The sequence below is a fragment of the Centroberyx affinis genome, unplaced genomic scaffold (genome assembly GCF_046629955.1).
Source record: "Centroberyx affinis isolate AG114_WGS23_722 - 3 ecotype Tasmania unplaced genomic scaffold, CSIRO-AGI_Caff_v1 ptg004492l_1, whole genome shotgun sequence".
Taxonomy (NCBI): domain Eukaryota; kingdom Metazoa; phylum Chordata; class Actinopteri; order Beryciformes; family Berycidae; genus Centroberyx; species Centroberyx affinis.
In genome coordinates, this window is record NW_027282145.1 from 3,335 (window position 1) to 74,624 (window position 71,290).

Below are 71,290 nucleotides of genomic sequence, written 5' to 3' on the forward strand. Positions count from 1 at the left end.
AGCTAGCTACTTGGCCAGCAGGCTAATTTAGCAAAGCAACCAATAACATGCAAAAACTAGGCATTAGCTACTAATGGCTTCAATAGCCTATACATTTTCCACTGCAAACCAGATGTGTTACCAACAATACAGTGATGGTTAGCTAACCAGCTTAGCTAATAAACTGACATTATCTAAACACAAAGTCAATCAGATGTATCTGTGATGAAATGGTCAGTTCCCAATCAAAAACAGCACAGAAATTAGCCATATTTCAGTCCTGTTGGGACAACTAAGTCGTACGTAGGCTTGAGTGATATAACAATATTATTGTTCTGCACAGCCTGATTTCCTGAAATGTAATGAAATAAGTCTCAAAATGCAAATACGGGCTCTGTTGTGCATGAAAAGTGAGAGAAATACGTGTTCACAATACTTCCAGCAATTGAGCTAAGCTAACCGTTCCCATACCTTCAAACTGCACACAGAGACATGAAAAAAAAGGCATCCATGAGTTTGTCTGACTCTGGATAATTAGGAGAAATTCCCCAAAAACCGAACTATACCTTTAATATGGAAATTAAATGATAGAAGCTGAATTAACATGAAAATAATATGATAGAGTGCAATTGACTAATTTGACCCTTCCCCATAATAATGCAAAAAAGTTGAATATCCCTACTCTGTGTGTGCACAGCACCCCTAAAAAAATAATTTAAAAGTTTACAGTTTTGATATTGTGGATCTTTGTGCAGGTGGATGATTGATAGGCATGATAGGCATGAAGGGATAGGCACGATTTTGATATGCTTATATAAGAGATTATTCATCTCACCTCTTCCCCACACTGACCACTGAATATCCACACATTTATATTTCAGCAAATTCCTAAGGTCACTGGAGAGCTGAGTCACATTGATTAAGAATAAATTAATTAATGAGCCATTAGTAAGAACAGGATCAGTAGTAACTAATATACTTAAGTGTTTAAAGAAAGAAAATCCAGCTACTGGCAATGTAAGTTGCATTTCTGGGTCCACTTTGTTGTTTGGTGGTGTATTATTCTTATTTCTTATAACTGGTCAAACATAGACCACTTGATGTCATAAAGGGAAAAAAAAAAATCCATCGTAGAAGGGGCAGAGATACTTTCACCACCAGCATTGGAGCCAAAAGTCCATAATGCAATTCAGCCACAAGACTTTTTGAGAGGTTTTGAGTAAGGGGCCCGACTCTCACTTTTTCTCGACTGGAAAAACTTGCTCTCTTTTCCTTCCTATCACTACCATCAGCTGGACGCAGGGACAGACTTAGTGGCTGGGTGGGCCCTAGGTTACCTTCAAGTTGGGGCTGAGCAAAGCATGCATACAGGGGCTGATGTTCCATGGCAAGGGTCGTGTGCTGACAAGACCACTGGAGCTGATCTCTCCTGACTGAGGAAAGACTTATGGTGTTATTCACCATGTAGTGATGCTGGTCATCATTCTCCTCATCTTCATCATTACTATCAGTATTCCTACAATTTCTTGTATTTGGCTCTGAGCATCTGTTGGCACGGCAGCATACTCACCATCATTGTTGCTCTTGGTGTTGGCAGTGGACCTAACGTTTGCTTCACTGGAGCTCTCTGAGCACAGAGGCAGTAGTAATATTCCTAGCAGCAAACACTAGCCGCAATTGATTCCGTGATGAAACAAGACTAAGAGTCTAACAGCCCCGCGACATTGAATTTTGTGGAAGCGTCCCTGCCGGGAATCGAACACCAGTCTCCTGATTGAGAGTCTGCAGTCTAACGCCCTGCGGCACACTTTCACCCACGTGACCAAAAGTGGTGAACAGACAATACGATCCATAGAGCCCCTGCTGTTGCTGGTCTAAAAAGTTGTCAACAAAACTTCTGTTTTCCTGTTTCTCACTTGGGTAGCTTTGCTTCCTTTTTTTTTTTTACCTCTCTCGCAGCAACTGGTGCAATGGCAAGGAGAATTGGCTTAAAGTCAAGTGGCAGTATGTGCTAGAAGTTAAGTAGAACTGCCCACTAGCCTGACTGAGTAGCGGGGGTTGCCATGACTCAAGATTGAATAATTTGTTGGAACAAAAAGGGGTTTTCAATGAGTACATTTTTTAAATTTCCAAAATTGAGGGGTGGCCAGAAGTGCAACATGGTCAAAAGTTTCAGCACATAGAGGGCAGTGCAACAAGGATTTTCTGCCTTTCTGAAATGATGAAATTAAGTACAGGCTTAATGTTATTCACTGTACAGAAGAGATATAACCATGTTTACGCCTCAAAAAACAGGATTTAAGGCTCTTAAACTGTGTTGTACTACGATTTAATGATCTTTTAAGTGATTGTAACACCCTAAGAAAAGTTTAGCACCATGTAATAAAAGGTTTGTACTGTACATGGGGAGAGAAGTGTATGATTCGTAATAACTAACTATTTTCTAGCCACAACTAAGTCTGCAACTTGTCTGGATGTGCGTTTTACTGAGGAAAGGCATGTAACATATTGTCTGAATACTGTGGATAGTAGAGCCTGAGTCAATCCATCAAATCTTTGAGGATGCATTGAACATTTTCAGAATTGGAGCCATCGCAGACATGGTCCAGATCAGCCATGACAGCCATTTTTCTTTCTGTCATTACCAGCAAATGGATTTTCCTCCCTATGTGCTGAACTGACCATGATAGGATTGAGACAAATATGTTTACACCTATGTTTTGATGACCAAAGACTACAATAGATCACAATTTACTGGCCAATTCAATCATATTGGCCAATTCAATTATACTGCGTATCAGGTTTTCATAGTATACAGTGGTACAGGACAACTCGATTCAGTGCAATGGGAAACTGCAAAACATAAATAGATGTTAGAGTACGCATATCACTCTACAGACACTATCTATGTATATTTAATATTTAATCAGTGTGGCATACAGCATGGTTCAGCTGTAGAGGCACATGCTCGTTAATGTGTTATATGTTGCCCCCTGTTGTACACGATGTTGTGTATGATGTGCACTATGTTTTCTGTACCGGCCTTGTGAATTCTCTGGAGACAATAAATGGTATTATATTGTGACAGCCTAAGTGTATAAAGTGCCCAGGAGTCCATTAGTCCAGTGTACCATGAGGCAGATATAGTGAAGAAAATGAATAGCATGAGTTAAGTTATGTCTACTTCTCCCTCACCACCTCCATCTCTCACTCTATCCATCAGTTTTTTCATTGTTTTTTTTTTTTCTTTCCACTCCTCTCCCTTTCCATTTTCTTCCTCCTCTCACCTCTCTTTCTCCTTGGTTATTTAAACCGGCTTCTCCACCTCAACTCTCTCCAAACGATCACCATGAACCAGGCTGTTACTCCTGTCTAAGTTAACCCACCCCTCTCTCTCAGGTCAGTTCAGTACAATGGGTGCTTTATCAGAATCAGAACTTCCATACATTTCCAAAGCAGAAGTTGACAAAAAACCATGACATTCAATGTAGAACAATAACAACTGAAACAACAGATTAGGCATCTGCAATATTATTCCTCATTCACCCTATTTCCTTTAAATATTTAATTTTTAAACATCAGTATATCATAGTTGATATCTTGATATGACAATTGGCAGCCTCCATCTTGATATATTGTTAGTGTTTCTCAAATTTAGACCACATTTCCCATAAACCCTGCTGCCTCCTGTGTCTTTGGTTGTACTTAAGCGGATAAACATGTTGGAAGTTTTGTTTATTTTCCATCGGCCTTTCACTCCTTCCACCATCTGCCAGAAACTCTGAAAGCTCCCAGCGCCCTGACTTTCACCTTATGAGTAGGAACTTTTTAAAGACTGGGGAGATTGTCAAACTCGGGGTATATGTGACTTATTCTGTCAAAGTAAGTCAATCTTATGTCTTGTCATATCTGTCACAGAGTATTGAAAAGTGAGATTCTGCCTCACCTCCCCCTGAGTCAGCCTGTTTCTATACCTGTTTCTGTTGTTATGATGTTTCTATACATTAGTCTATACTCACTCTCTGCCTCTCTTGCCTGCAGCCACTGAACTCTCTCTATTCGGATGACGGCTCCTTCCGGTGTCCTCGGCTAGGCCCGTACTTCTCTGACGGCCGGCGGCGAGTGGACTACGTCCTGACCTACCAAATCCAGAAGCCCGGCAGCGTTCGCCGCCAGTCCTCCCGGTTCGTCGACAACACCATCATCCGGCGGCTTCGGAGAAGCCTGAGCATGAGGGGCAGCCGGGCCCCGCTGCAGCCCAAGGAAGACCCGGAGATCGCCGCCAAGGAGCAGCGGACCGACTACCACGAGGACGACAAGCGCTTCCGGCGGGAGGAGTTTGAGGAAAACCTCCTGGAGATGGGCCTGGAGCTGGAGAAGGACGAAGGGGTGAGAGAGGGGAGAGGGGAGAGGGGAGAGGGGAGAGGGGAGAGGGGAGAGGGTTTACAGCAGGAAAACTGTAAAGCCTTAATGTCATGTGGTAATCCTGACTTCACCCAAGTGCCAGAAGTATTTTTTGCCGATTAATTTGTCGCATAGATATTTAAAAATACCAGGGTTCTTTTCTTGAAAGATAATTTTTGCAGCATTTTCTTGAAGATCATTTTTGCGGCTTTTGGATTTATATGACAGTTGACAGTTGAAACTGACAGGAAAGACAGGAGAGAGAAAGGGACGCATGACATGCAACAGGTCACAGGACAGCTTCGAACGCAGGGCATTGTGGGTAAATGATATGCACCTTGGCCAACTGAGCCACCTGAGCCACCAACTGAGCCCCTAAATAGCTGCTTCTATGAGGTTCCACTCATTCAATCATTCCTAGAATGTACCAGGGAAGACAAACAGCTAAACTAAAAAATGCTAAAATGTTAAGGGTCTAAGACTGGGTTCATGACAACCTTAGCTGGGAAATGGAAGTTCCATAATTTAAGTGTCTAGTCTGCTGGAAGAACCAGAGACAATACAGTCGACAGCGACAACAGTGACACGCCTGACTAGTTGGTTTATTATCTAGCTTCTACATATCATATAATATAACATGACTGCTCTCTATGTCCAGATTCGTAATGATTTTCAACTCTGCTAACACTCGTCATCTTCCTTGCCGTAGGACACAGATCTCCCCTGATCATTTGATTGGTCGGGAGCTAGCTAGGCTTGTGGGTATTGTTATAGCTGTCAAGGAAACATCAGTACTTGACGGTGGAAAAAGCGTATTTTTCAGAATGGAGGTTGAAATATAAAAATCTGTGGCAATTACTGTCACGCAGTGGCACGTTTTCATACCTTGTAGAAATTCCAGAGGAGACTAGAAAATGTCACCTGTGTGATCTGGGAGAGGTCGAAAATGAAATGCACTTTTTGTTCTATTGTCCATTATGTCACAATCTTAGCTATAGGCTTTTCCGTAAACTGTCTGCAGAATGTCCTGATTTGTTTTCTATGTCTGATGAATGTAGACTTCAGTAACTGTTTACAGACAAAGTGTTTCACCTAGCTCAGTTTGTTTTAAATGCCTACCAACAGCGTAGGAGGACACTTTATGTTTGATGTGTTAAAGGCACAGTCTGTGCCTCAGATGTGCCTAAGTTATGTTTTATAGCTTTAATGTCTAAGGAGCAGGATTGTGTTCATATTTGGTTTGACATTGTTTGACATTTATGGAGGTGTGTTATATTTGTTCTTTTGCTCTCACTATGTTATTGCTCTTGTTTGTTATGTTTGTAGTGTCTTGTAAGCCCATGCTGGCTGGGCACCTTTTGGTGCATGACACTTAAATAATAAAAATAAATTACTTACTTACTGTAGAAGACTGTTAGCTAGAATTACTTTGAATTGGCTGTTAACCTCTTCCTCAACCACAGTCTCCAGCTCTACTGTGGACATTGTGTGTGTGCCTTGGGGGGTGGCAGTGGCAGGTATATGTGATTGATGGTGGAGAACGTGACAGTGATTGGCCTGGATCTCCTGAGAAATTGTATGTGTGCGAGAGACAAATTTGAATACCAGTCCCTCCTATTATGCTGTTTGCGCTGTTTCACTTTACCTTTGATTTCCATTACCAGCTAACAAACCCCTATTCTACCTCCTGCTGCTGGAAAGATCAATATGTTGCCCTGCTGTTGTCAGTGTAATGATTTTTCCCGATTATCTTCCATGACACCAGATGAGTGATCGCTTGTCGTCTATAATAATAATCAGCGTCTTTTATTTGTGAGCTTGCATCTGGTACATTTAGGATCAGATTAAGAAAATAGAGTGTGAGCTATAGACAGGCATTGTATTCATTATTCCATCGATCAGTTCTGTCTTGAGCGAGGCCTGTAGAGTCCAGATCGATGGAGATGGAGAGAGGCCTATCTTTCTTCTCGACTCAATAGAGGTGTGATATCAGGGTCAAGCAGTGTGGAGGGAGATCAGAATAGTTCATTACGTTGTACATATGGACACAGCTTGATGACAGGGCTCAGTGTGAAGCTGTGCGTAGTCGATAACAGATGCTGCTTGAGAGAGTTGCATAAGGTGATGGGACGTTCCAGATGGGCCGTTTGCATATATTTCAGAGAAATAAGATGAAATGAAACTTTAATGTGGGGAAACTGAGCAGTTGCAACAACAGATATAATAGGATACAGCAAATAAAAATAAAATATAATTAAGAATATGTAAGGAATTAAAGTATACCAAAAATATGAAATATATGCAGTATGAAATAAGTGGAAAACATTTAAATATATGCAATATGTAAAAAATTACAATATGAAGAAAACAAATATGTGAATTTACAGCAAATATACATGATGTCATACCCATGTTAGCACCTTGCAGAAGGCCATTTATGTACAGAAAGTGTCTGGGTGTGCAGACATGCTTTGTAAACGACTATTTAATCAATAGTCTTATACACCTATCAGTATAGACGAATGGACTATTGACCTTATCAGTGTGGCCGATAGTCAAAGAAATTTCAACATTAAACATTAAACATTGTTGAAGTGATTCCTTGAAAGATTTTTAGTTGGTGACTTTATTTACCTTATTCTTTCATTTAGGTCTTTAGAACTGTGAGAAACAGAAAGGCAGAGCTTGTTTTGGTGACACACCACTCATACATATTATATTCACATTGACACTCAAAATATTTTGGGTTATTTGCAAGGGTTACGTATTTCAGTTGTAGGACCAATTTTCACTAAATTAGAGTTTAAGTTAGTAAGTTTTTCTACTTTAAGTATTATAATTTATGAAATTGACTCAAATAGAAATAGAATAAATTGAAGGATTCATTTTAAATTTATATACTTTTCACTTATGATGGCAATGCATTTCAAATGTGTTGAGGCACCCAAATGACTAATTTCCATCAAACTGAAATAATTAAACCATGTTTTTGCACAGATCCAGTCAAGTCACACACTTAAAACTATTTTAGTTCATTTTATCGGTTTTGATCTAGTTGAAGTTAAAAGAAAACAAAAGTTATATTTGCTCTATTTATCTTTTTAGTGCATTCAACGTCATCTTTTTTCTTAATAGCTACGAGGGTCAGTCACTTTTTAACGGCAGAACTGACTCATCTCAGTTGGTTATTCTCATCCAGCTCTGATCTTCTGTTCTGACAGCCAGCTAAACTTTTTTCTACTCTTTGTTTAGTCCATATCTTTGAACTGCTCTTCAGACCATTAAGTAGAGATTATCATGTTTATTGTTCTATCTTATCTCATAAAAACATTATATTCCAGTTAGCTCTTGTGTCACCAGTGTGTGTTTGCTACGTGATTGCAGGCATGAATACGAGGGGGGGTTTAGCTTTGTCTTCACTGCTGGAGGAACAGAGCGTCTTGTCAATCTCTTGTCACTTTTCTGCAGATAAAGGAAGACAAATAACCGTTTCCAAAGTGAATCATCCTTTCTGACTGATGTTTAATGAGTGCATGAACAAGCCTGTGAATATGACATAAGACTTGTGGTTTCAGGCGAAATCCAAAGGCAGCTTGATCATTCCGAGGTTCTTACACACTTAGAAAAAAGCTCATAATGTAATAACTTAGCAAAATATAAGCATCACATTATTACATTTACTGTGATTAATTTGTAAGGGCTATAATATATTAACTGATGATGTAATGATAATACCTGAAAAGTAAAAGCTTCACTATTTTGGTTTTGATAGCAGTTTTGTTTACCTATGCTGCTAACTTGAATGAGTGACTCCACTGTCCAAGCAGCCTCCCACTCAATAGCTAGATGGCAAACTAGCAGGACACTGCTAACGTGTCTGAGAACCGGAGATCGGGATTTACCCTTACCATAATAATAATAATTTTATGTGTTTTTGTTTTGTTTTGTTTTGTTTTTTACAGAAAACAAGTGGTATATTAAAAGCAAAACTGACTCAGTGAAAAAACAGCCACATTTAGAATACATATTGCTTATATTGTCAGTAATAGAGGTATAGAAAATGTTAATGGCCAACATATATTTGCTAATTCCATTACACTTTCACTGCTTTAGGCTACAGGTTACCCATAACTGCAGGAATAAAGTTGAGTTTTGAAGAAATGCGCAAAGACACTATAACACTAGTGTGCAAATAAATGTATTCAAATAAAATGATTCAGTTGTTCAATTGTGTAAAGTGGATAGGAAGACGACAGCAGTTCAGAAGTGGACTGCAGATGAGAGGCAGTTCAAGCAGGGCTTTGGCTCATCTGCTTCTGTTTGGCAGGTCTGTTGGAGCGGCGTCTCTGCTGTTGCAGCCATGTTGTCAGCAGATTTCTTGTTCTTCCCCCGGAATATGCGGGATAGCCAAGAAAAGAAGCCACGCTTCTTCTTCTTTGGTTTTGTTGACAGGCTGTCTTTGGCACTGGAACTCTGAGGTCCTGTAGGTTTGACCAGCTGGACGGAGGAAAGTGTTTTTTCCAGGGTCAGACAGGACAGATCCTTGGTGTCCTTTACAGTTTCAACCACAAGGCTTGGTGGAGCTTTGACCTCAACCTGGATGGCTGTAGCCTGGGACTCCTGAAGCAGGTTGGATGATCCTTCCTTAAGCAGGTGAATCAGGGTGTATTCAGCAAGAGAGACGGGGAGAGCCTCCTCTGAGGTGGAGTTACTGTCAGGTCCAGCAGAGAGGACAGTGACTTTTGTTCCCTCACAACATTCAGGTTGATGCAGGACGGTGACAGAGCTTTCAGCAGCGGCCTCAGTCTGTGGACAAGAGTTGACCGTTTCCCTTTTGAAAAAAGGACTTTGTTCTTCCTCCCCCTTCAAGTCCTGGAGGAACAGCATCAGTTTAGAATCAGCTCTGACGATTGGCTCCCATTCATCAAGATGATCTTGAGTAGGGGCATGGTGTGCAGCGCAGGCAGCCATAAATGTAGAACTCACTGATGAGGAAGCATAGATGTGCTTTTTACCAAGTTCCTCCTCCTCCAGGAGGACTGAGAGGAACTGCATCAGGTGAGAATCAGTACTGCTGACAACAGGTTCCCATTTGTCAAGATGGTCCAGAGATGGCCCATGCTGTGGGGAGCAGTCAACTACAAATCTAGAGAGATGTGATGAAGCGTAGAAGAGCTCCTCACCAAATCCCTCCTTCTCCAAGTCAAAGTGGGATTTGACCAGTGGCTCCCACTCATCCAGGCAGCCCAGAGTGGATCCACAGGGTGAGCAGCAGTCAGCCACAAATCCAGATGAGTCACCTGGGGGAGCATAAAGGCATCTCTTTCCAACTGCCTCCAGGTGGTAGTCATCATCAAAACCAAAGGGGGAGTGCTGAAGCAGCCTCAATCTCTCAATGAGTTTGAAGTCATCAGTCATTTGAGCCTCATGGGATGGAGCCTCAACAAGGCGGAGCAGGTTGGATTGAGCCTCAACATGCTGAGCTGGGTGGATGGATGCTCCAGCATTACCTAACACTGTGTCTTCGGTCATGAGAGGAGACTCTTTCTCTGTGGGAGGAAGGTCTCCTTTGTCCATATCCAAGAGAAGTTTGTATACTGATGAAGCTGTGCTGGCTATTGGTTCCCATATATTGAGGATCTCAAATCCACAAGCAGGTTTGGAGCCGAGACCAACAGCAGACTGAGGTGAAAGATCACAGTCGAGCTCAGCAGGAACTCCAGAGAAACTAGAGGCTTCAGCATAAAGGTACTGCTCCTTATTCAGGACTTTTGCAAACATGCAGTTGATGTTTTCATGGCGATCGTCATTAAGGGCGTTGAGTCGAGCGACCATTTGCATGGATGCTGAAAAAAATGCAACAGCAACATCTTAATAATCAAATAACCATGAGGCCACCTGATGTAGCTTCATTCAAGGTCAACATGCTTCATCATAGGTTCATCTTTTGCCTTTCATCATAGTTTTGTTTCAACAACAAATCTAACTGTGAATTTACTCTTACTTTGTCTCTTGTTTGTCTGTTCAGCAAAATCCTCTGTACTAATCTTTGTCTGTTAAGTAATAAAATTATAAATACATGTGGCTTACCAAGGTGGAAATCACTCTCCATGTTTTCCTTTCTAAAAGGTAGATATTGTTGATGTCTCTCCAAATGAATGCAACGTGAGTTTTCTGTGTCAATGTGCAGGTGAACAGCGATCAGAGATGAAACTTCGAGTCTGAGTCTGTGTTCAGGACAATCGCTCCTTTGTGACTCTGACATTCTAAATTCTATGAACTCTGCTGCATTCTGTCCAGCTGCATTATGATGCATCAGATGAAACTCAGGCTCCAGTAAACTTTGATGACAGAGATGTTTTGCTTCATACATGGTTTATAAACTACACACGATTAAAAAACACATAACTGAATATTTGGAACTTATATTAAGATACCATATTTTTTATGCGGAAAACATCTTTTTAATTGCAAATTCCTATTGTACTTTAACTGTTTTAAGCCACAAGTTAGCTCACTCCAATCTTACTACTACCTACTACTATTATATATTACTAGTACATATACTATTATCATATCTGAAGGGATAATTTAGGAAAATAAAAAGAAAAGTTATTCATCTTCAATTTACCTTTTCAGGTGTAGAATTATTTTCTTCCAGAAAAACCTGTGCATTAACCCATGTAGTTAATAGAAACATGGGCAGCACTTTACAATGGCCTTTTTTCAGCGCATGAACCTTTAAGCACCGATAATATTAGTTTAGTCCCCCCTAATTACGTTATTGTACCCTGTAATTATTTATGTAAGTATGCAGTAATTACGAAAACAGTTACACCATAACTGCCTTATAAATCTCTCATAATTACAAAATTGTTACCCCTTGCCAGACTTCTTGTTTTATTACCCTGTAACTACAACATTGTTATTTTATTAGTACCCCATAATTACAAACTAGTTGCACCGTAATTAGTGGGCTGTAATATAAAGCTTTACCACTGTTGGCTGCTGCAACAACCCTATTTCATTTAAGTTTAATCTAACCTCATCAAATTTAATCAGCCATTGTTTATAATCAGCAGACAGATCTATTGGAGTTTTTATCTGATATTGATATATATGCAGAAAGTCTGTGATATATTAGCAAGCTAGTTTGGATCGGTTATTATGTATTTCTGTATCCAGACGGGTCAGTGTTTTGAGCTGAAGGATGTGAAGTGAGTCTGGGAGTGTATGAGTGGCTTTACATAACAGTAGAGGCCTGCAGAGAGAATTTCATATCCAGCCATATAGACGTGGATTTATGCTCAAGTGGATGCAGAGGTTTTTCCTCTGAGCGTAACACACAGGAAGGATTAAAATCTGTCAAGTCAGAAAAGCAGCATGCCATTGTGCCAGCTGGAATGGTATGTTTCCATATGTTAACCAAGGCAAGTGTCATTCATAGCGATGGTTCACACATTTTATTTCCTTACTATAAATATATGTAGGCAAAGGGGATTTACTGTCACGTACTTATTTAAAGCTTTCATAGCCAGCATACCATAGTTTTTTAACATCCGATTCTTTGTTTGAATTCCAGAGTAAGATCCCTGGAATCGGCTTCCTGAAGATCCATGCACCCTGGAAGGTCCTCTGTCGAGAGGCTGAGTTCATGAAGCTCAAGATGCCCACCAAGAAGGTAGTCAACCCATCAGTATCTCTGGCCATTTCTGTATCTATACATCAAATGAATATTTAATTACTGTAGCTTTTCTTGTTGCCCTGAGGCTCCGTCATATGGCCCATAGTTGCTCAGAGCTCTAGGTGACCTAAAGTGTGAATACTGATCTTTCCTATTGGCCTGTCCTTTTCTTTCATGTGGTGTTACAATGCCCGTATGGTGCCATTTTGCTGCGACCATTTTAACCTCCCTTCTAATGAGCATTTGGTTTAATTCCATTGGGGATACAAATTGCATGAATAATCACAAAACATATTTGTGAAGTGTCTTCATGTACAATCTCTCTTGCATTCGCCAAGGAATCTCACTACAATTTACTTTATTCAATAATGGTGGTTTTGGTGCATGCAGTGTAATCTATTCTGGCATTATTCTGAAAATTCAATTATACAGAGTGGGGTTATCAGTTCAGCGATATTGGCCTTTTATTAAAAATGGGATATGGTCCAGTCACCTCCAATATGATGGATATGATGCAGTTTGATTGATTACATTTGTATTATGGAAACGAAACCCAAAACTGAATCCTAAACTAGACTTTTAAAGAAGTGAGGAGCAGAGAACGGGCATCAGTTTGGGGGATTCTTCTCATATTTCTATGCTTGTGATGACATTTGGTCTTCATAAGTATGGAAATAAAAGAACACACACACACACTTCAGTGGCTGTCCGCCTGTCAGACTGCAAACGTGTGAGTTTGTCAGCATCTTTCTCCAGTCCAGCCATCACGCTCACCTCTGTGTTCACAGCTTCCCACCACAACACACACTGTGCCTTGGACCACTGGTGGAAATGTGGAGAAAAATCTGGAGCAATAACATGGCAATATTGTGCTACTAGCCATTAACACAAAGTCTTTGCAGTGATACTGCCAGAAATTGTCGAATATATAATTTTAGTGGATGCTTTGTTCCAATGTGCCTTACAGCAGTGTATGCATTTTTAATATTGATAGCCGCTGGGGTTGCTGAAGCCCTTTGCAGTCATTCTTTGTTCTGCACATGACGATTGTCTATACTGCTTACCAAAGGTCATTGTGAAAAGTAAAGATTTTTCACCACACACTGGCTGTTTCTAAGTCAGTGTGAAAAGGACATTCATAGTTCTTGTAAATGGACCTAGAAGAGTTCAAGGAAGACATCTGCATTATAGGGTTGGACCCATACATCGGACTGATATTAGCCTTTTACTAAACATTTACATTGTGTGTGTGTGCAGTTTGATCACATAGGCTATTTATTGTAGAACTGAGTAATACTACAATGGAAAGTTTTAGTGTCCCATGGTCTAAATTCTATATCAGGGGCTTTTCTACCCTGACAAAAATAAATCCAAAAATATCAGTGTTGGTATCAGCCTTTAACAACCCATATTAGTTGAACCCCAAATGCAGAGTTCCCTAAATGCCAAGTGAACTTGTCTTTCTTGCCTCCTCTGCAGGTATATGAGGTGAAACAGGGCAGTAATGTGGTGGAGAAGATCAGGCTGTTCATTCACAAAGTCACAGCTCCTCTCCACCCCAACGTGGAGGCCAACCGGCCGCAAAGCGTCAAACCACTTTCCCACCCTTTCTCCAGAGAGAAGCAGCATCTGTGAGTAAAGTGTCTTTCGTCTGGTCAAAATATAAATACAAATAGAAATGACTTTTTTCTTACATTCATTCATGATGTTGGAAAATCAGCAGCTAGCTAACTAGCTTACCTCGACAGCTATTGGCTAGTATGGCTAGCCTGAACTTGGAAGCTCAGCTAGCTAACTAGTTAACCTAGATAACTTAGTATCGCTGGACTGTATTTTTTCAGCTATAGCAAGAGTGCTAGGCTTCATAATATTATCTTCATCCTCTCTCACCACTTGCCTTATTCACTGGGCTTCAGTCTGACATGACTTAGCCAGAAAAACTGTCGTTTAATTTAACAAATGAAATTATTTCAGCCTCTGAAAAATGTTTGTAGAACTAAAACTCATTATAGAGTGAGTGGCTAATTGCTTCATACCAGTGCAAACGTAACCTACATTTCATTCTGGATTTAAATATTTCTCTCTCATCAAGTAGCCTACTTAGTGAATTCACTCAACCGAATACTTTGTTTCATAAACAATTCAAATGACTTAGAGTTTGCAAGTGAATGAGTGTAGTGCAAAGGTATTTGTAATGCAATTTCACATCACAAATTTTCCTCTTGCAAGCAGCATGATTCATTATCGTTTGCTTTAATTATTTGTAAAAAATTTTAGTCACTCAGCATTGGCGCATCACACATAGCAGAGCTATTTATGCATGATGATTGATGAATGCGGGGTAACAATTAACTGTAATTGTTCAAAGCCTTCAGCTGGTTCCATATTTCATAGTGTATCACGACTGAGCTGAGGTGAAATAAATGGGATCAAATTGGTTCCAGGCACCCATCACTGCTCCAGGGTTGTTTATTATTGTGTCCACACAGGGAAATAATAGCTTTGAACAGACCTGAGGGATGTAATTTGGCCTGAAAAACCAGCCCAACGAGAGTCTATCAACCTCGCTATAAAGCTAAAGCATGATGCTTTCTGCTGTGTTCTGCTGGAGCTCCCATTCCTCAGCTCTCCTTCCCAGAGGGGAAACACAGCTAGATTGAATCAGAAGGAGAATGTAGGTTTAATCAACATTGTGTTGGAGGCTTTTGAAAATAAGGACAGCAAATAAAGCAGATACCTGTAGATTCACCAATTTGATTTACTGTAGACGGTGAACATGAATAAAATCAATAAAGTCACTTTGAAATTAAAGCAGTGATCCAGTGAAGAACATTGTCTTAGCATAAATATCAGTAGGACAGTAGGATGTGTAAGAATGCCTGTTGTGATGTATGGAGGAGAGAGTGGGCAGTAGGCAGCTATATTTACAGCTCTGACTAACAGCTAGCAGATCACTCTCTACACATCTTCCCAATCACCTATTCCTAATCAATTTTTAAAACACAGTATAACAGCCTATTTGTTTATGGTGTTCGTGAAAAAGAAAAGATTATATAAAATGTTAAAAAAAAAAAATGCAAAAAAGATTATGTAAACTGCAAAGGAAGCAAATTCATATTCACCAGCAGACATCACAAGATATTACTTCTGGCTATGACAATGTGTTTGTTCTTTAAACGCCCTCTCAGACACCTCTTCCTATATTTTCTTGTGAAATAGTTTTTAAGGAATGCACACACCTTTTGACATCTAAGCTTTTTGATGCAATGAGAAGCTAGGTTGCAGTTGCCGCGTCTATGCAGTTTGCTCTGGTACATGCTAATATTTTATATTTAAAGCTGCACTAGTTGACTAGGTGACACACGTTGGCGGCTGTAAATGGCAGTGAGAGGTAACTGTTTAGAAGTGTTTGAATTTCAATACCCAGAAATCATGCAAGTGATGCCAGTAAACTGGTAGAAATTGGTCTCTCTGCCTCTTCTACAATGCGTTTCTCCTTGTGTGATTGTTGAATGTCGGTGCAAAATGTTTGGTCCAGAAAGAAGCTTTTGTTCTTTGACGTTTACCGTTGTTGTTTTAGACAGCTGAAACATTCTCTGCTATCAAACTCCATTGTAGCTGTGCTGGAAATCTCTCAACATGATATCACGTCGTCTTTGTGAGGCTGGGTATTTGCAGGAATAAGAAAAATACACCAGAATTTAATTTGGGCAAATGCATCTAGAGCATCTCAATTAGTGGGAATGAGACTCTCTTCTCTGTTGCAGCCCCACGTTGTGATTTTTGCTGATTAGACAGGTGTATATTTACATACAAATCTTGCACCTTACTTACTGGTCCAGTGCCTTTTATCTCACTGTATCCATCACCATCTGTAATGTGATTTGTACACTTTGTGCTGGAGTGCATGGCTCTGGGAGGGATCTGCGATTAAAACCAGGTCTGTTTTGCTCTTCCTTGCCAGGTTTGATCTATCTGACAGGGACAAATTCTTTGACAGCAAGACCAGGAGCTCCATAGTAAGTACTGGATGTGGTAGATTAACGGTTGTAAAGTGGGGTCCTTCAGGAGGCCCCACGAGGGCCCCACCTAAATGAACAGGAGTTTAATTCCACTGTTATGTCATTTACTAGAAGTTAGCGCGATGGTAGCATGCATAAGAATATTGATAGCTGTAATTTTCACTCCTTCAATATGGAGAAATATGCATTTCTACACAGATCTAAAACCAAAGAGCTGACACCCTGGGGTCCCTGGGGTGCAGTTTTCTCAAATAGGGGTCTTGGTTATAATGTGACTCTATTTGCTTAGTATGAAAAACTAATAAATTCTGTGCCTCATTCAGCCAATCTTCTATCCACGCATCTGCTGCATTGTTAACAGACACACACACACACACACTTTGACCACACTACTTAATTAAAGATCGGGGGGATGTGATTGACTCCTCCTTATTGGATTCAGCTCCTCAATCAGAATTGCATTTGCCTGGCTCCCAGCTGAGCACTTGACAAGCTTTACTTCTCAATAGAAACATCAATAAAACCCCATTACGGAGGAGACTGGAGTGCTCTCTGTTCTGCAGCGGTCTGATCAGCCGCGACTCGGACAGAGTCCTCTCTAAGGGGAAGGATGGGAAATTCAGAGCAGTACGACACAGAGGGAGATTATTTTTCAACCAGCAATTTGTCTCCATCAATCACCCTCCTCTCATTTCCCCCCAAACAATGAATAAAATGTCACCTGCGCTATTATACAAGTAAACATCCACCTCCTACATCGGCTGCATCACAATTTTTTCACACTTTCAGGACAAAGTGAGGTGATTTGATTTGTGCGGGGAATGGAAAGCCTTCTGCTATGAGACCGGCAGCGGCTCTTTTCTTTTATCTTTCCATCCATTTTTCATGTCTTCTTTTATCCTCAGGTCTATGAGGTGTTGAAACGGACAAGGTGCACCAGAGCCAAATACTCAATGGGTAAGGATTATCCCTATATCTCTGATACAAGGGATACATCAGTAGAAATTAATCTGGATCCTGTTTTCATTAGAGTGCATTGTAATCCACAGTTTAGGAAAGGAAAAATGTTCATGTTTATTTATTTGGGCATAAATTTCAAAGCAAATATAAAGCTGAGGAAAAAAAAAAAAGAAATGAAACAGGACATATTTTAAGCACCAAGAAAGCCCAATGGTTTATTGAGCGGCTCCACAATAGAGTTGTTATTAATAAAAAAACAGCAAAAATCCCATGACGAAGCTTGAGGTGTCTTGGGAAACGCCGCCCCTCACATGTAAGTGTCATGCATCTTTGCAGAATTGTAAATCGACCACCATCCAGCCTTGTGTGTTATAAATCCAGAGGGGAAATGTATCTTGTCATTTATCACTGGAAACACAATGCATCTTCCTCCAGAGCTGATCTGCTGGGTCTTGTTGCTTCGTGCATCGCCTGCTCGAATATTAATCCTGCTGAAAATGACTTCTTACAGGAATCACCAGTCTCCTAGCCAACGGCGTCTACACCGCTGCTTACCCACTGCACGATGTGAGTGTCGCCATCAGCTCTTCCTGGCCTCCTCTCCCTGGCGGGCTTGAGAAAAAGTTGACAAATTGCTGTTTAATTATCAAGAGGACTGTTCAATCTCAGTGAAACTTCTGGTGTGAAGAGTGCAAAGCATTTCATATAAAGTGCTTTGATCATTTTTGTTGAAAATCCACTTTGTGACTGGAATTGAGAAAGAATTGCCCTCAGGTTTCTGACAAACACCAATTTCTAATTTGCCATTAAATGCATTTTTCATCATAGTAAGGTTCAATAGATAAAAACAAAGTTCATATAGCAATACACAAACCAAGAACAGCTTATATTATATAATACAACTTGGCTGAGGAGTTGGTGTCAGTTTAAGTGACGATGTTGTATGTCAGTTCAAAGATGAACAAAGTGTATTCATTCAAACGTTGATGTAAACTGTGTGGTGTGTGTGTGTGTGTGTGTATGCGCGTGTGTGTGTGCATGAATGTTACAGGGAGACATCGAGGGGGTGAATACAGAAACCAACGACAGGAAGGTAAGTCCATCAGTCAATAGATTGAATCAGTCAGCATCAATACTTTCAATCCATAAGCAAATGCTCCTTACAACACAGCAATCAATACATAGAAAGATGCTGATTTATTGTGTTAAATCACCTCATCTCATGCCAAAACCGTGAGAAACTTTTACAAATACAATTGTCACAGTTTAATTTGTGCATGTTTCACTGTCTTATAAGTGGTGAATTCTAGCCTTGGTAAAGGAATACATCAAGGTTTTGGGAAATTGTCCTGTTGGTCAGTTTAGCCGTTAAGTGGTGAGAACATGGACACCAAAATCATCCGTGTGTCCCCGGTAAATCGTTGGCTGTCACGCTCCATGCTAACACTTCAGCACTTTAGCTGCCTCAATAGGAGTTGAAGGTGGTGGGTGATGCAAGACTATGTAAAACTGAAAATTACTGTGCAGCGGATGAATACATGGTTGCTCACAGGAAATAGTTCCAAAACTGAACCTGCCTACATCAGCAATAATGACTTGATGATAAGATTAAAGATGAAAGCATTGATTTATGCTTTTTACCCCTTAAAAAACTTATCCTCATATCACTTAAATTGATTTTACACTACTTTACCTTGATGTTAACTCTGCATTTACCTCATAAAAATTTATGTCAGCCTGAAAAGTTAAAACTTAAAAATAAAAATGCAGCGGTTCAGGTCACAGCATTAACATAAGAGAAAAAAAACAAGTTGTTCTTAAACATTGTAGATTGAAAGGTGTGACAGTATTTTTGAGTTTTTGAGCTTTTGCCACGAATTGTACAGGAATGAGTAAATAAGGAGAATGAGAAAGAAAATAAGAGCTCATGCCGAGTCTGAAGTCATTTTCTGCCGCCCTCCGCTGCTAACACTCTCCATAATTATACTGTAGGCTGTGTCACTAAGGCAACAGCCTTATAATTCCCCTTCTGCTGTTCTCAAGCATTAGAAAAGCTTCAGCCTGCTGCTTTCAAAAAGCCTCCACGGTGAAAGCAAATATATCCCCAATCCTACATATGTGCATATACAGTGTGTGTGTGTGAGTGTGTGTGTGTGTGTGTGTGTGTGAGGAACAGGTTTTCATCAGGTGTTGGCTGATTGGTGTGCAGGCAAGCTTAGCGAGCTCATGTTAGAGAAAATGGTTTTCACGCACTGCAGATGATTGAGGAATTCCCCCTCCGAGGCTGGAGAGGGTTTTGAATTGTCGCTGATCGCCTGAGCGACTGATCTCAGATCATAAAGTTGAACGGTTGAAGATGCAGCGCAGTGTTCTGTGCTGCTCTCAATCTGCTATGAATCTGCCATCGAAAAGCTCCGCTGGGCCTGCCTGCCATGATTAAAAGCCTTAATTTTTTTGCCTCAGTCTGTGGATTGCGGTGTGTGTGTGTGTGTGTGTGTGTGTGTGTGTGCTTGTGAACATTTCTCGGTTCAGAGTGATTTATTCGTTCCCTGCCTACCGGAATCAATAAGCGCTTTGACTGCACAGATCAGTTGTAAATTGTAGGGCATTTTCAATACAGGACACTATCTTAGAGCAGTATGTGATCACACGCTGCATGGTTCACCCTGGAGCACACACACACACTGGCGTGCACACACACACACACACACACACACAAAGTATCCATGCTGCTTTAATAATTATCATCTGTCAGTCAAAGCCTCATGGTTGGAGCAATTCAGTGTCACATGTGTGTCCAATTATCATTCCTTACACTCTATATTAAATAGTACATTTTTAAATCTGATTTTATTGCTGATTTCTCACATGATAAAACTGTAAAATCTAGCCACCATAAATATATATATATCTTACATTTTATATACCAATATTCCCCATATTTCAAAGATATCAATAGCTACCTCAAACCAAGCATGACTACTAGAATCTCATTTAGGGAGAGTACAATGGGATATTGGGGCAAGTCCAGGTTAAAATTCAATATAGGTACTAAAGAATTTCACCAATACTAAATCCAATACCAGAAATCAATTAATCTTTAAGCTTGACACTTTTGTTTTCTTGTAATAGTGTATCTATTGAAGCTTTTAAAATGTGTTAAAAAGATCAAAATGTGTTTAAAAAAAAAAATTTTGATTAATAATTAATTCTAACGTGACATTTTGATCGGATTCCCACAAGTACGCATGGATTCTGGGTTTCATTGAAGAGTTTTAGTGTTTGTTTGTTTTTTTGGTCAAAAATAGTGAGCAATGGTCCATAAATGCCTTCCTCTCCTCCTCTTCCTCTCCACAGCTGCTGTACGAGGAGTGGGCCAGCTACAGCGTCTTCTACAAGTACCAGCCCATTGGACTCATCAGGTCAGATCCAAGGCATTGGTCTTGTCACACCCATCAGGTGAATTGCAGAGGCATTTCCCCAACCACAGATCACATGTCCTCCAAAGGCCGGGTGTCCTAAAGTAATCTCCACACTAACATCAGCTACTCTATGTTCCACCTGCTTGTAAGCAAGAGTGGAAGGCTGACCTTCACCAGGGGGGTTTGTGCCAATTGATTTCCCTTTACAGAATAAATAGTCTTGTACTTGTACTGTAATGTTGGTCCAGGAAACAAGATGGAGAATGTGAGCAGAATCTGGAGTAGTTTTTTATCTTTCCCAACTCCCTCTAAAGGCTGATGTGGAGGTTACGGATAATGAGTGAGGTGATGCACAACCTTCATAAAGCATTATTTGTTTTATTGAAATCATAAAACCATCCCCTGCACTGGGACACTTCTAAGGTTGCAACAGAAACCAGTGGAGTGTCAAATTAGTGGCTATATTTCCTCACTCTGCTACATCTATTATATCCCTTCATTCCAGTCATAAAGCATTCCTTTTAATGCATTTCCACATGCAATTAATTGTGTGGTTGGGTGGTTGAGGATAGCACATGAATAAATCATTACCACATTAAGTTGAAACATTGTTGTATAGTTATGCAATACACTACAGTGTAATAAACAGTACAGTGCATTATAAACAAAGGGGACAACCGGCAAGTAGATTGGCAGCCTCTACTGGCCTCTGCAATGTGTTTTAGATTGTGTGCCACCTGGTCAGATTTAGTGGGAAATCTGCTGTATTGCTGTACAGCACAAAGGGAGATTGCTTTATGACATAAAACAGGAAGAGGGTGGTGTGGAGACAGGCGTTGCAGATCGTCTCAACCAAGGTCTTATATATGTATGGTAATTATACATAGGTATCACAATTAATTTGAAAATGACATATGGATGTTTACAATGCTACATGTAGCACCTTTAATGCTGTGTCATCTCCCCCCACAGGAAGTATTTTGGGGAGAAGGTTGGACTGTACTTTGCCTGGTTGGGCGTCTACACACAGATGCTGATCCCTGCCGCCATCGTGGGAGTCATTGTGTTCCTCTATGGCTGCGCCACTGTAGATGATGACATACCTAGGTACACACACGCACACACACACACACACACACGCACACACACACACACACACACACACACACACATCCTCATGAAATCTCATCCCCCCCAGATACGTTATGTTTTTTTCCTGTAATTAGGCGTGGGTGTGAATGGGAGAATTTTTTGCATTGCACCCCTGAAATGCACAGTTTTGGTGACCGAAGTTATTAGATTAGTTTGGAAAAAATTACATATTTCTGTTTTCCTTTAGCTACTCTGTGTGTGTGTGTGTGTGTGTGTGTGTGTGTGTGTGTGTGTGTGTGTCACTTGACAATCTTGTCACTCTCCATTTCCACAGCAGCCAAAGTGAATTCAAATGTTGATGGATTATTAAAATATGCATAGAAAAAGTTGGAAATTCATTAAATCATTGTATGGTATTTATTCTGCATAGATGAATACAAACAAATAGTCCAAACAAAGTGGTGAATACATGGTCTGATAAGTTCAAACAAACAACTGGGGAAGCCTGTGACATCTAATAGACAGTAGCCTTCAGTCGATGCTCAGTGCATTTGCAGTGGGAAATCAACTTCAGCCCAGTTTAATTAAGAGATTAACAACATGCCACAACAGTTATTAATGATATCCAAAAGCTCCTGCAGCTTACAGTAGTAGAAATGTAAACATTCAAAAATACTTAACTTTTTCAACATTAAAAATCATCGTGATCTGGACCTCGGTGACCTCATATGTGTCTATGTTCATGTTCTTTACAGTAAAAAGCAGGCTTCCACACCGACCTCTAAATGACCCTACCTAGTCATACTGTACACATAAACACACCCTTGCAGTTTATTGCTACAACAAGTCATTACAGACTTTACAACACAAGTCGGTGACTAAGACATATCAAACGTAAACAAATGAATCATTATTAAGTATTTATACCTCGCCTAAAACAGTGTACCATATGAGATTAGATGAAACTTTAAGGATTCCAGCAGGGAAATTGGGGAAATACTGTCAAAGAACCTGGACAGAGTGACGAAAGGAGGAAAGGAGGATATCTTAACATTTTCTGTTAACTCTGATAACTCTGTTTTTCAGCAATGAAATAGAGATAATTTTGTGTTACCCTAAATACAGAGATGTATTTTTAGCACAGTAGTCCTATAGGCCAACCACACTGGCTGTGCATAAACAAGGATAAGGCAATTTTTCTGGGCTTTTTTGGGGGGGGGGGAATTAATATTACCACATAACCTGAACCTAAACAGTTTGATCGTACCATTGCTCTGATCCCTCACCACCTTCACTGTGCTCTCTTCCCCTGCTCCCCTCCCTCCATCATGTCTTTCCCAGTATGGAGATATGTGATCCCAGGAACAACATCACCATGTGTCCGCTGTGCGACCGGGCCTGCAGCTACTGGAAGCTGGTGACGGCCTGCGGGACGGCCCGGGCCAGCCACCTCTTCGACAACCCAGCCACCGTCTTCTTCTCCATCTTCATGGCCCTCTGGGGTAAGAAGACATTCACATCCTGGCATACCTGTAGTAGCCTAGACATGGGCTTTTGAAGGCTCATACAGATACAGATATTTTTGGAATGAAGATGCCGGTAGCTGTTATTTTGTGCCAATATTCAATACCTTTCAATTTGACCATTTTCATGACAAAACATTTCTGAGAAATGACAAGCATTCAATGTTTCCCCCAGAGTTTTATTCTTGTCAGGGTGGAAAATCCTCTCAAACAGCATTTAGACCATCATGGGACACTTTGTGCTTTAATAGCAGATCCTTAAGGCAGGGTGAGGCAGGGTAAGACAGGTTTCACCACTGCTTTTACATCTGACACCCTGAAGCTGTTGAGTAACATCATGTCCTCACCTCCATCGTATTGGCAGTGGCTGGCCAATATCCTGATTTTATTAAAGGGCCAATATCAGCCTGATATATCAGTCTGTCCCCACTAAACACACATGGACACATAGGTGCAGTTTGTCAAAGCTACAGGTGCTTGAAATCATTGTTTTAAGAACTACTCAAATATGATTTTCTCCATACCTCAGTCCTCGAAATTCAGAAAAGAGCTTTAGAAAAGCATACAATGTAATGATTAAACTTCAACAACAATATTGGCTGCTCCTGAGATCCATAGTCACCAGGTAATATTGTTGAATTCTGGATAAGGATCACACTTTTCAGGAATCAATTGTTTGCAATTATTGCTGGTAGTGAAACACATTAATGCTGGAGGTTGACTGCTGTGGAATTGCTCTGGAGGTGAAATATTCCTTTAATTAGGTCACTGTGCAAGCTGTTTCAATTAGGGCAAGACAGATATATCAGTTTGCCAATGTTACTTTTATTAGACATTGGCTATCAGCCAGTTCCTCCCTGACCACAGCTACATACAAACAGTCTATGAAACCTGCAAACCTGCCTGATTTTTTTTTAATTCTATTTTATTTTGTTTTGTTCTTGTTTTGTTCTTGCCTAATGTATCCCAGAGTGTCCCCTACAACTGAATAGGTGCAGTGGGTCACCATGAGCTGCTTACCCTAAAATAATTTCATTGTCTGGGGGGAACTTCTTGTATGAAAATGGTGAAATTGAAATAAATCTTTTCAAAAATATTGTCAAAAATATTTTTAAAATATTTACAAAAATACTGGTATTGGCTTTCAAAACACAATATCGGTTGATCCCTAGTTTTAATACCAATAAATGGACAATCCTATTTTTCACAATTAAAGGAAAATGTTTGGAATGATTTCAAAATTAATCCAGTACACTGGTGTTGGAAAACATTGACATTGTACCTTAAACACACATAAAATTGGCTTTAAACACTCTATACAAACCCTCAAAGCTAGCTACAGTGGATACACACACACACACACACACACACGCGCACACAAAATACACCCGGTCCTGCTCTGATGTCCTGCCAAGCCATGTTGCCATCTGCTAGCAGCAGAAGGGGGTTCAGACCAGGGAGGTGTTATGAGTTTAGATTCAGCTAGTGTCTAGCAGAGTCACACCACGACAACCATCTGGATTTACATACCTTCCTTTGTAGACCTGTGGAACACTATCAGAGTTATAATTAAGACCAGTGACGATGAATGCGATAAAATAAGATGAACCCGTGTTGATCCCTGTGTGGAAGTTAGTGGTTCAAACAGAATAGCAGTAGGATACAGCAAAGAAGAAATAAACAAACAAACAAAGCAACAATGTCAACACTGAAATGTGTAAAGAAGAAATACAAAGGATGAGAGAATATGAAGAATAACAAATATGTGAATTTGCAACAAGACATGATGTGCCACATGTGCATCGTATTCACATTAGCAGGTACACAGAAGGCCATACACAGATGTACAGAAAGTGTCTAGGTGTATAGACTACATTTTAAAAACTATTCACCTTATTAAATATATTGAATTTACAGATATACTGTACATTACATTTGTAGAATTCATTGCCCTTGTCAGTGTCAGACCTTATTTCTAGATGGAGGTAGCATATGTACAGACAAGTGTCGATAAAAGATATATGTACTGACTCATAGACATAGAGGAATAAGAGCTACTGGAACAACTTTTGTATCTCCCAGAGTGTTGTGTTGTATTGGACTGTACTGTACTGTTATATTTTATGTTTAAACATTACTTATGGGATTTACTGTAATACTGTATGTGACGTAAGCCCGTGTTTATTGAGCTCTATGTGCTTGGTTGTAGCGGTGATCTTCATGGAGCACTGGAAGAGAAGACAGATGCGACTCAACTATGTCTGGGACCTGACGGGCTTCGAGGAAGAGGAGGTAAGATAACGCTCAAACTAACTTCCACATGCCTTGAAAGACAATATGCACCCACATGTATTTCTTTTATTTCTAAATATTTTGGCGACACCATCACCGGCGAGTCAACAAAATCACATTTTATTTAGTTTTTTCACTGGAAAACCCATAACACTGAATGTTTTCTAGAAAATTCCAGTCACAAAATTGCAAAGAGAACCCTGCATGTGTCTCCAGCAGAGACTAGCATCTTCAATTTGTGTTTTACATTTTGCAAAGTGACCCATCCACTTGTGTAGAATATTTCCAACTACTTGAAACTCAACATCACTGAAAACAGCACCACAAATAACTTCATCCTGACACTCTTATTAACAGATGAAAACAACAGTCCTTATTCATTCCAGCTAACTTATTGCCACAGCCACAAAGTAATCATGCTAACTCAAAGAAATGGGTCACGATATGCATATCAATGTATCACTCCTGTCTTTTGTTTTCGCCTTGTAGTGAGTCAGCCTTCAGCAAAAATGTTCCCACACAAACACATTACAGCCTCAGACATCAGCGCTGAATTGCTCCCTGGCGTACTTTTTTGCATCATAATAAAATGAGACAGTGCATTACTGATTTTAGGCCCGCATAGTGCTGTGGTCATGTAAAAGCTTTGTAACTCTAATGTTGGTAATTTTCATGTTTTATATTCAGTTGAAGGATTACATGCTCCTCTGTGGTTTGAGCAAATTCTACTACTCTTGGTCTTATAAAACCCATTGGATAAACTCAAACATGCACAGTGGTCAAGATTAAAACAAGGCTATTTTTCTTATTTTCTGAAAAGTTTACATTTGGAGATACAAGGTTTTCACCCATTTACACAAAATTCTCGGATTTTCTCCTCATGTTTTTTTCTTGAAGAGTCTAAAAGTGACAAGGAAAATGATGTTTTAGTCTTCAGATGCAAAGAATGAAATATGAATGACTGTTTGACTGACGTCTTTCCCCTTATGTTTTTTTATGTGTGTGGTGTATTTTGCAGGAGGAACATAAGGTTTGGATCTGGTTTCCTCTATTGCTTGCAGCATCTTATATTGGAACTTACCTTCTTTCTTTTGGACTCACCGTTTTAGATCCATTCTGCGGCTGCTGTTACTTAACACTAACCCTTTCTCCCTCAGGGTCTCTAACAATCTGCCTCAGGTCCTTCCACTTGTCTTTTTCTGTCTCTTTGCAATCTCTCTCTGTACCGCTCTCTGTCTGATCCCCTCTCCCCCTCCTCTCCCTCGCTCTCTCTCTCTCTCCGAGGTTCGTCCTAATGCCGGCCCTCCCCTGGCCTCTCATTAGCGTGGGCACTCAACACAATACTGTTGCCGTTGTTTGTGTCTACTGATGGCAGCGGAGTTGACAGGACAGTTTGTTGACTCACAGCCCTCGTCTCACTCCTCCTCCTCTCCTCCTTATTGAATCTTTCCTCCTCCTCTCCTCTCTTCTTTTTATTGAATTTTCACCGTTGAACAGACAATTCCCCAATACCCGGGTATTCGGAATAGAAAAGACAAAAGGGCAAAAACAGAGGCTGTCTACCATTGTAAACATTAAAAAGAGAGAAGACGCCAAAAAAGGAAAGGGAGATTGTATAACAAGGACAAATCTGGGGCGTCCTGGTGGCTCCGTTGGCTAAGGTACACACCGCGTAACCGCCACATCCCGAGTTTGTTTCTAAACTAGGACCTTCACATGTCATCCCCTTCTCTCTCTGCCATCTATCCTTTCTTTCTGTACTGCCAGCTGTCCGATGAAGCACAAATTCCACAAAAAGCAAGCAGGAGTCTTCGTACACATGGTTAGGAGCTACCTGAGAAGAAATGAGTCTGCAGTAGTGGTGGTTGTACAACGTTAAGGTTAACCCAGGCTTCAGTACTTCAGGAGACAGTGGTATGTCAAACCCATACATTTCTGAGAAACATTCAAATGTCTCTCCAAAACTCAGACAACTTGGGACTGGACCCAAAGAGATCAAAGAGGGCAGCTGGTTCTAGTTTTCCCCTGATGTAAGTTTGATCAAGGTGGGACCGGTGTACGCAGTGTGCTACTTGGAATTGTTTAAGACTACATTATGTTCAACGGCAGCCAAGATGGATTATGAAGATTATTATTCTGAGGATCCGAAGATTTCTGAAAAAAATATATGAATCAGCTAAGTATACAGACAAAGAATGGGACAGTACAGACAATAGTTCTGGGCCTGGTTGGAAAAGACGGGAAGTTTGACCTGATCAAGTTCCTCACTTGGAGGCATCTAAAGAATGTGATTGGGGAAGATAATATTTGTTGTGAAGTTGAGCAAACAATGCAAAATGAAACTCTTTTTTCATATAAAACATCTTTTATTATGTATGTCCCAAAGGCAAGTGTCCAATTGAGACTTTGTGCATTCATCCTAAAAAAAAACAGAATTAAAGCTGCCTGGCATTTTACGACATTTGACGACCTCCGCATGAACACATGAAATTGTAAAATGTCCTGATTCGACTGATTTTGCACCATACTGATGGGAAGGACACAGAAGCCGAGGTTTTGAATAAATCCATGGGCAAAGGAAGGCACCCTCCAAGATTATTAGTGCACATACTGAATAGTTGAAGTCTGAATAGGAACAGCTCAAAATCCACAGCTTAATTTCAGGCTTTTTCCTGCTGGCCAGTGTCTGCCTGACTGATTACCATATCTGTATCGGGTGTGTTTGTCTTTTTACTGTTTGTCTGAGGCAGGTTAGCCTTTCCATCTGCCTTCAGGGCTTGTTATCTGTCTGTTTATCTGTCTGTCTATCTGTACGTCAGTCTGACACATGGACCTAATGGCCTGAAGTGACCCTCTAACCCTCCGCAGCTTTCTTTTCTAGTGCTGATCGCCTCAGTGCATGTGGCAGTTTTTTGTGGGATGTCGCTGCATTCCAGACTACCGTTGTTTCCCTTTGCTTACTGTGTTCACTGCTCATTAATGTGCTCACTGCCTGTGAATAACACACACACACACACACACACACACACACACACACACACACACACACACACACACACACACACACATAGACGCACACCAGGTTCTATCTACTTTTGGTTCAACCATTTCAAGGAGCAGATTGTCCTCACATTTCACATATTAAAAACTCATTGAAAGTGAAGGGACTTCAGTTCTGACATGCACTTGCAGATTACATGTTGTGGTCACGTACAATGTGAAGATTTACCTTCCTCCACCATGAAAGGATTATGTGAGAATGGCATGAATTGGACACGGCATCGCCAGGTGTTTTGGGAAAGGCTTTGGTTATCATGAAAAACTTGAAAAACTGAACCTGGGTCATTGGAGTTGAAGGCAAATGTTCACACCCTTACTTATTTCAGTGTCAGTGGCAGTTGGGTCTCCTTCAGGTAATCCTTTCATGGTGGGAAAATGTTATTTCTCTCACTTTTCGTGCACAGAGCATGTTATTTGCATTTTAAGACTCCATGCACATTTCATAAACCTTCACGAGATTCAGTTCTGTCCCCATTCCACCATCTACTGTCTTAGCCTGTACACTTACTGCTCATTCACATAGTATGGTTCAGGACCACTGCAGGATGTCATGTGTTTGGGTGTAGCATGTAAACTAGCTGTCGTCTCTTCCAGGACCACTACAGAGCTGATTATGAGTTCCGGGTCATGCAGAAGACACTGAGACAGGAGCATGCAACCCCCAAGGTAACACTCACTGGGTTCAAATTATTGCTGTGTATTTCAACCAGACCTGGGACAAACAGGTGGGACAAACTTGCAAATCCTTTTATAGTTTGTTTGAACCTAACGGCTAAGTTGATGCAAAGTTTCTACCAAAAAGCTTGGTGTATTCCTTTCATTTTCCCTTCCTTTAATCCACTGATGTGTATACTCTGTCTATTCTCTAAGCCATTCAATGTCATCTCATAGTCTACTATGCATTAAGTCTCTAATTATCTCACTCTCTTTCACATATTCATATTTACACACACACACATTCACATTCACACTCACACGCACACAAACACATGATTAGCCTCTGCCTTTTGTCTTTGAGCCAAGGTCATGGCTTGCTTTTCTGTCAATACACGCAGGGTACAGACACACACACATACACACACACACACACACACACAGTCGTCTTAGCTTGCTGACCCAATTCTCAGTAGGCTTGAATGTGACATGACTGTCAGCTAGGGGCAGAGTTAGCTGTGCTCCACTGGAGCCGCAAACTGGGTGTGTGCGTGTGTTTGTGTGTGTGTGGTGTGTGCATCTGTCTGCTTCAGGCATAAAGAGCTGCTACTGGCAGAGAGACATGGGGTTGTGACAGCATAAACACACATACACACACACACACACATGCAAATATACACAAATTCAAACAGCTGGAGACACAGTTGATGTCTCAAATACCCTGTTTATGTGTTTCATGTAAATATGTGTGTATGTATGTGTGTGCATATGTGTGTGTGTGTGTGTTTTAGGGTGAGAAGGTGAAGCTGACGTGCACAGACAGACTGCCGGCCTACCTGACTACTGTGGTTACGATGGGCTTCATGGTGAGTCAGCACAGTCTGAAGAATTAAATTATGCCTTTATATTTCTAATAAATATGTTAAAATGCTTTATTAGCCCATGTGTCAACATTAGGACTGTGGTTTGCGTTAATTCAGCTGAGAGGAAATCTGGTAACTCCTCCATGTATGACCATGTGGCCTTGTCTTGTTCCATTATGACATTTCAAAAGATATGTGAAGCACAAATATCAAACACGTATAGGTCAGAGTTCCTTAGTGTTTTTTCATTTGGGCTTTAAGCCTTCTCGACTACCAAGTGAAATGTGACAGTGTTTGAGTTTATGACTGCTAAAACTCAATTTTTGCTGTGCACTTCTTTTTAATTTACATACTTTTTTTTATAGTTTTAATTCTCCTAGCTCTTATGCTGGGGTAGTGTAACGAGGGATGTAGTGCAGGGTAAATCCTCCTAAACCCAATTGTCCCAGCTCTAATGGTGTGTGGTGATTCAGCATTAGGGAAAAGTCAGAGGTCATTTAGGAAAAGTCAGAGGTTAATCAGGAAAACTCAGAAGTCATTCAGAAGTGAAACAGCTAAGACAAAGAACTAAGATATTAGTAGCATATATGCCTACAGTCAGTGATAACTGTATGGGGTCTCAGGTCAATTTTAATATTCAGGGTACTACGTTACACTTGCACTGACACTGTAAACAATTCCCCAGCCTTGAATAGATTGAATCAGAATCAGAAATACTTTATTGATCCCCGAGGGGAAATTGGGTAAATTGTATATTTGTATAATTGTATAATTGTATATCTGTATTCTTCTCTCTCTCTCTCCTTTTAGATCAGTGTGACGTTTGCCATCGTCTTCGGCGTCATCCTGTACCGGATTAGCATTAAAGCAGCGTTACACATAAGCTCCTACCCAGCAGCACGGTCCAACATCCGAGCCACCGTCAAAACCACCGCCGCCATCATCAACCTCATCGTCATCATTATCTTAGATGAAGTCTATGCCGCCATCGCGCGCTGGCTCACCACACTGGGTAAGGCACAGTTCACAGGGATGATTGACATTATACTCTATATCTAATCAAACATTTGTTTCCAACCATGGCCAAAATAAAATAAAATAAAAATCTAAAGCTCTGATTTTTGTTGTTTAATGTTTGATATGAATGTAAAAATATTGTAAATGTTTAATAATAATAAAAGTAATACTGGAGGGTGTGCTGTATCGTGGTTACAACACTCCTGCAGCCTCGTTCCTAGACAGCACACCGGTGCCAGTAACCATGATACAGCACTCCTCTCATATGATATTGCATAATTCACTCCCTCTCATATGATATTGCGTAATTACATTGCATTTGAAATGCACTCTGGCCCATGCACCATTCTGGTTAATGAATAAGAAGCCTAATGCTGATTTAGTTAAGCATATTCTCACTTATATAGCAAAATGCTAAGTAGTCTTTCAGAAACTTATTTTGTTTTAGTAAATAAACCTAAATGAAAATTGAAATTATAAATGAAAAACTGAATGCAGCTATACCTCAGCCTAAAGGGTCATGAAGGGAACTACAAACAAAAATATAATGAACTGAAGACCATCAGTGGGAGACTCAATCAAAATGGAGCTCAGATGTATTATGGGTGAAATATTTCAAAGACTTCTGGGAGCTATTATAACAGTTGCCTTTTATAAAGGAAGTACGACCACATTAATCCAGTGCAAAGAGAAGAAAAATCCACATTTTGTCTGAACTGGTCTTTTGCAGAGGTTCCAAAGACAGACAAGAGCTTTGAAGAGCGCCTGATCTTCAAAACGTTCGTCTTGAAGTTTGTCAATGCCTTCACTCCCATTGTCTATTTGGCCTTCTTCAGGGGAAGGTAAAAGCTTACTCACTCACCACTCATTCATGGATTTTCATGGATTTTCCTTAAAATAATAATTTCAAAGATCCTGTGTGTCATTAGTAACCCCTTTTTGTGTTGTCCGCTTTCACCTGTTTTTTGTGTACTTGCATGATTAATCCATTATTAATGAACATATGTTAGCAAATTAGCATAATATCTGCCATTTATCCAAAGCACCTTACTGCACCATGAGTGCATGCATATTTTTTTAGCGTGACAAGCAAATATAGTGAACATGATCATACCAGATAATATATATATATATATATATTGTTTACCTGTTTTACCCATCTGATAGAATGACATTTGATGGTTGTGTTTGGTCCACAGGCTTGTTGGGCGTCCAGGAAACTATCTGTATGTTGTTGGATCGTACAGAATGGAGGAGGTAATTAAATCCACTCAAACTAAACATTGTGCAACCTATAGGCTGTGATCAACATATCCATGTGGTCCTGATCAGATTTGAAAAAAAAGCAGCTCCATGCAGCTTTTTACTGTTCACACTGATTAGAAAATATAGATCTGTGTCACATGTGAGGGAAAAGTCTGAATTGGGACACTTTCAGCTGCAGTGTGAACTTAGCCTGAGAGCCTGGTTCTTTCGCTCTGTCTCTCTCTTGCTCTTAATTCACTTTCCACCCTCCATTCATTCCCTCCCTCCATCTCCCCCTACCCATTTTTCTTTTCCTCTCCCTTTCTGACGTTCCCTCACTGTGTCCCCCTCTCTCTCCAGTGTGCCCATGCTGGCTGCCTCATGGAGTTGTGCATCCAGTTGTGTATCACCATGCTGGGCAAGCAGCTCATCCAGAACAACCTGTTTGAGATTGGCATACCGTAAGTGCAGAGCTCACACCATGCGACATGCACAGACATACACTTTCACATGCAGAGAACACACACATGAACACCAACACAGGTAACTTTCACATGCACAAGGCAACGTGCAAGTTGAATGGCAGTTAAGCATCGTTCACAATACATGGAATCAACCAGCCACCCAACGAGTTATGCAACACCCACTCTGTCATATTTGCATCTGAAATGAATTGTTGGAATACTTGTCCGGTTTGCAGACACACCTTACCTGGGAACAAGGTTACACCTTCCTGAACTTTCAAATTCCCATTTTCTTTCTCCCTCTTGCTTCACCCTTTTCCGTTTTGGTCCCTCTTTTGCTTCCCTTCCGTCTCCATCACATGTAATCCAATGAACTGAAGAACATTTCTGTAAAAGTATGTCATAGTTATAATATCTTTTACATTTACATTATAGCAATATAGCAGTTGTTCTTATCTAACGTGTCTTAATAGAGGTGCAACACTAAAATACACCTGGATTCACATCACCAATTTTATAAGCAGCCAATAATAACTAGCAACAACTAGGCTAACACAAACCTGTAATACTGTAGCTGGATGGATGTTATTAAGCTACTAAGGATGGAAAAATTTTGAGGCAGTTACAGTTAACGTAATGTTTCCTCCACATGCTTGTGCAGGATTCGATTGGCCAGTTTCTGATGCAGTACTTATGGACAGCCTACAAGGTTTTACTCTGTAATAGATGTGATTTAAAATGTAGTAAAGTACAATATTTCAGTCAAAATATGCTTATTTAAAGTAAAATTACTGACTCAAGATAATAGGAAAAAAAAAGTAGAAGTGCACAAAAAAGCTACTCAATTACAGTAACAATAGTAAATTTAATTCATTTCTCGGTGTGTGCAGGAAGCTGAAGAAACTGCTCCGGAAGAGGAAGTCTGTGTTGGACTCGCAGCAGGAGGAGGAGCTGAACAAAAGCATGCAGCGGCATGAGAAGGATCACTTCCTGGGTCCCTTCATCGGCCTCAGCCCCGAGTACATGGAGATGAGTGAGTCATATGCAAACACAAACCAGTGCACAAGCATACATACTAACAACAAAGCTCACATGTAAGCACACTTTAACTGGGCTGGATACCAAACAACATTATCAGAAGATAAAGGGAGTATATGGGGCACCAAGTGCCTGACTCATTGACTTGCAAATCTTTGATAGAAGTGCAGTGTTTCTAAATGATGTAAGTCCCCAGGGGTCAAACTGAGCCTAGGTATGTCTCATTATCCATGTTTTGTCTGTATTGTGTCTTGATACAGTGAGTAATTGGCTTAGTGATTGATTTTCTACACACTGTAGTTTTTTTTTTTGTGTAGAGAACAGCGCCAATTATTCTTTACCCACACTGCCAGATTCTGGGCAACGAGCAGAAGAAGTATTGGACCAAATGACAAAATGTAGACATTTAGTCATCTTTTCTACTTCCAAATACTAGGGGTATTGGTACATGGTAATTGCCAGCTGCATACAGTGCAACCCATTAAATTCATGCAGTTAACAACATATTCCACTGATAACTACTACTGAGAAAGAAACTAATCCTCTCATTGGGCTATTATGTATTGATGTTTTAATAAAAAATAAACTAATATTTCATACTGCTCAAAATATTAGCTGATGTGGAAACCTTAGCCTGTGTGTCTGTGTGTGTGTGTGTGTGTGTGTGTGTGTGTGCTACTCTGCTTTATGAGTGGATTAAACTGATCTGAATCTTAATGTGGCTGGTCACAGCTCATTGTCTATGGTGACTGTCATAATTGCTCCGCCAGGACAGATAACAATAACCATTTGAACCATACAGCCCACTAGAGGGAAATAGATTTATAAAACAAGCACTGGCTGAAGTTTTAAGGTCTAAAAGGTCTTTGTACTGTATTAACTGTAATGCATATAGTCAAAAGGGATTATCAGTGAATTTCCGCTTTTAAATGTATTATGGTCCAGTCTGTACTCAGTACTCTCTTCCAAAGCCAAAACGAAGAGTTTCTCCCATCCCCTGATCAGTGATGTGACACCAATATACAGCTTCATAGAAAAAGTAAAAATGATGGAAAAGTAAAGATGATTATCTGGTTTCTAGATTTGGAGAAGAGTAGTGCAAAAATATTGATTGAACTGAAGTCGGTTAGAGGTCGTCTTTCAGTGGCATGCCAACATATATAATATCTTATACACAGTATTCAAACCCTCAAGCAGTTTATTGAAAGTGTACATGTACCATGTCCTGCTGAAGCCTCACTGTATCGACTAAAGCTGTGTTTTCTCTTCCATCTGTCAACATCCTTTGCCAGTATCTGTCATTTAATCCAAGGGCAAACTTTGCTGTATTTGAGCTGGGATGTATGCAAAGTAGCGCCCCTTGCAAGCACAAAGATGAATGGCAAGTCTAAATCAAAACGAGGATAAAACCTGCCTCCGCCCCACCTGCCCTCTTTCCAAACAGCGCGGCATACACGCCCCTGCACCGAGCGAGACAAATCCAATCAAATCTCAAAGGTCACACAAGTCAGTTAGGAGTAGTATATTTCTGATAGGACCTGCAGAAACAACTGATACCCATGTGGCATGACGTCTATAATAATGTTACGAGAAACATGTAATAGCCTGAGATCAACGTGCGTTACACTCTAGGGCTCGTGAGCTACCATCAAGACTAATAATGTTGCCTCTTCATGAACTGGGTATGGGTTGAGTCACTTCTGTGTTATATTAATCAATTGGTGATAGAGAGTAGCCAAATGAACATTTGATGAACATCACAGATTATTACTGTAACTCAACCAATGTGATTGTTTCTGCCTCCGGAGCAGCTCTGCCTCCCAGAAATGTCTGTAGAACTAAAGCTCCGATCTGCAAGTGGAGCTGGTCCCATCTTTCTCCTCCATCAGCTAATCCTCCGGGCTGCTGGAGTGGCTGCTTCAAGTGCACTCAGCTTAACATGGACACAACAGACAGGAAGCAGTCACGGAGGCACAAACAGGCTTGATCATTTTATTTCTGTGTGGTAGCAGAAAGCGGATTAATGCGCGAGATCAGGGAAGGAGCGTAGCATCTAAGCCTGATGTCTGTAGTGCGGATATCTGGTACTAAACTGATGATATTTCCTCCCAGCAAAGGCAGACAAGTTAGTGCTGACTTTGGTGTGTGTTTGTTTACAGCCTATCATTTTTAGCAGTGCTTATCCCTGTCTGGATATACTGCTGTGAGGCAAATGTCCTCTTTTTGAATTTGTCATTGGTTTTACAGTTTTTTTCTGGCAGAGTTGTTCTTTTAGAGTAGACGTGGGTGTTATTATGTAGGGTTAGACTGATATACAGGGCAGATACTGGCCTTTTATTAAAAATCACTCAGTCATCGTCGTCCACATCTGATATGATGGATATGATGCAGTTGGTTTGATTACATATTTATTGTGGAATTGATCAACACTGCATTGGCTGTCTATGGGAAGACCTTAACCTGAACTGATTTTAATGAGACACTTTTATCAGATTCCACACAAGTATGCATTAATATGTTTTATCATTATCATCATCCTGGGTTTCAATTGAGAGTTTTAGTGTAGCTGAGAGGCTTTTCTACCCTGAGTACTTTTTGGTCATTTTTGGCATGAAAATGGTCATTTTTAAAGATATTGAATATTAGTACAAAATATCAGCTATTGGCAGCTACAGTGCAAAAATATCAATATTGGTATTGGCTTTCAAAAACCAATATCGGTCACACCATATTGTTATATAAAATCATCTTATGTGTTGACATGATAACAGCAGGTAGCTAATACTAGACTGAAATACAAATCCAAACGCTTACTGTGTCCCAGCTGAGATGGACATTTTCCTGTACTTGTCTTAACACTTTAACTTTCACCCGTTTTCACAGATATTCTTCAGATTTTTCTGATCAAATAGCTTTGGTTTGATGTCCATCAAGACTTTTTTTTTCACACAAAATTGGCGGTCCACACTCAATGTTCCACTGCTCAACTTCCACTGACAATTTGCCAAGACTTCACTTTGAATTTGATGTGTGTTGTCTTTTAGCCAGTCGCCTAAAGCAATTTCTCTGCCATTATTGTAATGTTTTTCATCCAGTGTATCCAGAGTCAGTTCCCCATTTGGAGAAAAAGGCAATCTATTGATATGATTGATGAACTAGTGCTTCTCCTCTTGTCTGACTCTAGTCATCCAGTTTGGGATGGTGACTCTGTTCGTGGCCTCTTTCCCTCTGGCTCCGCTCTTTGCTCTGCTGAATAATATCATCGAGATCCGCCTGGATGCCAAGAAGTTTGTCATGGAGCTGCGCAGGCCTATCGCCGTCCGAGCCAAAGACATTGGTATGTGTCCGCTACTTCAGCTAGAGGAAACGACGAGTGTCACTTCACATGTTCAACTATTATCTGTTTCAAAGCTAAGACTTTTTGAAGACAGTGATACGCAATTAGGGAACATTCTTTTTCAAGAGGATTTTGCTTGACTTACACATAACTGAAGACTCCTTGAAACTACAGTACATCATTCTATTCAGTCCAAGGCTGAAATACAAAGTTGGAGTTTCCCTTTTAAGCGTATTTGCTCATGTTTGTGTGTCTGTGTTCAGTGTTTTACATCAGCAACTCTGACTGGGTGGTTGTGACCAAATGCTAGGGGTTGGGTACATACATTTTGGTTAAATATTGTGTGTAATATTTCAACAATATGAGAAACAACATGCTGTAGAATTATATCTTTTGTAGTTGTACTGCAAATTATCACAATGCACTCATCCCCTTATTAACAAAAAATCCTACAACATACATTTAGTCTTACCACTTCTCCTGCCTTTGGTGTTTGTGCCATCTAGTGGTGGCACGTCTTAAATGACCTCATATAAGCATGGTAAAGTCACACTGAAATAAAAATGTTAACTATAATACCATACCCCTATTTGAAAAAGTAAGCCAAAAAAAGATTGTATTTTTATATACAAATCTAATTACTTAACTTCCTGGAAAATGGGAAATCTTTAGTGGTGACTTCATTGGGTACCAGGAGGCATAAATAAAAATTCCAACCGATAAAACATCACAGACAACAATCCTGCTCTGCCTGTCTCTCCCATTGGTTTACACTTTTGAATGATCCCTCCCTGCAGAATGTCCCGTCCCAATATCCAATATTCAACGGGAAATACACATTAAGGAAGCAAGATGCTCCCAAAATGCTGTTTCATTGTGACTTTAAGCTGTTGTTGTCATCATAATAACCTTTCTTCTCTTTCTGCAGGTATCTGGTACAACCTCCTGAGAGGTCTCAGCAAGGTAGCAGTCATCGTCAATGTGAGTCCGGTTTCCTTCCCATCGCTGTACTTTCAAAACATGCCTGGGCTCGTCTGAAAGAAAGCTTTAATACATAGTTGAGAAATGACTGTTCAGTCAACAAAGGCGTTGTGGAGATGTTTTCATTTGTAACCCTGTCAGATGAATAACCCAAACATCACCTGGGTGTCACAAGAGTTCCTCTTAGTTTCACTACAGATATTCAAAAGGTTTCATCACTGCTTTGCTTAACATAGTTGCATGGCACAGCCCAGGCTTTACCTGAAAGCCCCGATTACGCAATGTCCCTTTAATAACCATGAATTCAAAGAGCTAACATACGCTGAGTATACAAAATATGAGGAGCTCTTTCCTAAAGTTGTGTTCCTTTTGCATAATCCATGACTCACTTGACTCAAGGCAAAAACAATCCTCTGTCTCCTCCCTGGCGTCTACATGTCTCTTTCATAAGTGTAATGGATTTAATAGGTGAAATCAGGGATGGAGAAGTAACTAAAACATGAGGCTAAACTGTGACCTCCAGTCAGTGATCATCTATGGCAGATAACCACACATATAAACAAAAATCAGCATCAATTTATAGCCTAAAATGTCAGGTAAACTCTATTCTGCAAACAGAAATGGTAGGTAAAGTGAGTTTGGAAAGGGTTTGCTCTCCACTAGATCTTTGGTAAAATCAGTAAGGGTCAGTCAATCTCGTGAAAAGAGTAGGTGATAATATTCTGTCCACTCAGTTTAGTTTTTTGTTCCCTCCCAGGCCTTTGTCATCTCCTTCACCTCTGACTTCATCCCGCGGCTGGTCTACCAATACATGTACAGCCCTGACGGCTCCATGCATGGCTTCGTCAATCACACCCTGTCTTACTTCAACGTCAGCGATTTCCAGACAGAAAAAGGCCCTCTCCAGCCACTGCACCTGGGCTACAATGTGGAAATATGCAGGTAAGGTTTCAGTGTCCAGCTGGTTGCAGTGTATACTGATGGGGGTTCAACTGATCTTGGGTATTGAAGTCCAGTACTGATATTTGTGGATTGAAACTGCCAGTAGCCAATAATTTGGATCAATATTTAACATCTTTAAATTTGATCATTTTCATTCAAAATACATGTAATATACACAGTGTTTCCCCCAGAATATTATTATTGTCAGGTTGGAAAAGCCTCTGAAACAGAATTTAGACCACGAGACACTAAAACTCTCCATTGAAACACAGGATGATAATAATAACAATAATAATAATATTAATAAACATATTCATACGTACTTGTGTGGAATATGATCAAAATGTTTCATTAGAATAATTCAGGTTAAGGTCTTCCCATAGACAACCAGTGTAGTATTGATCAATTCTACAATAAATATGTAATCATTCAAACTGAATCTTATCCATTATATCAGAGGTGAACGACACTGATTGGACCACATCCCATTTTTAATAAAAGACCAACCTAAATGTCGATGATCATGATAAAGATGGTAATACTGTAGTGATAGCGTATCATCTATTTTGACCATTAATGATGTAAATGATTTTCATTTTTATGGGAAGTATAACTCTTGAAAATCATACACAGATCAATTATGAAGCTCCAAATGAAATACATTTTCATGTATTATCAAATAAATTGACTCTGCCTCTTTTCTCTCTGCCTCTCTCCAGATATAAAGACTACAGAGAGCCTCCCTGGTCCAACACACCATATGAACTCTCCAAGGAGTTCTGGGCCATTCTGGCAGCCCGCCTCGCCTTCGTTATTGTCTTTCAGGTTCGAAACAACACACACATATTAATATGAATGCACACATATGCTTCCACATGCTGACAAGTAGGCATGTCACACAGTGTTTGTCATTTATATTTGATTTGTGTGGGCAAAAGCAATTTTGTGCAACATCCTCGAGAAAACAAACATGTAACCAAGTCATTCATATTTGATCGATTTATGGCTTCAGAGTTAAATATGAGTTCAGTTCCTGAGTCTGAAAGCACCATGTGATGAAGGAATCTCTGATAAAGCCTGTGGAAGGAACAGCCTGAACATCACCTCAGGCTTTCTGCTTCTCCTCCAGGCACATTTGACATATTCGTCCTGATTTGATCCGATTGCTATTCACATTTGATCCGATTGCTGTTCGCTTCATTTGCACCTCTAAGTAGAAGTAGAAGTGGTGCTCTTCTGAAAATGTCATTCTGGACGCAACACCGTATAAGGCAGATGAAAGCAAGTACTAAATTGTTCATCAAAAGGAGGCGTTAATCCATTTGTCTTCCAAAAAAGAGGATTAGTGCTGTTTGCATATGTGCCAAAATGTAGTGTGTGTGATATGCTCTCATTCAAGTCTGCGATTGCTCTTTACTGACTGTATCAGTCGACAGAATTACCACTGACAATACTGCTTCTAACTTGAATAAGCGTTCCACAATTTTGATTAGTCCCATTCACTTTCAGTTCAGTGAAACTGGCCCAGTGGTTCAACAATGCTGCTCAGGCTCCATTGGGCTATATGGTGTCTGTGGTTGTTGGGATAGTTATTTCCTGTGGTTCTTTGGCTCCACCCATTTAGGTTTAACTCAACAAATGAGATTATTTCTATACATTTCCTCTGAGAAATGCTTGCATAACTAAAACTCCAATCTGCTATCTCCTGTATGTCCTGTGCAGAACGTGGTGATGCTGATGAGTGACTTTGTGGACTGGCTGATCCCAGACATCCCCAAGGATATCAGCCTCCAGATCCACAAGGAGAAGATCCTCATGGTGGAGCTCTTCATGAAGGAGGAGCAGGGCAAGAGGCTTGCAGCGCGGGACAACCACAACCAGGACAACTGCACCTCCTCCCCATCAGCCAATCAGAGCCCTCAGCAGCCCCGCTCGCGCCCCGCCTCGCACCTTAACGCCGCTAACTACTAACTTGGAAAACAACCGCTAACCGCTAGCAACAACTAGCTGTAAACATAGCTAACAACACTTATTGTATACAGCTGGATACCAGCAGTGCTAACTGCTTTCATACCTAGCTGGTAAAGTTTAACGCAGCTAACCATTCACCATCAGCACAAAGCTTTTGCTGCATTCACATCGTATGGGAATCATTACAGGAATGACCTGACGGTGTTCACATGTTGGAGGAGTTCACATGTTAGAGCTCTTTCACATGTTCGAACTCCTGATCAGCTCTTTCACACACATGCACTTCATGTGATACATTTGAGTTCATGTTTCACAGCAAATCGAACATTCCAATGTCAACTACAAACCAAAGTAGTTGTGTCCTGCCATAGCATTTTAAGAGCTGTGATCACAAAATGACATGATGAAAACTGTTCATTTTGTTGATTTCATTTGAAGTGAATATGTCATTCCCTGCAGACGCCTGAAAGCTAATGTGAAAGTTTTTTTTTCCTGGTAGTATGTACCACACAAAAGCTACTGTCATGTGAACAGTATTTTCAAGGAGCAAGCTTACATCTACCATCTTTCCCATGGGACTTGAATGCAGCATTTGTATAGGAGACAGCCTCAGTCCCTCCGTCCAAATGGTCCTGCTGAGCAGAACTTCCTCTCTCTGGGATTGGGTTGTATGTCTAAAGGTGTTTCCCCTCCTCTATCAGCAGCAAGTCAGAACAAATGGGCGTCTCTTTTTTTGGTAACGTAGGACGCTGACACTTCCATCTAATGTGTATTCAATTACCGGAAAATGAGCACAATTTTTCACAAGCCGAGGCAAGCAATTACATGGTGCTTGCAGGCAATTTATCATCCCTAGCTATCCATGGATTCCCCTCCCTCCCACCCACACATACGAACACACGTACACACACACACACACACACACACACACCCTACATACACACCAACTCACCTTGTCAGACCTGTGCTACTAAGTCAAGTTCTCCTCCCTTTTCCTCTCCTCTCTCCCGATATATGTAAAGCTCAGATAGGCCTTTTTTCTTTTTTGCACAATTAAATACAATGCAGGAATTTATGTATACTTTTTTTGAATATGCAATATTGACAAGCTAAAATAAGCTGTTTTCTTTTTCTTTTCTTTTTTTCCGTTTATAAACATCTGCCTTCATTGTTTGGACAGACTGCAAGGCTTTGGAAGACCTTGTTCTTCTGTCTCTGTCAAGCAGCCTGTTGAATTGTTCTGTGTCTTGTACGGGCTTTACGTTGCTCTCCGTTTTAATGTGTTTTGAGTATGAAGACAAAGCCTAGCAGGGCTTTTTAAAAACATGTTCAGATTTTATGTCAGAGGGCTGCCACTTGGTCCTGGAAGCACAAGTCACATTATTATTAATTCCAACGAACTGGAATTCTTAAAGCTGCACTAGGCAAGATTTATATGGAAAAATACAGCGGTTTTATCAGTCTAAATCAGTCTAAACCCCTTAACCGAGACACTGGACATATTTGCCTGTGTGCAGTTCACTAACGTCACCTTCAAGGATTTCTCGGTATTGAAGGTCAAATTTTTCAGTTACCTGTCACTGCCATTTGGAACTGCCAGTGTGCAAAGTTGCCTAGTGCAGCTTTAAAGGGCCCAGGAGATGAGAGGTAGATGGGTATTCAGTCCGCTTATAAAAGGCACACAAACCATACACACCTTTGCATACAGTTTTTTACCTTTATTGAGGGAAGGGTTTCGATGAGCACGCATGAACGCTCTGTTTCAGCTTCACATCGCAGCTCTACTGGAACAATCGGGGAGACAAATGCTGCGTTCCATTCAAAGCTGGAAGTCAGAAATTCCCATCTGGTTGCGTTGCAGATTTCTTTGTTTAACCATTTACCACACAGGTGTTTTGACAGATTTAAGGTCATGTGATTTGAGTGTATTTTGAGGATTATAAACATGTTAAATGTAATGCTGCCTACATGTTCCTGTGACGTCAGATTAACTGCATCTCAGGATTGAGAGTTTCCTACTTGGAATTCCAACTTGAAGGACCGTTCCGCTGCATTTTTGCTAAAGTTGGAATTTCTGACTTTCCGACATGTTCTGGAACGCAGCAGCAGTGTCTTGCTCAGTGACAGTTGTTGAGGGAGAGGAGAGCCCATATCCCCTCCCATATCCTCCCAGCTGGTCAAGGGATTCAAAACGGCGACTGATCACAAGCCCACTTCTCTAACCTTTAGTCTGCCACTGGCCCATTTCCAGTTTTCATACAAAATGTGACAGAATATCAGTCAAACCATCAGCCGAACCCAAAGGCAATGCTGTCTCAATATTTTTACTAACCTGCCTTATTAACTTTATAAAATCTTTGACGTTGTTCTAAAGCTGCAATTATTTGAATATTCAAGCACAAAGACTGAATAATATTTCATGTTTTCATGAGTATATTTCAAACTGCAAAAAGCATATAATGTAGAGGTGGATATCACTTAGAAACCCTAATTGTAGATGTCATCAAAATGTACAGTCTTACATTCAGTGAATGCCTCTAGTGTAGTTATGAATGTTACAGATCCTGCCCCCTATTGACTGAGCTGTAAATAAAGAATGATCCCAAGTCACGGCCCCGACCCCAGACTATTAGAATGTATTATTAAATTTTAGATTATCAATGATATACATCTTTGCTGTCTGGTGAAAACGTTGTATCTCCAACATGTCAGGAACTAAGACAAACAGTCTTGTTTTCAGCTTGATGACGATGCATTTTTGAGATTTGTAGGGCTTTCCTCAGCCCAGCAGGTTGGACAGGACCATGAAATCCATCAGCTGAAGTGAAAACATTATCACCAATATTGGAGTTATGAGGTTTTCACACGATAACAGCGATATGCTATATCTTACTGTCTTAATTGTATTCCTCTCATCTAATGTACTGGAAAGCATCAATATGGACCTGTTTCATTGTATCTTGGAGGAAACCTGGGAAAAGAGCCTACATGTTACTGCCTACCGAGACGTTTTGTCATCTGGAGTAGATATGACAAAAGATTTGACTTTTTACAGGGATATGACTTGCTCTAATCTTTAGAGCAAAAGGAAACTGCACATTTTATTTAGCAAACTGTGGAGAATTTTTTTTACCAACTCTTAATACTGTTGATACTGTATATGTATGTAGGATTCGTGTTGATATTCAGTGATCGATTATGTGCCACAAGGTGACAGAGCCTGTGTTTTAGCTAGGATATTTTCCTCAAGAGCTCTTTGATAACCTGATGTCAGAAGCAAATTTGAAGCCATTCCCTTGATGTCCCTGATGAGATATCATTCTCTTTCCATCTATAGGCTATTGTAATTACAGTTACAATAAAATACTATAAGTTGTGACTTGTTAATATCGTCTGTGAGGTGTCAAAACACATTTCAGGACATGCATAAGAGTGCGTGCATGTACATTCCCAACACAGTCTATGTACTGTGTCTCATTAACATTTTAGTATTAGTATTTTTTGCTGGAAGTCTTAATGCAAGTAACTAAAAAATAAATATGATCTACATGGGTGTAGACAGGGATTGGCAAAAAAAACAACAATGGATTAATCAAAATAAACTATGAAATACTTACAAAGAAATTTAATTAAAATACATAGCTATATTTTGTAGTTAAAACAAACTAAAACACTGTCTCACTGCTTGACAAAAGGAAGGGCATGTGACAGAAAGTTGTGTAAAGTATCACGTGACTTTCAGTCAGATAACAGTTTCATCATAACACAAGTTGTAACCATTCAGCGCAACAAATGGTTGCCCTGCACAAATCCAAGCTTGCGTGTTGAAGACTAGACGGGGACACACACCCTCCTATTGTATGGAGAGAACGTCACACCAAACTTGATTCAAAAATATGTTAAATGAATGTTGATTATCTGCAAGGGTACATATCAACATTTAGTTCAGACCCGGGAACGCAGCCGCTACCGCCCTCCAACGGTGTATTTGTGGTATGAAGATTGTGGGAAGACCAGGGAAGAGGCGAACCCATTATAGCCTACAACTTGATTTTATTGAAATAAAATTATTTGTTTGGTGGATCATCTATATGCCGAATTTAATTGAAGGGCTGTTAATTTTCTAAAACGTCTTAAGTCAAACTCTACCATGTACCATGTTGCCGAAAAGTAAAGAAACATTGAACGGACAGGTTTTTTTTAATAGAGTTTGGCGGCAAGTTCTGCTCATATAAGAATGAAACGTATTGGGGCTAATAAAACATTTTAGTATTTTTAAAACAGGAAATTGCTGTCCTCAGAAGTGTCATTACCACTTTACATTTTAAAACTGACTAGATAATATACACATGTAGGTCTATTTAGTACAGGCCTGCTGACTGTGAAACAGCGACAACCCTGATGGAGAGGTGAAGTGAAAGTAGAAAGCTTTAGTATTTCCTAGTTCAGGTTTAGGAGCAGACTGCTGCTTCCCTTCGAAGAAATGAGCTCTTTACAGTTTAACGCCGTTTTAGTGGCGATTTCTAACGAGCTAACTCGTGACGAGCTGGAACAAATGAAGTACCTGTGTGACGACATAGGGAAAAGGGATAAAGAAAAGATCGACACGGGCTTAAAACTTTTCCAAGCCTTGACGCAAAGAAACAAACTGGGAGCCGATAACACCGGGTTCCTGTCTTGTCTTCTAACCCATGCTAATCGACAGGATCTGTCGGATAGATTAAACGGCTATGAAAGTCAGGCGGAATTTACCGAAAATCAACCGGACGAAACGGAGAGAGGTATGAAGAAGACTTTTCAAACAGTAGCACTCAGCTAGACCGCCAGGGGGCGCTGTTTAGGAAGAAATGGTGCAGGAGGTAATAATAAAAGTTAGGGTATTTATAGTAATAATAGTAGTGGTAGAAGTAGTAGGTATGTACTCTGTATGTACTCTGTTTCAATGGAGAGTTTTAGTGTCCCATATAAAAGCTGTTTCAGAGGCTTTTGCTCCCTGACAAGAATAACATGGGGGAAACACTGTGGCAAACACATGTAGAATCAATTTGGGATAACTGTGGTTGTATTTATAGGATATCAATGGCATAATTTTCCTTATCATTGTAAAACTATATTCTTAACTCTGGGATAATGACAACTTAACATTTTTAAATATTGAAATGGAAAGAAAAAAATGTTTGTTTTTTTTGCCATTAAAATGGTCAAATCTAAAGAGATTGTGTGGCACAAAATATCAGCATCATAATTGTCCTTCTAATATCCATAAATTTTACACATTGCAATGCCACTAGTGTGGTTGTGGGTGTAACCAGATGCTTAACAGGTTTCAATTTCTCTTCCCTCTCCAGCCAAACTGGACATCGCCACAAACGTGATTGTAGATAATCTCGCTCTCTGGAATACCTGGCGTAAACTGGGCCGCAAACTGGGTGTGAAAGAGGTCAGACTGGAGTCCATCTCCAAGAAGCATCCTACAGACCTGGAGGAGACGGTGAGGGAGCTGCTGAAGGAGTGGAGGAAGAGCCAGGGAGCCCAGGCCCAAGCAGTGCAGCTTATTAACGCCCTGAGAGCCTGTCAATTCAACCTGACCGCTGATAAAGTGGAGGAAGAACTAAACGCTAATGGACTTTGACTGAGATTAAAACATCAGCAGAGACTGAGATTCACTTTGGGAATGAAAACTAAAGCTGTTGTTTCCATCCAATTGTCAAAAAACATTTAGGCAAATTTTGAAATGTTGCAAAAAATGAAATTAATGAAATTGATGCGAATAAATCGACTGCCTGAACGTCAAAAAAACATCCACCAGAAAAATAGAAAAAGTCTTTCAAGTGATTAGTATTGAATAGCATTGGACAGGCTGTTCTTGTTCTTTAGTGTCAGATTATGTTGGTCATTTCATGTTTTCATCGGGACGAAACCAAAGAAATTAACTTGGTGATTTTCTAATGTACCAACTGATGGACCACAGTGGAGACTGATACATGTCAGAAACAACACATAGAATATTTATGCAGGTTGTGGTGGACTGATAATTTTCAGAACGTCCAAAGCCACACACCACACACCAAGCCTATATAATTATCTATTCAGCAAATGTATTTTCATTGCTATTGATCACATCATTTCTTTATCAACAAAAAACTTTTCTGCTTCAGGTGAGAGTAGAAACCTTGCTGCAATGTATTATTTAGGAAATCGTATCAAATTTTGCCGTTATTCATTTTTTCTAATTTCATATATCCTAATTGGCATAAGAATACTTGGATGGAAACCCAGCTAAAGAGTGTTTGTCTGTTTACTGCTATTGAGCGGGAAAGTGGGGCTTGCAATCTAACTAGTGACTGTTATTGCTGCCTTTGCTCAGGAGACCAGAAACCAGCCAGTCAAGGGGAAAAAAGTATTTGAGAGGCCTGTTTGATAATCAGTGTAACCTGAAATTGCTGTATTTTTTTGCATGAGCTTTAGACATTGTGAAAACACCAGCTCAATCTTTCAAAATCTTATTCCAGAAGCCTTCTCTCTTTCAGCTGGTGCTTCTAGTTGTTCTCACTGTGTGTTTTCACTGTGAGCAACAAAAGTTGGTCACTGCTGAACTTTTTGCATTCATCATGTGTCAATATCGAATCAGATTTTCGCACTTCTTTGTTTCCCTATACCAATGTGATTTTGTCTCATGAATAATAGTTCGGCCTGGCAGGTGAAAAATGGACGAGAAGTTGATTCCAGCCATTCAAAGCTTCCCAGTTCTCTATGAATTTTATTTAAAAGACTACAGGAATAAATGTCTCAAAAATGATGCTTGGTGAATGGTTGCATCCATCGTTCACAGTGTGAACACACCAGTTCAGATTTGGGGTTAAGTGAGTTTAAGTGGCATGCCATAGAGATACACAGTACATGAATTTAAATTATTTTCTACTCTGAGGCAGTTATTGTCATTTATGTTAAAAGGGTGCTAACATCAGTATAACTTAATCAATTACTTTGATAAACGCCCCATCACTGGACTTGTGAATGTGGGCCTACAGTATTAATAAGACTGAAGTGTACAATTAAGAGATGTAAGAAATTGTGTTGTATGAATCACAATAGAGCTCAGAACAGATCGACTAGAGGTACACATTACAAGATGGTATATTATAAGGATATTAGTAATAATAAAAGGGAACAAAATCACTATATTTTCTAAAATGTCAGATCAGAAAAGTTGATTTAAGACTGTTTATAGTGTTGATTGGTTGATTGATTTTAATGTATTTAGAGTTACATGAAAATAAACTTGGTGCACAGTGTTTGTAACCAGTTGTCCCATCTCCAAATGTACAATGCATCTATATTCTTCATAACAGGGATCCTTTTGAAACTACAGTCATTCCATTGAATAATCAGACTGAGAGGAGCCTTTTATTCTTTTGAAGTCAGGTTTATTGTTTCTGGACAACATTAAAATCCAAATTAAAATCCTTTCATTCTGGCAGAATTCCCCATCTCCCTCATCAACATGTTGTGATGTCAGCAGGAAGTCAGGTCATGTGCAATTTCTGCAGAGGAAATGCAAAACATGAAGTACATTGTGTTGGAAGAGCAGTGCCAAAATGGGACTTCTCAATGTCATTTGCAGCGCAACACATGAAATATTCTGATGTAAATGCATTTTATTCATTTTTACAGTTGTACAGTCAGTCCAAATCCCATAATCTTTGTACTGTGCATTTGTGAGACAACTTTGAGTCTTAATAAGGTGTGAAACCATCACTGAGATGAAAACTTAAAGTGAATTTATATGGTTCTCAGTAGGAGGGATCTGCATAGACTGACCCATGTTTTGTGTTTGAATGTTATTGTGCGTGCAAGTTTTCATCAATCCAGCCGGATCACATTGTACTCACAGCACTGGTAGAGCCTGTTCAGCCTGTCGATGTCATTGCGGCTCATCTGGGTGGCTTGGCCAAAAGACACGTTGCTGTTGGGAATGGGCACCATGGTGGGACGGTTGTTCTTGGAGAAGGCATATCTGGAGAATCACAGACACCACAGGGCAAAGGTCAGCGAGTTTTGTTTGAAAATGATGCTTCGATAACAAATGAGTTTCCCCATATTGTTGATTTTGGGTTTGATTCCATTAAGAAGCTTCTGCAAGTGTGAACATTTGATGGCCAGATTCTGTAAATGAAATAAACGTGGACTTTATCCGCACCTTTCGTACTGCATGACAGAGTTGTAGTCATAGGGAGTTCCCTGGTTCAGAGTTTTAATCTTGTCGAAGTTGTATTTCATGTCTGAGGAGATGAGAAAAAAATTCACTGATGTAAAATCACAGCAATATAAAATGACATAGATATAAACATGCGATACTAAGTGGACAAGATTGGAGTTTTAGTTCTACAAACATTTCTCATAGGCAGAAATCCCAACCAATGAGGCTATTGGTGCCAAAGAATTTGCAAGTTAGCTACCTGTAAAACTTGAATGGCAGCTGGAACTGTGGTCAAAATATAAATAAAATATATAAATGACGATGCTTCCTTTTTTTTCATTCATTTATGACCATGGCATTCATGATGTTGGAAGGTCAGCAGGCTAGCTAGCTAATCTAGATAATTCTGTATGACTAGATTGCATTTTTTCAGCTAGTAGCAAGAGCACTAGGCTTCATAATATTAGCTTCCTCCTCTCTTACCTCTGACATAGGCAGAAAAACTGTGGTTCTTTGAGGTTTAATTTGACCAATGAGATTGTTTCTGCCTCCAGAGCAGCTCTCTCTCCAAGAAATGTTTGTAGAACTAAAAATCCAATCTGAACTAAGAGACTGTGGCATGCTGATTCATTGTAAAGAGAGCAGGTCTGAGAAACAGATTATAGGTCTAACCATTGATGATGTTCTCCCAGTACACCCTGATGTGGTTGTCCCTGTCGGAGCGGGTCTGTTCGTGGTTGAAGCCGAGGGCATGGAGCAGCTCATGCTGGACGGTGCTGTGGTACAAACAACCCTGACGGCTCAGAGACACCACCTGACCACCACCCTGACGGCCCACCCAGGAGTAGCAACTGGTGACGCACAGAGAACAGACATAAACTGAGATTAAACACATTTCACTTTGAAAACTGCATGATTTCATTGGTGGATTGACTGGGTTTCTCAATAGCATCTTATCTGTAGTTATATTTCCCTTAATACATTTAACACAGGGCTCTTAGAATAAGACAAAGTATCACCAATGTAGAATCGTAAAGGGACTAAATGGGATCCTTGCAGAACACCAACAAGAATGCAGCTAATTCTCAGAGGAAAGGCCATTCAAAAAAGCCAAGATGCATTCTGGCAGTTCAATATCTTTTTAAGGATTCTGGGTTTCCCAAAACCGTCATCCCTCTAAGTTCAATCTTCTCTATTACTGATGACACAACATTAACATTCTGTTTCTTCCTTATTCTAATGTCTGGTCGCAGCTTCTTGTTCTGCAATTGTTATTATTGTCTGCTTATAATACTGGTGATCCATAAAGGTAAGTGTATTCCACTGTTGGATTTGTTGTAAGTCGCTCTGGATGAACAAGTCAGCTAAAAGCCTAAAATTTATGCAGTCGCCCTAAAGCCATCTGTGTTCCACTGTAAGCCAATGAAAAAAAGACGAGTGCAGCACTGTGATGCTTTAAAGATGAATCACTAGACAACTTCGCACTCAGCAAACTGCACACTCCTTGTACCTAAATATATTCTATTTAGTGTCTGGTGGGACTGAAGAACATTGCTTTAAAGAAAGCCCGGTCTGGTGTGTCAGTACAGCTTCAGCTCTTACCCGTTCTTGGACTCGATGCTCAGCCAGTCTTGGTCGCTGCTGCGGCTGGGTCTGAACCGGATGCAGGAAACGGAGGAGAAGGACTCCAGTCCACGGGTGATGATGGCCTTCTCACGGGAGGCTGGCAGGACAAATGATGCATGTTGGAAACTTGTATAAAAGTGTACAAAAGCCTTAACTCCATGTCAACTGTCGACCCCAGGTCAGAGAGGATTGGGACAGCCTCATCACATTCACTGGCCTGTCCAAGTTGTGCATGAAAGACACATTCAGAAGTGTTCTATTCTGATTTGATTTGATTAGATTCAATAATTTTTTTCTATTAGACCCCTATGGTGTGTTTAACTTATTGAGGTACAGCAGCAAAGTATACTGGCAAAAACTTCAAAAGATGGTGCAAAAAAAACTTAGAAAACATACTTAGGAAGATATTTTTTTGAATTGAGTAATGCTTACAGAAGTGGTTGGCGATGTAGTAAGGAATGTAGACGTTGCCATCAGTCCACTTTCCCCACAGGCAGCCACGGGAGGTGCAGGGGTCAGCGTTTCTGTCAGCCTGAGAGTTGATAGCGATGTCTCCTCCGATCAGGGCGGGCTCGTCAAAGTCAGGGGCTGCAAGATCACCACAACAATGTGACCAATGTGGGTTTTTGAAGCCCAATACCGATACTGATATTTTGTGGATTGTACAGTAGCTGCCAAAAGACAATATTTTGTGCCAATATTGAGGATCTTTAACTTTAGCTGAATACTTCTAATCTTTTTGAAATGGTCAAACGCCAGAATTGTATTCTTTTCAGGGTGGAAAAGCCTCTGAAACACTCATTGATTCATTCATAAGAATCAATTCAGGTTAGGATCTCCCCATAGACAGCCAGTGTAGTATTGATCAATTCTACAGTAAATATGTAATCAATCTTTGTAATCTTTTCCTGCTATTATTGTATTATATATGATTCTTCAGTTGTGGTAAAGTCTAGTGTTGTGTGGAGTTGTAGAGTATGAGACTTACTGCGGTCTCTGTTGGCTCTCTCCAGCAGCTCACCCACAGAAAGCTCCCTAGATGTGTCCTCCTCAACAGCAACAACATCTGCACAACACATTACATATTACATGTACAGTATATCATCTCTCTGCACACACATACTGTGAAGTTACATCAGAATCAGTTTTATTGGCATATTTGCACATAAGGAATTCAAGTTAATTTTAATTCAACTTGGTCACATCAAATATAACACTACACAAGTATGTAAAAAGTTAAAATCAGAAATTTAGGAACTAGTATTATATAAAGAAAGTATGTAGTATGTAAGTATTAGTATTATATAAAAAAAATAAAAGCAGAATTTTATTATCTATTAGAAGTAGTATATAAGTGTAAGTAGTATATAAAAGTAAGGAGGAGTAATAGGAGTTTTAATTTTAAATAATTTTCTTACCTTCCTATAGGTGCCCACAGTGACATGGAAAAGAGGAGTGATACGTTAAAAAAATCCATTCAGAGAGACAAACATCAAGTCCGGCTGTTTCCTGTGATGAAGCCCTGTACTGAAACCTCAGCTACATAATCAGCCTGTAGGTGAAGTGGTTACATTGTCCTGGATTTATATCAGCCTAAATAGGTGAGTAAACTGTATGCCACAATAAAAAAGGTGGGTAAACAGGTGATAACTACCAGTCCTGGGACAAACAGTACTTTACTGTTTGTCTTGTTATGGATTGTTCTACCTTACTTAGGTGCCTGGTGGGTAGGGTTTGTTGCATAGGACAATGCAATCTTACAGTATCTTGACACTATCTGAATTGTCCTGATCTTTGGATAAAAAAAAGCTTGTCTTGTCCTGATGTGGGAAAAAGAGAGCGCTCCAAAAATAATTTAAAGAAGCCTTTATTCTGTTTAGCTAGTCATAATCAAAAGTTCAAATCTTTTTCAAGCTGCACTTGGCATGTTGGCAGCTCCAAATGGAAGTGAGAGGTAACTGTTTACAAACTGAACTTCAATACCCAGAAATCCTGTAAGGTGTCATCAGTAAGCTGCACACGGCCCCACCTGCCTGCGATAGTGTTATGCCAAAGGAATGAGAGGAAAAAGATCTGACGTTGGTGAGTCCAGCTTTCTCTGGACGGAGAACTCGCTCACTGCTGTTTGAGGGAAAACGTTTCTATTTCACTCTTAAGGTTTGATTTGTCAACTGCCGGTGTCCATACCTATTACCAGAATTGAATTTGGCAAAATAGGACAAATCTATAGCATCTCAACCAGAGGGGATAGGCTAATAAGACAGATGGGTTTTTACTTTAAATTTAGACTTATGCAACTGTAACTTAAAATTATGACAAAGCAAATAAAATAAAGACTTTTTAACTGGTTTTGGGAGTGCGTTGGAGCTCTCTTTTTTCCCCACTTGAAAATTGAAACCACTATTTGGACCTTATGGTACATGTCATGTAAGTGTGATGGGTTGGTTTGTTGGTTTTTCCCACCTCAGCCCAGGCAGAGGAAACCAGCAGCAGGGCCACAACAGACCAAGAAAAAACCAACATGGCAGCAACAGACCTGCAATGATGAGAGGGAAGAGGAGGAGGAGGGAGGGAAGGAAGGTGAAAACAGAATTCACAGTGAGAAAATCCCACAAAGTGAGAAACAATGTAAGTAATCTTGCATCAACTTGAAATCAGAGGGAGAATGCAATAGAATCTATTATGATTAACAGTAAAAAATGATTAGCATTGTTAAACCTTTGCATTGCTTAAAAGTTGTATTGTAACCTGCCAGATCTAGGCTTTAAATGTAACCTAAACCACTGTATCTATAAGCTGTTATAATGGGAAAGGAGGAAGGGGTCAACCTTCATCAACCCAGTGCTTACCTCAAAGCCTCAAGAGAGAATGGGTGACTTGCTGACAGCCAGTGAGTGTTTTTATACCAATGCTTCAGAAACTCAGTTACATAAAGAACCAACAAATAAGGGGGAAAAAAATGTGCCAACAAAGCACCGTGCCTTTATCTCTGTAAATGGACAGAGTTGGAAAAGGAAACTTCTGCGAGGCCTTGCAGCGTGTGTGAAACATCACACGTGTGAGGTGTGTGTGTGTGTGTGTGTGTGTGTATGTACACTACAGGTGTACTGAGCAGGTGCTTTCCTCCCTTCCTGACTATAGCCATCTTCGTTTTTCTTGCTACAAGCAAGCACACTATAAAAATTGCCATTATTTATTCAGCTTCTTCTGATTATTAAAAAAAAATAGTATATGTATATGTAGTATATGTTACGTAGATTTATGCTTGCATTAAACATTTTGATCTGACTTTTACCTTTTACGCTATTTACGTTTAATCGCAAATTAAAACCACATACACAATCATTGACGGAATGTTCAGAGACCAGTGGAGCAGGTGGGGCCATTCTCACTGACCAGAGTCATTACCAGATACACACACAGCTCTCTATTGGGCAGAAGGAGAGATAGATGGTCACACACACACACACACACACACCGCAGCCATAGCTATAGCCACACACATACACACACCCCAACCACCCAGACACACATTCACACCACAGCTACCCGCACACACACACACACACATACACACACACGCCTACTGGTACGTATATAGTACCAGTACCAGTACGTGTTTTTTTTTTTGTTTTTTGTTTTTTCAATCTTTATTGAAAAAACATTCAAATATGCAAACAATGCAGACCTGTGCTCAGCATAGTAATATACAAAGAAACAAGAATGTGATTTCAAATAACAAATAAATTAATAATATCAATTATTCATTCAAAAACAAAAACAAAAAAAAACAATTGGGATAAATAAACTTCATTAATATAAAATTATGATAAAAAAACAACAACAACATATTATTCCTCTTTAAAGAGTTCACCATAGAATTTGAGAGTTTTATTACTATTTTAGTGTTTATATGTTTAAGGGTCTTAATATATTTATTAAATTCACACAAACATCTAATGAAATTGGGGGTAACTTTTGTTACCTTACATTTATGGATATGAAATTTACCATACAAAATCAACAAGTTTACAGTGAACTCAATGCTATTTACATCCAGTTCAAAATGTGTAATGACATTTTTACACTCAATTTTAATATTATAATTAGTTTTACACAATATATAATCTTCTATTAGAGTCCAAAAAGTAATTGAATGAATATAATGGTAAAATAAATGCGTTAAGGTTTCTGGTTCATCATTGCAAAAATTACATTTGTTTTCAATATCTAAAAATTTGGAGAAATATAGATTTGTTGGATATATATTGTGTAAAATCTTGATGTGCCAGTAACGTGCCAGTACCAGTACGTGTACCAGCATGTGCCAGTAACAGTACGTGTAGATGGCCACACACACACACACACACACACACACACACACACACACACACTACACATCGGTACACATCCATCCGCGCGCACACACACACACACATATGCACAGCTAGAATTTCCCTAGCAACCACCTAGTACACCCTAGCACCCACCTAGAGATACCCTAGCAACCACCTAGTACACCCTAGCAACCACCTAAAACTCTCTAGCAACCGAATTGAAACACCCTAGCAACCACTTATAAACACCCTAGCAACCACCTAGTATACCCTAGCAACCACCTAGAAATGCTGTAGCAACCACCTAGTACACCCTAGCAACCACAACTACTCCCTAGCAACCACTAGGAAACACCCTAGCAACCACTTACTACACCCTACCAACCACCTAGAAACACCCTAAAAACCACCTAGAACACCCTAGCAACGACCTAGAAGTGCCCTAGCAACCACCTAGTAGACCCTAACAACCACCTACTACACCCTAGCAACCACCCACAAACGCCCTAGCAACCACCTAGTACAACTTAGCAACCACTTAATATGACTTAGTTGCGACCCCCCCGTGAAGCTTTGGCGACCCCTACTGGGGGTTGGGACCCCCAGGTTGGGAACCAGTGACCTAGAACACCGTAGCAACCACCTAGAAACATCCTAGCAACCACCTAGTACACCCTAGCAACCACCTAGAACTCACTAGCAACCGAATTGGAACAAACTAGCAACCACCTAGAAGTGCCCTAGCAACCACCTAGTACACCCTGGCAACCACCTAGTACACCCTAGCAACCAAGTTGAAACACCCTATCAACCACCTAGAAGTGCCCTAGCAACCACTTAGTAAACCACAGCAACCACCTAGAAACACCCTAGCAACCATCTAGTGCACTCCAGCAAACACCTAGAAAATCCCTAGCAACCACCTAGTACACCCTAGCAACCACCTAGAACACCCTAGCAACCACCTAGAAACACTGTAACAACCACCTAAAAACACTGTAACAACTACCTAGAAGCACCCTAGCAACCACTTAGAAACACCCTAGCAACCACCTAGAAAAGCCCTAGCAACCACCAAGTACACCCTGGCAACCACCTAGTACACCCTAGCAACCAAGTTGAAACACCCTATCAACCACCTAGAAGTGCCCTAGCAACCACTTAGTAAACCACAGCAACCACCTAGAAACACCCTAGCAACCATCTAGTGCACTCCAGCAAACACCTAGAAAATCCCTAGCAACCACCTAGTACACCCTAGCAACCACCTAGAACACCCTAGCAACCACCTAGAAACACTGTAACAACCACCTAAAAACACTGTAACAACTACCTAGAAGCACCCTAGCAACCACTTAGAAACACCCTAGCAACCACCTAGAAAAGCCCTAGCAACCACCAAGTACACCCTAGCAACCACCTAGTACACCCTAACAACCATCTGGAAACACCCTAGCAACCACCTAGAAACACCCTAGCAACCACCTAGTACACCCTTGCAACCACATAGAAATCCCTAGCAACCGAGTTGAAACACCCTAGCAACCACCTAGAAGTGTCCTAGCAACTACTTAGTACACCCTTGCAACCACCTAGAAACACCCTAGCAACCACTTACAAACACCCTAGTAACCACCTAGTACAGCCTAGCAACCACCTACAACACCCTAGCAGTCACCTAGAAGAGCCCTAGCAACCACTTACTACACCCTAGCAACCGCAAAGAAGTGCCCTAGCAATCACCTAGTACACCCTAGCAACCACCTACTACACCCTAGCAACCACTGACAAACAACCTAGCAACCATCTAGAAACACCCTAGCAACCATCTAGAAACACCCTAGCAACCACCTACTATACACCCTAGCAACCACCTAGTACACATTGGCAACCACCTAGAACTCCCTAGCAACTGAGTTGAAACACCCTATCAACCACCTAGAAGTGCCCTAGCAACCACTTAGTACACCCTAACAACCACCTAGTACACCCTAGCAACCAAGTTGAAACACCTTATCTTCCACCTAGAAGTGCCCTAGCAACCACCTAGTACACCCTAGCAACCAAGTTGAAACACCTTATCTTCCACCTAGAAGTGCCCTAGCAACCACCTAGTACACCCTAGCAACCACCTAGAACTCCCTAGCAACCGAGTTGAAACACCCTAGCAACCACCTAGAAGTGTCCCAGCAACCACCTAGTACACCCTAGCAACCACTTAGAAACACCCTAGCAACCACCTAGTACACCCTAGCAACCACCTAGAAGCGCCCCAGCAACCACTTACTACACCCTACCAACCACCTAGAAACACCATAGCAACCATCTGGTACACCCAGCAACCACCTAGAAAAGCCCTAGCAACCACCTAGTACACCCTAGCAACCACCTAGAAACACCTTAGCAACCACCTAGACGTGCCCTAGCAACCACTTACTACACCCTACCAACCACCTAGAAACACCCTAGCAACCATCTAGCGCACTCCAGCAAACACCTAGAAAATCCCTAGCAACCACCTAGTACACCCTAGCAACCACCTAGAACACCCTAGCAACCACCTAGAAACACTGTAACAACCACCTAGAAACACTGTAACAACCACCTAGAAGCACCCTAGCAACCACCTAGTACACCCTAGCAACCACCTACTACACACTAGCACACACACACACTGCAGTCATAGCTATAGCCTACACAAACACACACACACACACACACCACAACCACCCAGACACACACATTCACACCACAGCATTCTAGTATTGAGTTCAGCCTCTTAAAATCATTTCAATTTTCTCAATGCTTAAAATCCCTTTTCAACCTGTTGTCCCTCCTTCATCTTCATCTCCCATTCACAACTTAAAACAGTTTAATATGTGGGAACATAGCTTGGATTTACCTGGTTAGTCTGTTTTGTGGAAAGTCAAGTGCTTCTATTATTTCATATAGTTGGTGCATTGAGACATATTTGGGGTAAAGAAAAAATATTTTTCCAGAATATTGTTCAGATACTGTAGGTTACAAATTTAGATGAAAGTAACATATCACTGTTGCTGATATGCTATAACAATCCAAATACATCTTTTCAGTCAAGGTTTTAGAGGAAAGTCTTCACTGTGTTTTTGGCAACATTATTTTTATACATATCTGTTTTAGTCCTATAGTAGTAGTAAATTGAACATTCCTATGATTGCATTTTTTGTAATGTTATAATAGTTGCTAGATACAACAAAGATCAGGAAAAGGGTCACAGAAATATGGAAATTGTTATATAGAAATATAGAAATTGTTGAACTACTGATTTAATAATCAAAAACGATACGCAAGTTGTCAGTTAGACATTTTTACTGCAAAGTTATTCTAGAATTGGAGAATTGCCAGAGTCTGAGTTTAAGCTATCTGTCTCTCTGTCTGGGAGTGACAAAAAAAACCCTACACTGGTCTTATCAGTCTTGGACATACAGCTTACTCTAGCACACCCATCACATGTAGCATGAAACACCCACTCTAACAAGGCCATGGATGTAAAAAAAAAAAAATGTTGCAAAAGAGGAATGGTGAATGTTACTTCAGTATAGTGAGGCTGGTGTACTGCTCATTCATTCCTTTATTAATATAGAACATGCTTGTCCTGCTCTATTGTGCTTGCAGTAATAATATGTGAGTAAGGAGCACATGCATGCGCATATGAATGGCTTTTGGCCATGTATATATGCATTTAGGCTTTTGTATTTGTATAAGTATTCATATATGATTTTGTATTTATGATTAACTTTTATATTATATATATATTCTATTTTATCTTAGTATTTCTGTTTATTATGTGAAGTGTGTTGAGACCCCCGATGATAATGCACTTTAAATAAATTTGACTTTGACTTTGATTTACAGAACACATGGAATACAAATTAAATGCTGCCAGTTTCACTGACTAGCACTCCTGTTTTTTCATGTTTTGCATTCATTCCTAATATGTTACCTAGAACCTTGGGACATTTTGCTGCCATACAACAGCAAACAGCAGTAAGTACTTTTTGTGTTTTTTAAAGGTCAAAGGCCAAGGAGTAGGTTTAGATTTAATATCAGCAAAAATAAATTAATGAATAAATTAAATGATATGCAGCCTACCTCTGTACCAACAGTACTTTCGTCAAGGCAGGATAAGAACATAAGTCATTTTTTCTAAGTTTCATCACAGTTTCTGCTGTTTGTCTTTGTAGTTCTGATGGTGGCTCATGTTTTCCCAGTTCAAATATGAAGGAGGCTAGCAAAAAGAAAACAAACAAAAAAAATGTGAGGAGAGAATTAAAAGACAGTGTTGCACCCCAGCCAAAGCAGCTTTATTAGATCCACATTTAGTGTTGTGTTGACGAGTCCAGACCAACAGCTGCTGCTGTCCAGTGGATGACAAGGAGATAATATTCCCTCTGATCAACTGTCCAGCACACCTGAATGGGCTTCTTCTGTCATAGTAAATAGAAACACATTAATTAAAAAAGTTATAAATCCAATTGGGAAAGTGTGTGTGTGTGTTTGTGTGTGTATTTGCACGCGCCCATTTGTATACTCACAGCACTTGTAGAGAGTGTTGAGCCTGGCTTTGTCATTGCGGCTCATCTCCTTAGCGTTGCCAAAGGACACATTGGAGTTGGGGATGGGGATCATGGTGGGCTGGTTGTTCTTAGAGAAGGCATACATGGAAGAAAGAGGACGGAAATGTCAATGATGAAAGCAGAGCTGAACTGAATATTCATGCATTTACAGTGTATTCATGTGTATGTAAATGCGAAGCGAATTGTTCTGACTTGTGGTACTGCATGACAGAGTTGTAATCGTAGGGAGTGCCCTGGTTCAGGGTGGCAATCTTCCTGAAGTTGTGCTCCATTCCTAAAAACACAGAGGAAAAACATGAATGTTCTGTCTGGTTTTAATACAAGACTGTGATTCTGGACAGAAGGGACTCCAACTGCAAGAGAGGGATGCAAATAAGTGTGACTGTTTTTGTTACTGACGGTTAATGACTAAGTTTACATGGACTGCAATAATCTGACTATTGACCTTATTCTAAATAAGACAATATTTCAATTAAGGTGTTTACATGAGTTGCTTATAGAATATTCCATCCATATTCCCGTTTACATGCTACAGAGCATAGTCCGATTAATGACTGAAGACGCACGCCCACATTACTTCCCTACGTCCTACGTCCGAGTTTCTCTCCAGAATTTATCCTGAAACCCTTTCTGCCATGTTGCTACCGTGGTCGGGACAAATTGTTGGGACTTGTTTTTACTGGTGGCAGTAATTTTTTCTTCTGTAAACAAGTTGCGCAACACTCGCTGGAAGCTAGAGCGTGCGTCGTCAAGCAGTTGGATTGCCGTACGTGTCGTGTCGCAAAATGCTGCGAAAACTCCGATAGGACGTCATAGTGCGATTAAGGTGTATACGTGTCTACAATGCACTTCAATAATGTGATCAGAATAATCCACATGTCTTAATTCGACTACTGCTTACTCCGATTATGACCTTATTCGGGTTAAGGTAATCAGTCTATAGTATTAATTTGTCATTTATTAAGCGCATTTCCCTTAAAATATTTTCCCTGTGCAATAATTTCAATCCACTCTGCTGCAGCATATTTGTTTCCCTCTCTACGATGGAGTCCTAGAGTACAGACAGCAGTTACCGGACTGGACGTTCTGCAGCATGACCTTGATGTGGTTGTCCCTGTCGGAGCGGGTCTGTTCGTGGTTGAATCCCAGGGCGTGGAGCAGCTCATGCTGGACGGTACCGTGGTAAAGGCAGCCCCGGCGGGCCAGAGACACCACCTGCTTACCGCCGCGACGGCCGATGTAGGAGTAGCAGCTGGGGAGAATCATATTTTATACATAGAGGTAAGTTGGAGCAGGCTGCAAGCTGAAAACGGCTCTTAACCCGATCTCTGTACGCTAGCGGCGGTTTCCTACCCGTTCTTGGACTCGATGCTCAGCCAGTCCCGGTCGCTGCTGCGGCTGGGTCTGAACCGGATGCAGGAGAACGAAGAGAAGGACTCCAGTCCACGGGTGATGATGGCCTTCTCACGGGAGGCTGGCAGGTCGACACCACACAACGTCTTCTAAAAGGGTAATAATTAAGAGTTTTACTGTACCACAACACAAAATGACCATATCTGTGGGGTTGATAGGGTTCACTACAATCAGCACCAGTGATTCAACGATTACTTGCCCAACTGCTGAGATTTCTAGCTTTCAAGACGCACTTTCTGGCCAGTATTCTGTTTTGGAACAAAAACCCACCCACTGGGATTTCAATACACTCCTAATTGCAATTTCTACAGGTCACCAATAGAGGTCGATAAAGGTCATTTACTTAAAGCCCCTTTAAAAACAGGATGAAACACCTGTTTTTCAAGAACAAAACAGGTAGACCTAAGGTGTGTTTCAATGTGTTCTTAATTACTGATTGTATTGTTGTCTTTTGTCATGACTATATAGTATCTGCTTCTTTTATTTTTACGTTTTCTCTTTTCTCAAGACAGACACAAAAGTTTCAGGTTCTGCTCATTATGCTGAAAAGATTACATAAACAGCATGTTAATACAACATAACCAGATATTGAACTGTTTATAATCCAGTTTCAAAATTCTACTTGTATCATTTTGTGAGATCGGGACATAAATGTCTTTCTAACATCAGTTCAAAACAGTTTCCAAAGCTGTATATGATTTTTTAACATGCTATAATATTGCATTGTTAAAGTTTGTGCCCGTTTGGCTTGACGTTGAACTTAGCCAGCAGCAACAGCTGGAATGGGCTAGGCCTAGTAAAGCACCACATTCCCAAAGAAAGCCTCTGACTCACTGTGGGCCTACAGCTGACTCTTACAGAAGTGACTGGCGATGTGGTAGGGAATGTAGACCTTCCCATCAGTCCACTTCCCCCACATGCAGCTTCGGGAGGTGCAGGGATCAGCATTTTTCTCAGCCTCGTTGTCAACAGCAATGTCCCCTCCGATCAGGATGGGATCATTAAAGGCCAGGACTGAAACACATCATACACACATTAACCTCAAAGTTCAAACAGTGCTGCACTACTTCTAATAATAATAATAATAAGATGAAACGTTAAGGGGGGAATTGGGTCATTGCAGCAAAATAGTAACAGGAGAAATACATAAGAATGGGGGAAATGAGGAGTATTAAACATAATGCAGCTGACGATTACAACATAAGAACGTATTATGTAGAAATACATGACAGTATGAAATATCTCAGTAACAGCATGTATGCAGGATGTGCAAATACTACTATGACTAATACTACTACTACTAGTACTGCTACTAGGCTACTACTGCAACTACTGCTACTACTGTTAAAACAATATTACTACTACTACTACTACTACCACTAATAATAATAATAATAATAATAATAAAGATAATAATAATAATATAGATGTTCACTAGGTTGTATAGACATAAGAAGTTGTCTTGAAGTGCTACCTCAAATTTACCATCCAATGTTTCTAGATTATGTGCTGCCAGATGTGAAGCCCTGCTGGCAGACACAACCATAATTTTTTATATTTCCTCTGAAGATACCATAAAATATCACTGCAATTTTTGGTAGGGAAAAAGAGCTCATGGTGTTGTGTTAAACAAGAAGCAACTGCTCTCTTCTGACAACAAGCTTGTCATTTATTTTTAACCTATATATGTGCTAGAGGGGTAGTCGGGGTGTGTGTATTTATTTGTGTCAGGTCTGGTGTGTATGAATCTCACCAAGATTACTGTTAGCTCTCTCCAGAAGGTCAGAGACAGAAAGCTCCCCTGAATCCTCCTCCTCCTCCACCATATTCTCTGCTCAACAGCATCAACAACAAGACAATTTCACTTTGCATATTATGTACAGTATATCAGTAATGATGTTGTGCATCATGAGAATGGAGCAGATCAATAGAATGGATTATGTATCTGCCTGCAGGTTCAACATGGGAGTAGGGAAGAAAAAATAAACACATATTAGAAATGTTTTTAACTACTACTTAAGTAGTAGTTAAAAGGTAAAGAGCCATATAATTCAGTTTTCATTTTTCAAAAGTATTTTCAAGTGACATTTTCCAATTAAGACTTTCAGACTTTAAAAGGAAATACACTTTCAGGTAACATTTACACTTTACATACATGCATACAATGGACTAACAACACCAACTCCCCCAAATTATTGTAGCACTTATAAGATCTTTTGAAAGGTGGTGTAAAGACTTTGCACAGAGTTTGGCCATTCAGAATGTCATTGCTGCAAGTCCGACTTCAGTAAAGATATTAATTAATTTAATTAATTTATTACTGAGACACACCATTCATTTTATCTCTGTTGATTTGATGAATGATGAATGTAACCATATAATGTATGTGTTAGAACAGAGGTGATCTTAGAGTATGACACATACCTTTACATGCTTCAAAAGTGATTAAAAAGGTTCCACATGTGTGTGGGAGTGGACATATGTGGTGAGTCTGGAATTCAGAGCAAGGTTAACATAGGCTTGTCAACTACATGCTACAGTATAGGCTTTTGATAATCTGTGTCTGTTTATCTAGCACCATAACTGCACTGTGTACATGAAGGCCACCTGAGTCAGTGGGAATAACAGGGAACATTTAAGACTCCTGTGTAGGTTTGGATAACCTGGTACAAAAGGTAGTCAGTTTTCTCTTGCCCTGGGATCAAGGCTCATAAATATCTAAGTCACTTATGGGGATACAAAAGAAACAGGTTTTCAACTCATTCTGGGTCCTGACTCATAAATACAGAAACACTGATCTGGCCTAAAACCTAAAACCACCAGGTGGAGCTTTAAGTATAAAGGTTGCCCATATCTAAGAGACCCAGAGCAATCAAATAATGCTAAAATTGACAAGAAAAGATCAAGAGAAATGATGACAAGCAGAATTGAAGTTAGAATAATAGGCGGTCTTGAGGCAGGGGTTAAGATATGTGAAAATACATTTTTTAATGGAGATATTTCATCAAGTCTTAAAGCAATCATTCACAGAAACGTATAACTGCAATACTGCAATTAAAGCCTGTTAGGTCACTGGCCAGTTGTACAACTATGGCAGCAAAAAATCTAAATAAACTGATATATTTTTCCTAATTTACAGCAAAATCTGAATTGCATTACAGCTTAAGCATATGATGCACTCTAATTTCTTGAGTTTTGATTGTTGGTAAAAAGCTGCACAAATCTGTGGACTGCCTCATTTCTTCTTGATTATTCAGTTGGATCGTCCTGTTGGAAAGAGAGGAAAATGCCATTCATACATAAGTATGAAACACGCAAACACTCACACAGGCATGCACACATGTAGAAGTGGTAAGCCTTTGAATTACAGCTATCTCATTTCAGAAACTACAGTGCAATTTCACTATAAGAAAATATTTGATCTCTGATCAAATATGTGTCAATAAACAAAAACTACTGGTAATGTTAAGATATGGAAACTTGGCAGAAGCTTCCTCTCCATTTGTGATGGTTTATTTGCTTCAAGAAGTAACCAAAAATGCAACACTCTGTCCAGGAAATGTTCAGCTAGGTTCAGTTTAATGCTATTCTTTACCTCTGTGTAATTTACTCTGTCAGAACAGAAATAGGAAGCTTTAAAAGGTGTTGGTGTCTGTGGTGTACATAGAAAAATAGATAACACACTCAAAACTACAAATCCAGCCCTTACACTTGTTTGCACATCATCATTAAATGGCTTCTTCACTTAGGTCCAGGTCAGTCACAGGGGCAGTTGTATCTGACAAGATGAATTAAACCAGAAAGCCAAAACCATGAATGCTGTTTGCTTTCTTTACAGTATTGTTGCAAACTTTTTTTCCTTCTAGGTCCATGTGTACTAGTCTTTATATTGTAGGTAGCCTAGCTAGGTACCTAGGTAAGCTCGCTAGCTAGGAAGGTAGTTAGCTAGCTAGCTAGGTTGGTGGACAGGTAGAAAAGTAGGTTGGTAGGTAGGAAGATAGACTGTGGGTGGTTAGATAGGTAGGTGAGTAAATTGGTAGGTAGATAATTAGGAAAGTCGGGAAAAGGTAAGTAGATACAGTAGGTGTCTAGCTAGGAATGATAGCTACGTACTGCAGCCATAGAGGCGGTTAACCCTGAGGATGTCGGTAGGACTCATCTGTCTGGCTCTGCCGATGACTACATTCGGGTCGGGGATTGGCACGATGGTCGGCTGCCTGTTCCTAGAGAAGTCAAACCTGCAGCACAAACACACAGTCAATACACAGGGCTGATGATGCTACAAAAGTTTAAACTGTGCAGCTGACACCAGTACATAGGTTACATACAGTATTACTGTGTGTCCACACTGCTAGTGACATGAACAACAATGAATGAACAGGTTCATTCATTTCCTATAGAGCTGAGCCAATCAAATTTACAACATTTCTTTGGTTCCCTACTAATATGATTTTGTTTCATGAACAATAGTTCTGCCTAGTGGACAAGAAATGGACAAGAAGTTGATTCCAGCCATTCAAAGTTTCCCAGTTCTCTGCTACGTAACAAGCTATGTTAATTCATCAAAACAACGTAACATTATGACGTTATCTTTTTTCTTTTTACTGTTGTCGCAAGCATTTTGCATTCTGTTTATTTTGCACTTCTATCAACAGGCTTTAATTATGCTATAATTATATGCTAATTACATCCCATAATTACATAATTAACATTATAGAGGGAACTTGAATGAATGAATTGAGATGCTACCTTCCATAGTGCATGACAGAGCCGTAGTCATAGGGAGTGCCAAGGTTCCTGGTTGCGATCCTATCGAAATTGTGCTCTTGGCCTGCAGGAGAATCACATAGCTTTATCACATTTTGTTGCTGTTTAATTAGTTTGGGAGTCAAAATAGCTGAAGAGATGAGTGAGTGAAAATGTCCATAGTTATGTGATATCTACAGTAAAGTGGCTACATGCCACATGTACATGTTTCTTGTACATTGTCACTATTTCTGTACACATGGTTCCTCCATCTGGAGTTTTTGAGGGGTTTTTTTTAAGGTGAACAAATAGTAATATACATATCCAAAGCTGTACATGTTGTGCATATGTTGAATAGGTCTGCTGAATAAGATGAATAGTTTTTTTTTACAATGCCCATTTGTATGCCTAAAAACTCATATGTGTGGTCTTCTGTAGACCTACCAATGTGAATAAAATAGACATCATGCATATATGCTGTAAATTCACATATTTCATTTCTTCATATTCTCATAATCTCTGAAGGTTTTTGTAGTTTTCACTTTTTTCATACTGCATACATTTCATTCATAGTATATAGTATAGTGCATATTTTCTTTTTTTTCTTTGTCTCACTCTGTTCAACTGCTGTTATTTTGCACACCCTCAAAATGCTGTAGTTCATTTTTTCATACTTTTCATTTATACATTTTCAGTTATGTTCTTAAAATGTTGGATACCCCCCATTGCATCACTATAGACTGTGTTTGTAGTGTGACCCACCAGGGGTGACGTTCTCCAGCAGGATGCGAACATGCTCGTCTCTGTCGGACCGGGTCTGTTCATGGTTGAAGCCGAGGGCGTGGAGAAGCTCATGCTGGATGACTGACTGGAAAACACACCCCCTTCGACTCAGAGACACTGTCTGTCCGCGGCCACGACGCCCAACAAACGAGAAACACCTGAGGTAGATGGAGCGGTAAAAATAATAATAATTTACTTTACATGTATAGCATTTATCTAAAAGCAGTTTGCTTGTGCTTCACAGAGTTTGCTTCACAGAGCGTGTTTCTGCTTCACATGAAAACATGAAAGAAATAGTGCAGCATATGGAGTAAAATAAATAAAACAAGAGACCAGAAGAAATGAAAAGGATAGGGATGAATTCAGATAAATTATTACGCAAAAGCCTGTATATAGAAATGAGTCTTAAAGCTGCACTAAGCAATTTTTATGTGAAAATCCATCCGTCTTATCCCCACTTATTGAGATATCATAGATTCGTCCTATTTGCCTAATTTAAATTCCAATGTGATATGGACTGGTTGCAGATCTTCTCCATACAGGAGGTGATGAATTGAAACTTGAGGGCAAAATGCAAAACTTCCTCCTAAACAGCAGCAAGTGAAAGCTGGACCTCTTCAACACCTCCACCCCACCACACACTAAGAAATTTAGTTTACCGACGCAACCTTACAGGATTTCTGGGTAGTGAAGTCCTCAAAATTAGATTTGATGCTGTTGATTTTATGTGCTTTGATAATTTGTAAAGTGCTTTGTAACTGTGTTTTGAAAAGTGCTACACAAGTAATGATTATTATTATCATTATATGTGCATATTTGCGTGCTTGCATGTACATTGCACAGTACATGCATGCACGCGTATGTATGTGTGTTGTGTGGTTCATACCCTGAGCGAGACTGGATATCCACAAAGTCTCTCTGTCTGTTCAGGGGGGTGAAGCGGATGCAGGTCGACTGAGCAAAAGATTGCAGGCCTCGGATGATGGTGGCTCTCTCCCTTTGGGCTTGACAGCAGAAACATCATTTATTACCCATTCAATGGATGACATCTCCCTAATCTGGGAGGACAGCAGTTACAATCCCATTGCAAAATATAGCAAAAGTGAGGAAAATACAATAAAATAAATTCAATTAAAAATATATACATATATATATATATATATTTATTAAGAATTTAAAAAAAAACTTGGAAATATTAAATAAAGTAAAAAATCATTAATAGACAAAAATAAAATAATTAGGGTCAGTATAAAATATACAAGGAAGTTGATGAATTATATTCACCAATACACATTTGCCAAACCAAACCTATAATCAAATTCCGGCCATTGAAGACAAGATGACTGGTGAGACTTACAGTACTGGTTAGAGATGCGGTAGGGGACGTAGACGTTGCCATCAGAGGCTCTGGGCCACAGGCAGCCTCTAGCTGTGCAGGGATCAGCATTCTGCAGGCCTGTTTTCACCGCTATGTCTCCATACATCACCACTGGATCACCTAAGTCCTGTCCTGCAACATGACAAGAGGATGTTTGAGAAAATCACATTGTTTTGCTGTATTACATTTCATTTTAGTTAATGGCAGTTTAGAATCTGGGCGTAGTACCAGCTCTCCCATTTTACATAATATTATACATTACATGTGTTACATGTGTCTTATCTTATGGGATCTATAATGGCTGGAGGCCAACATACCAACATTAGCGTTGGCCCTCTCAATCAGCGTTGAGACGCTGAAATCATCATCATCAACGGTGTTGCCTGTGGAATAGAAATAGTTTGTCCATGTTATCTGGTATAAGATCATATGTTGACTGTAATACATGAAAAGTAGGCACAGCTTACCATAGTCTTCATCACTTTTCTCAAATGAAGCCTGCAATAAGATATGGAACCAGGAAATCAGATTACATATAATTGAATAATACTGACATGCAGTTAAGTTAAATAAGTGAAAAACAACTTCTGTATGAGTTAAAATAGGACCCTAGGAGATTAGTGCCAGCAGAGATTACATTTGAATTGCATACATTTGAGTTTGTCATGGTCACTGTTGGATGTAGTGGAAATACTGCATATAAATGGCCAGACTGCATATGCCCCTTTTAGCTTATAACTCCTCAGATGATCAGTGTTAGTGATGCTCCGTTTAAAAACTGCTATCAGGAACTTGTCTTAAAATTTGCGCTGAAAGACCGGAATCCATATCAGAGAGTGTGTCCGGACTTGGCCACAGCAGTAGTAGTAGTAGTACGCTCTTGTTGGATTGGATTTGCTTTTCCCAGATGTGTTGCTCAGAGAGCACAATCTGAACTCAGAAAACTGAATTTGAAATTACAATCAAAGTTCAATTCAATAATTATCATATGCAGTTTCAAGCCATTGCATTACATTTTAAACTGTGCCTTATCGATTACATTTTTCAACAAATTATTTTTTAATTTAACAGTTCAGTATGAGCATGACAAATTCAAATTGCATGCAATTCGAATACAATCTCTGCTGGCACTAATGTCTTCCCATATTTATCACTTGGTGTGTTGAGGCTCACCTGGATGATAAAGCTCTGGACAGAGCAGAAGACAACGATGAGCACAGCAAGCTGCAGGAACGAGCACATGGCTGGACAGCAACAGACCAAGAAGATACCTGCGGAAATGATAGAACTGAAGGTTATATAGACTGGAAGGCCAACTGCTTTTCATCCAAATATGGCATACTGTTCAAGACTGAGAGATGTTGACAAATTCAACTGCAAGTGGCCGTTATTGCTCAAATGAGACTGTGGTTTGTGCAAGGTTATGCAAAGAGTTTATTTTCTACCCTTTGTTCACAGGTGCACTACAGAGATATTAGTAATCAATGATCAATAAGGAAAAGGAAGAAAAAGTTAATTCATTGGTCAGGAATTTCATCTTGTTGGAGAATCCAACAAGATCAAGACCAACAAGATGACCAAGATGAGTGACAAGTGACAAGTCTCAAAGTAAAAAGGGCTATTTTTCTGTTTTGCAGCACAATCCTTTCCTAAGAAAGGTCTTGTATCCCAGATGAGTTCTCACTGTGCTTATCTAACTTGTAGCTAACTACACAGTAAGGGAGCGTCAGTTAACAGATAAGAGCCCAATTAGTCTCTCAGTAAAGATAATTTTCCACTGTAAACATGTGTTGAAGTTCAGTATTCAACAGGCACACGGCTTGAATGTTCCCCCAACTTAACACCTCCACAGATACTGGAAGTGCTTGTACATTGACAGAGGCCTCATGATTGATATATTGTTCACAATCAATTTTATTAAGATTTTGTTTTTAGATTTTGTACCAGTGTGATCACTCCAAGTACTAGAGTTTGGAGCATAGATCAAGTCTTATTATGAGGTTGTGCCATTGTATTATTTTATGCAATTTTAACCTGCTACGTGCACCAGTTTTCCCCATCTATGGTAATGTTATTTCAAAGGTCGGTTGTTATTGATCTGTTCTGCCCTGCAAAGCCAAGCAGCAGTTAAAGTGAGAACAATTTTAAGCCAAGGCAATTATATTTGCCTTGGTAGTCAACAACATTTCAGTTTCCTGCAAAACTGAACTGAGCAACACAGAGCAACTATTGCTACAGCAGCACAGATGATTACATTATTAGCAGTTACATGTTCATTCATGTTGCATTAAGCTTTGCCAGCTCTAACGTAATGTCAACAATTATTCAAGCACCCTGAGTGGTTAAAATCTGAAGTGCAGATATGCAAGACCTTGTTGTGTTCATGTCAGTTCTCCAATTGCGGGAAAAGTTGCAGAATGTTCACATGTGGTTTAGACACAGTCTTGCAAAAACAGGCAAAATGACAACAGTCATCGCCATGCTTTGCACTGAGATGTCTTAATAACACAAAATGAAATGTCTGGAGACATTTTGTATGTCAAGATGTCTGAAGACATCTTTAGACTTAAACTAAAGACATACAAACTTCAGACTTCAGACATGAAAGTGCACATCTTAATAAGAGCCATTTAGATAATTTATTGCATAAGTAATCTGTGCATATATACTGTATATATATATGAGAACAGATTACACAATAAATTATCTAAATGTTTGCTTTTACAGAAAAACTGAGGCTCATGGTGTCTTTTAATAACATGAACATATAAAGTTTGACCTCGGTCACGTGACTGACATGACCTTAAAGCATAAATAGGTGTGGCTATAAAAACTAATATGATATTCAATTTTTTTCACTCTTAACTTGACTGATAGATCTCTTGACATAAGGACTACATTTACCACATACTGAACATGGCATTTTAATGTATTTTGAGATCATAAAGGCTCTGTGTCTGAGCTCTTGTCTGAGACTTGTAATGGGATCAACCCACAGAACGCACTAAAGAACACATAGGCCTACTGTCTTTCCCCCAAGTATTGCCCACTGAAAAAAGTGTTACATGAATGAACAAACATGAGCACATAGTTAGGCTACATAAAAGAGCTGGGCTCTGTTGGCTACAAAATGGTCATTTTTACAGAGCAGAAACAAATGAACCAGTCCTGAATCAATTTGCTACTGCCAGGACAGCCCAAAAGAAGCAAGTTAGTTAAAAGAATTTGTCTTCCCACCACC

The 71,290-nt window shown here is 40.0% G+C and overlaps 5 protein-coding genes across 7 annotated transcripts; 2 read left to right on the forward strand and 3 right to left on the reverse strand.

The window, feature by feature from the left end:
• The first annotated feature begins 4,072 nt into the window (after window positions 1-4,072).
• ano1a (anoctamin 1, calcium activated chloride channel a) lies at window positions 4,073-44,329 on the forward strand. The gene is made up of 23 exons (XM_071544213.1): window positions 4,073-4,368; window positions 11,966-12,064; window positions 13,547-13,698; window positions 16,032-16,086; window positions 16,995-17,046; window positions 17,561-17,616; window positions 18,101-18,142; window positions 20,407-20,471; window positions 21,444-21,578; window positions 22,905-23,065; window positions 25,296-25,378; window positions 29,033-29,104; window positions 29,884-29,958; window positions 30,766-30,967; window positions 31,703-31,814; window positions 32,172-32,229; window positions 32,578-32,678; window positions 33,572-33,714; window positions 36,904-37,056; window positions 37,985-38,037; window positions 38,795-38,979; window positions 39,699-39,804; window positions 40,702-44,329. The coding sequence occupies exons 1-23, from the start codon at window positions 4,210-4,212 to the stop codon at window positions 40,948-40,950; spliced, it is 2,568 nt and encodes an 855-aa protein (XP_071400314.1). The 5' UTR covers window positions 4,073-4,209; the 3' UTR covers window positions 40,951-44,329.
• Window positions 44,330-45,395: 1,066 nt separating this feature from the next.
• On the forward strand, window positions 45,396-47,749 carry fadd (Fas (tnfrsf6)-associated via death domain). Its single transcript, XM_071544217.1, has 2 exons — window positions 45,396-45,731; window positions 46,299-47,749. Exons 1-2 carry the CDS (start codon window positions 45,434-45,436, stop codon window positions 46,580-46,582), a joined length of 582 nt encoding a protein of 193 aa, XP_071400318.1. The 5' UTR covers window positions 45,396-45,433; the 3' UTR covers window positions 46,583-47,749.
• A 963-nt stretch (window positions 47,750-48,712) lies between these two features.
• LOC139665224 (hatching enzyme 1.2-like) lies at window positions 48,713-53,299 on the reverse strand. Of its 2 annotated transcripts, XM_071544215.1 has the most exons (8): window positions 53,240-53,299; window positions 52,195-52,198; window positions 51,765-51,842; window positions 51,209-51,364; window positions 50,753-50,873; window positions 49,823-50,001; window positions 49,151-49,232; window positions 48,713-48,967 (listed from the first exon to the last, which is right to left on the reverse strand). In XM_071544215.1, the coding sequence occupies exons 1-8, from the start codon at window positions 53,297-53,299 to the stop codon at window positions 48,814-48,816; spliced, it is 834 nt and encodes a 277-aa protein (XP_071400316.1). In that variant the 3' UTR covers window positions 48,713-48,813. The 2 variants fall into 2 exon arrangements, with proteins under 2 accessions (XP_071400316.1, XP_071400317.1); XM_071544216.1 differs by lacking the exon at window positions 52,195-52,198 and having other exon boundaries at window positions 51,765-51,825.
• Window positions 53,300-59,308: 6,009 nt separating this feature from the next.
• On the reverse strand, window positions 59,309-62,968 carry LOC139665226 (hatching enzyme 1.2-like). Its single transcript, XM_071544218.1, has 7 exons — window positions 62,896-62,968; window positions 62,001-62,156; window positions 61,083-61,203; window positions 60,803-60,981; window positions 59,922-60,003; window positions 59,668-59,812; window positions 59,309-59,380 (listed from the first exon to the last, which is right to left on the reverse strand). The coding sequence occupies exons 1-7, from the start codon at window positions 62,966-62,968 to the stop codon at window positions 59,309-59,311; spliced, it is 828 nt and encodes a 275-aa protein (XP_071400319.1).
• Window positions 62,969-64,119: 1,151 nt separating this feature from the next.
• Window positions 64,120-69,327, reverse strand: LOC139665227 (low choriolytic enzyme-like). Of its 2 annotated transcripts, XM_071544219.1 has the most exons (10): window positions 69,223-69,327; window positions 68,517-68,547; window positions 68,367-68,432; window positions 68,029-68,181; window positions 67,558-67,675; window positions 66,651-66,829; window positions 65,892-65,973; window positions 65,256-65,380; window positions 64,852-64,920; window positions 64,120-64,409 (listed from the first exon to the last, which is right to left on the reverse strand). In XM_071544219.1, exons 1-9 carry the CDS (start codon window positions 69,289-69,291, stop codon window positions 64,871-64,873), a joined length of 873 nt encoding a protein of 290 aa, XP_071400320.1. In that variant the 5' UTR covers window positions 69,292-69,327; the 3' UTR covers window positions 64,120-64,409; window positions 64,852-64,870. The 2 variants fall into 2 exon arrangements, with proteins under 2 accessions (XP_071400320.1, XP_071400321.1); XM_071544220.1 differs by lacking the exon at window positions 64,852-64,920.
• Between the last annotated feature and the right edge of the window lie 1,963 nt (window positions 69,328-71,290).

Bases quoted from the DNA above. Each gene is read 5' to 3' on its own strand.
- ano1a (XM_071544213.1), top strand. From the start codon at position 4,210: ATGAGGGGCAGCCGGGCCCCGCTGCAGCCCAAGGAAGACCCGGAGATC. The intron at 21,579-22,904 runs GTACACACACGC...TGTCTTTCCCAG, and splicing joins GTAGATGATGACATACCTAG to TATGGAGATATGTGATCCCA. The intron at 32,679-33,571 runs GTAAGTGCAGAG...CGGTGTGTGCAG, and splicing joins CTGTTTGAGATTGGCATACC to GAAGCTGAAGAAACTGCTCC.
- LOC139665224 (XM_071544215.1), bottom strand. From the start codon at position 53,299: ATGTTGGTTTTTTCTTGGTCTGTTGTGGCCCTGCTGCTGGTTTCCTCT. The intron at 50,874-51,208 runs GTAAGCATTACT...TTGTCCTGCCAG, and splicing joins CTACATCGCCAACCACTTCT to CCTCCCGTGAGAAGGCCATC. The intron at 50,002-50,752 runs GTAAGAGCTGAA...GTGCGTCACCAG, and splicing joins AGCATCGAGTCCAAGAACGG to TTGCTACTCCTGGGTGGGCC.
- LOC139665227 (XM_071544219.1), bottom strand. From the start codon at position 69,291: ATGTGCTCGTTCCTGCAGCTTGCTGTGCTCATCGTTGTCTTCTGCTCT. The intron at 65,974-66,650 runs GTGGGTCACACT...ATTCTCCTGCAG, and splicing joins GCTGGAGAACGTCACCCCTG to GCCAAGAGCACAATTTCGAT. The intron at 65,381-65,891 runs GTAGCATCTCAA...TTTGTGCTGCAG, and splicing joins TCTGTCATGCACTATGGAAG to GTTTGACTTCTCTAGGAACA.
- fadd (XM_071544217.1), top strand. From the start codon at position 45,434: ATGAGCTCTTTACAGTTTAACGCCGTTTTAGTGGCGATTTCTAACGAG. The intron at 45,732-46,298 runs GTATGAAGAAGA...TTCCCTCTCCAG, and splicing joins ACCGGACGAAACGGAGAGAG to CCAAACTGGACATCGCCACA.
- LOC139665226 (XM_071544218.1), bottom strand. From the start codon at position 62,968: ATGGTGGAGGAGGAGGAGGATTCAGGGGAGCTTTCTGTCTCTGACCTT. The intron at 59,813-59,921 runs GTCAGAACAATT...TCTTTCTTCCAT, and splicing joins TCTGTCATGCAGTACCACAA to GTATGCCTTCTCTAAGAACA. The intron at 59,381-59,667 runs GTGCAAATACAC...TCTTTTTGCTAG, and splicing joins GTGAGTATACAAATGGGCGC to CCTCCTTCATATTTGAACTG.